Raw genomic sequence first — 71,662 nt, forward strand, 5'->3', positions numbered from 1 at the left:
TGGGGGGCAGACCGAGCCAAGAAATAAATACCAAAACACCCCTGGGATGTATTTTGAAGCATTGGAAAGAATTTGGCAGAATTCCCAGTGGAAATTTGAACAAAAAGACATATTTAAAATATTGTCAGAACTGGTGGCCTTTGTATACATTAGGTGATGGTGAAAGATGGCCACTCGAAGGAAGTCTTATATTACAACACAATTTTACACCTTATGCTGTTTCTTCATAGAGAACAAAAGTGGAATTAACACCACCTGATCTTTGATTATGGCTCTAGAAAAGGATAAGGGAAAAACTGAGACCTAAACTAGAAAGATATTCTTGTTGAATTTTTTTTTTTGGGGGGTGGGGGGGGTGGGAAGAGAGAGAAGAGCTGAGGTTGTGGTTCCTTCTGTGGAGCAACCAGAATGAAGCACGTTGTAAGATAAAAACTTGCACTAACGTATGTAAGACCTAAAGCGGGGTGTGGAGAGTCAAAGACCCTGTGAAAGTGTTAAAGTATTGGGGTGAGTTTGTACAAACCCCCATACCCCCTCGAAGGTGCATGCTGGACGCATGACAGGGTGTTTGCTGTTTGCCTGCGAAGGCGTGATATGTAAGAACACAGAGCAACAAGTAGCAGATTTGCATTCAGGGTAAGAAAGAGTTAAAACAGAAGTGCTGTAGCAGAGGCAGGCTTGTGTAACCTGCAGAGCAGGAAGAGCATCTCCTGCCCCGAATCCTTCTGATGGTGAGGAGGAGGGGGTTGCTGTTGCTGACGATTGAGCAGAAGGACCTGACAATGTCACCCCAATTGCTGCAGCATTTGCAGTACAACGGGACCGGTAACGGCCCCTCTAGGGCAGGCGGTGGGTCTGAGGAGAATAAAGGTGAGTCTTTGATGGGGAAATTTAGATGTTTGAAAGTTGGTTGGGAAAGACTCATCAGGATGATCTAATAGGACTAGATAAAGGTTCGAGTTGATTGTTATTAGGTAATTGTGATGTAGAAAAGTTGATAGAAGGAACAGGGAACCTGTACAGAAGGTAAGAGAAGAGCTGGGTCGTGCTGAACTGGTAGAGGAGATGAGGCAGAGACAGGAGGAATGTCAGGCAGAAGTGAAAAGTGAATCCCTCTCCTATGGGATCGGATCACTGTGCATATTGTAGGGAAAGTGGACACTGGAAGCGAGATTGCCCTAAGCTAAAGAACCAGCAAGGGGTTCTGGTGAAATAGGGACTAGGAAAAATGAGGTGGAATTTTTAGTGAATACAAACCCAACTTACTTGGTGTTAAACTTCAGTGAACAGAATTTGTTACAGTTGTGGGAGCTGCTGGCCACCAGGAAAACATCCTGAAACCTTTAAAGTACAAACTAAGAAAACAAGTAAGAATGCCAAATTCACCAAAATCTTTGTTGGGATGAGATTTATTAGAACATCTAGATGTTTAAAGAAGGAGAAATGAACCCAAAATTTAAAAATAATCAATTAATTGAAATCTTGAGCTTATCTTTATCCCTGAAGTAAAAGAAATCTTTAACCAGGTATATCCGGGAGTAAATTCCAGGTAAGGCAAAAAATGCTTTACCTGTTACAGTAAAAATGATAAGCAGGAGGCCTGCCTAGTTCAGGTAAAACAATATCCCTTGGTCAGCAGGGCTGTGGGGGATATTGGCATAAAAACTGAAATAAAACGCACTGTGTAGTAGTTCTACTACCAATGTAAATCTGTGTGTTTTACCACGACACAGACTTGTTACGGGATGCACAGATGAAACTGCATTGACAACGAAGTGCTGAATGATGAATGATGCACCACTTATCTATAGGATGATGTACCTATGTTTATCTAAAAGCTGGGAAACATGCAAGGACCCTTATTGCTAACATGAGGGATGTACTAATTGCAAAGTCCTTGGATCTGTCATCTTTAAAAAGGCTCTCTGGTCCTAAGTTCCTGCTGTTTATGAAAGGTGGCAAAGACAAGGACTTAAATCATGGTCACTAGTTTAGTGAGATGTGTAAATGAGTTCCTGGCATTGTAATGAATATGTAAACGATTTCCTGGAAAGTTAATGAATAGGTCTGAGTTGCTTGTACAAAGAGGGGACTGAAAAATCCCCTCGGTGTGGGTGACTTTGGTGGAGGGATCCCCCATGCACCCAGCGCTGGTGAATAAAGATAACCTCCTCCGCTCACTCGAATATTGGTGACTGACTCTTTAAATCACTCTGGGTAATGTTATTGGCGGAGGCTACACAGGGCCTACAGGAAGATCATTTCATCCAGTCTCTCCACCACCGTGCCAGGGTGCGTCCCTCATTTTCCACTGGCACAGCACCTCTTGGTGCTCAGCGCTCCGCTGCTGTGGCTGCAGAGCCAGATACTCACTGCACCGTGCACTTCGGGTCTGCCAGCAAAACCCACGGCTCACCTGGCCCAGGATCTAAGGGATGTTTGTAATTGCCCTGTGCCTCAGTGCCTAGCTGTTAGACAGGGATGCCAGGGAACTGCCCTCACATTAAGAGGCCACAGAGGAAAAAAATTGTTACTTCTGATGCACTCTGATGTCACGGGTGAGATGAGAAAACAACAGCCTGCGAGGAAGATCAGCACTGCTGTCAGTGCAGAGGATAGCATGGGTGATAAATAAGGCCTTGGGCTACAGAATGCATTAAAAAGATCAGCAAATTCAGAAATGAGTACTGACATGCCTGTTCACCGGGCACAGTGGGGAGTGCTGTGCTCTACCTCGTGCTGTAGCTGTGTGACGGATCTGCCCCACGGAGGGGGCATCCACCCACCTGGGTACTGCACCGCTTCACTGTGCTGCTGCTGGGCTGCGGATGCAATTGCACACCCATCGAAGGGGCATGGGGGTGTGAACTGGCTGGAGTGGAGGTGATGATGGGGATACTGGGTATTGCGAGAAAACAGGGGAATTCCCCACTGAGGGCTCCTGAGGCGGGCACTGTGTGAGGTGGGAGTAGGACCAGGCAGTGCAGTATCCCACTCTCCATACATTTTAGCTGTGTGCTCCTGGGTAGCCCAGGTCCTGTGGCAGGATTTTGCTCTGTGATGTGGACTCACTTGCACAAGCTACTTCCTCACTGCAAACGGGGTGATTAGAGCCCCTCTGCCTCTGAGATGCACCCCTTCCCCCAGTATGGATTCTGGTAAAATATTTCCCATCTTCTAGCCTTTGTCTTAGCCCTTGTTTCTTCCAGTCTTCATAACTGCTATTGTTATTTTTTTTTCACATGCACAGAAAGCATCGTAACGTAATACAAATCAATAATTCTAATACAATAATTATGATAACTACAACAAAGGGCTGCTTCAGCCACATAAAATGAGGTAGGCAAGAAGTAAACTTTTCCCAGAGGTCAGAAAATCCAAAGGAAGTGTCATCTAGGGATACTTGATGTAGTATTTTGGGGGTTATCCAAATTTGTTGCAAATCCGTTTCAATACGTTTTTCTTGGTTAACATAGACACAGCAAGTTTGATTAATAACCATACACAATCCTCTTTCTTTTGCTAAAAGTCTGTTCAGACCCATTCAGTTTTGAAGTACTACATTTCTTAATGAAGAAACTTTGTTGGACTCCCTGTACAGCGTCCATGGTGAGTTTTTCCATTTGTTCTATTGTGGCAGAAATATTTATTATTGCTTTTTCTAACTCACCCCTAATGAAGGAAGATGCCGTCTCGCAAAACTATGGAATGCTGAGGGGCTTTTGGGTCATCAGGGGGTTATTAGTTCCTCATTTAACCAATTTCCATGGGGATCTCAAAACACCTGGTGGAGGATGCGAATGATTAAATACCCTGCCTTGGGGAACTGGTATCCTACCCCAGATTCACCTTGCCGTCAGTTAGGTAGTCTTTTCCTGGCCCTGCCATCTCCACATAACCACCATAATCCTTGATGTAAGCAGCTATAGGTCTGATTAGCGAGCATATCTAGATGCACTTTCCCACATTTCAGGGTAATACTATATTTTCCTTTTGTATTAGTTGGTGTTAGAATTGGCGGGCCACATACACTCCAATTCAGAGCAGTATAGTTTAAACTGAGCCATCCTGTCAGTGGAGCATTCATTCCCATCATTCCCTCTAATTATTGTAGAATTTCCTGATTTCTGTACTTCATATCAGGGTCCTGCCGTACTATCTGGAGATTTGTAACAACCAAATCCTGTATGATTAAATGGCCAGCTCCAATTTGCCTGTGATACCATTACACCATATAATGGAAATTCTCTACTACCTCTGGAAAATGCTGAACATACCCAGCAATCTGCCAGATTCAAAGCATTCGTTACATTATGGGTTAATTGTACAAACAGATTCTGGTCCCAAGAATGAGTTCCTATTGTACAGAACATTGTTAATATACAAACAATCAATGGTCTTTTTGTTGGATCCGAAGCCGCAGAGGTCTGGTAGGTGTTGATTTCCATTGTGACTTAGGGGCTGCCTTCGCTCTGGTGTGGTATGGGATGTAAGCAGTATTTGGAAAGGACCTTCCCACTTCTTTTCCAGAGGTGAACCTGAAAGAGGTCTGACACATACATAATCTCCTGGCTCCATGTTATGCACAGGTCCATCAAGACCTGGAGCTCCAGTTCCTAAAACTACGTCTCGAAGCTGTTTCTGCATGCTTCTTCCATAATCAGTAAGTACTTCATTCTCAACTCGGGCTGACGCTCTGCTCCTGTTTGTATACTATAAGGTCTCCTATACAATATCTCAAAAGAACTTAGCCCTTCTTTAGCTCTGGGCTTGGTTCTGATTCTCAGGCGCGTCAGAGGCAATGACTGAGGTCAAGATAAACCAGCCTCCTGTCCAGGTTTTACAATTTGCGGCTTAATTAGGTGGTTCATTTTCCACTTGACCACTTGCTTGTGGATTATATGGGGTGTGTAACTGCCAGTCTATTCCTAAAAATTTAATAACTTGCAGAATGACTTTTTCAATGAAGTGTGGCCCCCAATCGGATGAGATTACTGCTGGAACCCCAAATCTCTGTACTCTTTCTTGTAATAGTACTTTGGTTACTTCTTTAGCTTTGTTGGTTCGGCAAGGGCGTGCTTCGGGCCACCCTGAAAAGGCATCCTCAATACCTCCTGCATGACCAGCAGGTATTAGGACCCCCCTTTTGGGGTCGGTGAGCCTGGATTGCGATGACGGTGCCACCTTGTCCCGCGGCCCCACGGGGATTTCAGGAGTTCACCTGGCTCCCGGCTCCCCCTTCAGCTCAGCTGCCCCCTGCCCCGCACCCGCCCCGCACCCGCCCCAGCCCCTCCGCGCCCCGCTGGGGTCTCCTTCATGTGCCCACATGCCGGGGGCGTCCGTGCCCTGGGGAGCCCGTCCCGGCGCGGGCACGGAGGGGAGCGTCGCAGAGCCCCCCGGAACGGCGAGCGCGGCTCGGGGAACGCCGGCCGAGGCGTCCCGGGGCAGGGGGGGCGCGGGGGCCCCCCAGCCCCGCAGCGGGCTCGCTCCCGGGGCTCGCTCCCCGTGCCCCGAGTAACCCCCCGGCGCCGGGCGAGGGGCTGCGAGGAGCCCGGGGGAGGGGTCGGGCCAGGGCCCCTTTCCCCGCGGGGCTCCGGCTGAGGGCCGGGGCGGGGGGACCCCGGGGCGGGCAGCGGGGCCGGCGGCGGCGGCCCCTCCCTGTAGCGGGGCGGCTGCCGGCGGCGGGGCCGGGGCGGGGAGCGGAGCGGCCGCTGAGCGCCGCCGGGCCGCGGCCGCGCCGGGGCAGGTGAGCGGGGGCCGGGGCGGCGAGCGGCGGGCGCGGGGGAGAGCGCCGGGGGGGCGGCGGGGCCCGGGCCGGGGCGGGGAGCGGGGCCGGAGCCGCGCTGGGGGGCGCGGGGCTGCGCGGGGGGCCGGGGGCTGCGCTGCCGGGGGGCGGCCGCGCTGTGCCGGGAGCGCCGGGCGGTGCCGGCTGCCGGCACTGGGCTGCGGCCGCGCTGCCCGGGCCGTGCCGGGGGCTGGCGGCGCTGCGGGCCGGAGCGGCGGGGCCCGGGCTGCCGGCGCGGCGCGGGGGGCGCTTTGCTGCGGGGGGCGAGCCCGGCGGGGGGTGCGGGGGCGCAGGGGAGGCGAGCGGACCCTGCGGGGGGCGTGGGGGTGTCTCCTGCCCGCCGGCCGCCTCGGGGGGCGGCACGGGGGACTCCAGCCGACCGCGAGCCGGGTGCGGGAGCCCTGGAGGGTCCGGGGGCTGAGGGGGGGGGAGGCGGGGAAGCAGGAGGCCGCCCCCCGGGCGCCGGCGCCTCCCCAGCTCGCCAGACCCCCGAGCCTGCCGCGGCCCCGCTCGCCCCGCGCCGCTGCCCCCGCTGCAGCATCTCCCCCGCAGGCGGGCCCCAGCCCCAGGTGCCCCCGGCGCTGCCGTGGCGGCGGCCAGCCGGCCCCCCGCTGCCGCTCGGGAAGGGCCTGCGGCAGGAGCGGCTCCGGGCGGGGCCGAGCGGCGCCGGTCACGGCCCCCTGCGCTTCTGTCCCTCTGCCGGGGGCCGCGCCGCCTCGGGCTGGCGGGGTTTGTCCCTGCCCGGCCTCGCCCCCCGCGGCGCGGGTGCGGGAGGGCAGCGGGGGCACGGCCCGGTGTGGGCAGGAGCCGGGCCGGCCGGGGCGAGGCGAAGGAGAAGGAACCCGAGGGCAGGCGGGCGGCAGCTGCCTCCTGCTGCGGGCACAGAGGGCCTGGCCCTGCGGTGGGGGGGGACCAGCCCCGCAGCAGCCGGGTGCCAGCGTGCACAGCGGGGTCCGTGTGTCACCCGCGGGGTCCGTGTGTCACCCACAGCCTGGGGCGGCCCCCGGTGCGCGAGGGAGCGACGCGCCGTGTCCGGGAGGCCGCGTCTTGCGAGGAACAGCTGTGAGACACCCGGGGGTTACCGGGGGTGGGGGAGCCGAGCGGCCGGCGTTCTGCGGGAGGGAGGGAGGGAGAGGAGAGGGGGAAAGGCGCGTCTGAACTGGCACATTTTTGCAGCGGTACCAAAGCGAGAGCTGTGGTGAGTCCTGGTCCGTGGGACCCTGTCTCCCCTCTTGTGTGCCCCAGGCGCCCCCTGCCCCTCCTCTGCCCCCCCTCCCCTTCCCTGTGCCGCTGTGATTTTGTGTGGGGGTGACCCGGGCTGGACCGAAGCTGCTCTTACCGCTCCCCCTCCTCCGCTGGACAGGGGGGACAGAATATAACAAAAAGCTCACGAGTGGGCACAAGGATGGGGAGGTCACTCCGCCATTACCTCCGTGGGCGAAACAGACTGAACCTGGGGAAATCAGCGCGATTGATTAGCAGTCAAGTCAGAGCAGGAGAACGTGCCGGAAAAGCAAATCTTCAGAACACCTTCCCTCCAGCCCCCATTTCTACGGGGCTTAACTTTACTGCCGATTTCCCTGTCTCCTCCCCGCAGGGGGATGGGGAACGGCAGCTGCGGTCAGTTGATCACACAGTTGTTTCTTCTTCTTTCTCCTCCTTTTCCTCCTCCTCCCCAAACCTTGCCATACAAACCCATCGTGTTTTGATTCCCTGTAGCTCTCCATCCTATTCTTCTGTCCTGCTCCCTCTTCCCTTCTGTCTTTCTCATTCTGCTGCTCCCTTCTCTTTTACTCTCTCTGCTTGTGTCCCACTCCCTCTCATTCTCCCCTTTTCTTCATCCTCCGCCTCTGTCCTGCAGCCCAGGGCTGGTTTTCCCTTTACATCTCTGTCCTCATCTGTATCCCCGTCTCTTTTTAGGTTTTCTTCTTCTCTTCCCCCCCCCCGCCTTTCCCTAACGCCTCTGGTCTGTTCCCTGACGTTCTTTTCCTCCTTGCACCTGTACGTGCCACTCGGGGTCCAGGGAGTTGTCTGGAGGTGGGGAGCACCTCAGGAAAGTCTGTGTCCAAAGAGGCACTTACTACTGTGGAATTCCTGACTCCCCCCAGGCATGGGAATCTCCCAAGCCAACACCACAACTGACCTTTTCTTGGTGTTTTTTAAAGGTGATGCCATGAAAGGATGGGGTAAGAAAACCTGATGCCCTAAGCGTGTCATTTCCAGAGAAACATGTTGCTTATATGCCTTCATCTGGGAGGAGGACAGGTGAGTAGATTGTGTTGACTTGTTTCAGCACAGCTGTGCTTTTATTAAGAGGAATGACCTTTTTCTTGTTAAGAGTTAGGGGTTGCTTTTTCTGAGAATTCTGCCCGTCTGTTCAACAATCGCTGATGTGTTGCGTGCTTTTCCCTCGAGGAAAAGGACCCTGTCTCAGTCTTATTTATTCACCATTGCTCGCTCTGTTGTAGAAAAAATTTCTCACCATAAGGCTCCAGTGCTTCCAAATGGCAGGTTGGTGGTCTGCATAATGTATCTGTAGTCCCGTCTCAAGGAATGCGTTAACGGTGTTACGAATTATAAATTTGTAAAAAATTAAAAAGTAAAAAATTAAAAGCTTCCTGCCGTAGGAAGACAGTGTGTTGGGTTTGAAACCTTTGGGTAGGACAGAAGGAGGTTGCCACCCTGGGTCAGTGGTGAGTGCTGGCATGTATCGTCTGATCTAGAGCTGATGTCTGTCACCACTTTAGCTCTAGAATTACTCTGAGACGCAGGGAACTCCAGTTCCCTTCAGCTGCAGCCTTGGAGCTTTTCCAAGCAGTGGGATGAAATTCCTGTCACAAGCTGTAACCCAGCTTAAGGAGAAGGGGGCACAGTTTGAGTTTTCTTCCACGTAGGCATCTGGGAGGTACAGTTCTGAGCTTGATACTGCTACTAGGAGATGCTTTCAAGTGAACTGAGTGTGGCTCTGGCGACCCAAAGCTGGACAGGGTTGGCAAATGGTGATGTAGAGTTTTGGTGGTAAACTTGACCAGCCTGTCTTAACGAGCAGGCATGTTCTTTGTTTGCAAGCACTGTTTAGTCCCGCCTAGGCATCCCGCAAGTTTGAAGGGCCGTGGTCACATCATCCCTTGGTCACACACAATGAACAGTTGCCTGTGCTTTTTAAGGAGCATGCTTGGTTATATTTTCTCTGTTTGGCTTTGCATTTGGGAAATAATGTAACAGTTACAGCTCAACTGAAGGAGCACGATACCTGACGTGGCAGAGAAGGAGGTGTGTTTTACTAATTTTTTGGTGTGCATCAGTTTGACCCCAAAATGACATTGTGTCAAAGCTTGTGGCCAGGTTCCGCTGTAGATGTTGACTTGGGGTATGAGTGGCTCCAGGTGTGCTTTAGGAGAGCTCTGTTGGTGTAGATGTGCTGAGCAATTGCTCTGCTGTGTGTGCAGCTGTTCTGGTTTGGCTTGCAGGTGTGAGCATGCAAAAGAAAACTCGCAAGTGTGGTCAGCCTTGCTGTAAAGTCAGAACGGTTTCTACTGCTGAGAGCCTCCTGAACATTTCAGGCTGGCCAAGCGTTGTGCCCCGGTGTTTCTGAAAGTCCACAGCTCTGCAGTTCTCTAGGAGGGTGATGCCAAAACGGCACAGAGTAACTGCTCAGAGATGAATTTTGTCTTTAAGCAGCAAAGGTATTTATTTCGTGCAATGCTGGGGAGCTAGCCAGTTCGCACCAGACAAACTAGCCCCAAAGTTTTCAGTGAAAAGTCAGGTAATTTATACAGTTTTCACGAGAGGTTACAACATCTTTACATACATATTCATTTGATTTTGACATCTAATCATCATATTCATAATAGATGGGGTTTAGGCGGAGCTTGAAGTGGAGTCTTCTAGAATTGTCTTTTGGGGAGACTTTTGGGTGGTCGTTCCGTTCTTTGGCTGGAGCTTGCAAAGCCTCCTGACTCATGGCCTTCTCATCTCCTTCAAATGCCCACCTTATCTTTATTTATGACTGCTAGATTGCTCAGAGTACATTTCTCCTGTCTCTTACTTCAGTAGCATCAGCAGAACAGAACAGGCCGTGCCGTCTCTGTTATATCTCAACATAAACAGAGCATCCCCCAGAGCATGGTACCACACTCATCCCGAATAATCTTTCAAGACCTTGCTCTGTTTCATTCCCCCTTTTTCTTAGGACTTGGGAAGTCTTTTGTCAAGTTCTGAAGACAAAGGGTTTTGGTAGACATGCATCATTGATCACATTATTTGTGTTCTTCTGACTATGATACTTAGTTTATACCACAGACAGACGTTTAAGAGAGATAACAGGATCATTCCTTCCAACATGACTTAACATGGGATGTATTAAATAGTAGAATACTTGTGTTGCTTTGGGGGAATGGCCTGCAAAGGTGTCCCACCAGTGATGTTCTCCAACTTGTTCTGCATCAGCTAAAGATGGATTTTATATTTTCAGAGTCACGTTTCTCCTGTCGAAGCATGTGTTGGGCCGTTCTGTTTATTTCTTGGACCAGTCTTTCTATGTTGGGGTGTCTAAGCATTGCTTTGAAGAGGCTAATGTTCATGCCTATTTTTAATTTAGGTATATCATGATACAGGGTATAATCAGTTCCAATTAACTGTCTGGTAGTTACAGGAACAACATAACCAAAGTCACAGCCTACAATTCTAGTAAAATTATACATACAAAATTTAGTACCATTTGCCATTTCATGACAATTATCAATACTCTTGTTACCAGAAGAAGTTGTAACACATGTGCATCCATTTCCTACATAAAATATTTGTGGCTGGGCTTTAATATGTGGAAACATTTCAAAAGCACGCATAGCCTTTTTGATATCTAAACACAGATCTTCATTCTCTTATTACTGCGTTTTCACAGATGTATCCCAGTTGTTCCCTGGGGAACATGTTCATTCCATGTTCATTGACTGCCACTTGCCTTTGGTCTGACCATAACTTGCCCAAACATTATGGCCTAGGGGTCTGACAGTGACTTTCTGGTGTATGGCTCCTAGTGTCGCAACGGGAAAGATTGCCTGTTCTTTTGCTGCACTAATTGGGAGCACATATGCTTCAGTTTGCTCCTGTTGTGGGTTGTAGGTGAAGTTTACTAGTTGTCACCAAGCCTGGTGATGTTTTTCAAACTGAGTGGTGAGGCTGGTTTTGCCTATTATTTCCCTTATTTCTTGAGATAGTATTCCTGATGTTCCTTCCTGTTGCGACGGAGGGAAGACACAGTCGCTCAATATGAGTGATCAGCAGACTTCGTTTATTGTCTCTTACAGTCACCTTTTATGCCTTCTTATAATTAGCTCATACATATTACAAAAGTTAAGCTCATTATTGGTTAGTTGCCTAAATACCAAGCCCGCCCCTAGTTTCTCTTCTGTAGTTTTCTGTTCCCACCTGCAACATTCTTTTCCCACCAAAATCTTCCTGTTACTGTGTAACAAGGACAGCCAAAGACAGTGTATTTTGCTTTACTTCAGATAAGCTGAGAGCGATGCGCATTTTTGTCCAGCCAGCTGGACTATGTCTATGTGACCCTTTTCAGCTAGCCAGTTATCCACAATTCCCCCGTTTTTATTTTGGGCGACATAGGCTTGGTTGACCATTTTCAATAACAGCGTTTTAACACAGGAAAATACACAGCCAACTTATAAAATCTCAGTTCAGAAGTATAATTCCTGAAATACTTGAAAAATAAAGTTAGCTTGAAGCTTTAATTTAGATGCTCTTTCTGTTCCAGTGATATAAAAAGTTTAAAAAATTCAAAGGTAATTTTAAAGTTCTGAACATGGACTAATGCAAGCTCAAAACCCAAAAAGAAACCAAACTGATGTTTGACTAGGAATATTTGCAAATATTTTAGTGGAAAATCCCTGACCATTAACAATTTTCTGTCCAAATAACAACTGCCCTTATGCAACCAACCAATCCATACATTTTCTGAAGAATTCCTCATTGATATCAAAGAATTAACAAAGGGAAAAAATTAGTTCTAAGCTATATACATTCATAAGTGTTTTTTTCAATAGTTACATACAGATTTACACACTAAGCCATGATGGCTTGTAGGTGATACACACAAGAAGAGTACGTTGCTTATCTGTCTGAATGTCTATGCTAAATTTGACAACTATGCCACAAGCCAAGCCTACATGGGTGCTGTGTTATGCACGTTCCTTAACAAACAGAAGTATAATAGGTAAATTCCCAAGATCTAGTCCCCAACCTAATTATATTATTTTGTAGCCAATTAAGGAAAATAACACAAATGTGCGTAACTACATGTGCACACACCTTTTAGTTCAGAACCAATCTGTGATATAAGGCCTTAGCCTTATGGCATCATTGAATCTTAATGAGTACAGTAATTAAAAATGCAGTCTTACTGTAAGTGTGATTTATGCTGACATTCCCTCAAATGCTACATGTGAGTATTTCTCGCTCAACTGCCTCAAGTTAAAATAGTAGTATTTGTTAATATGTATTAAAAAATCATTAATTCTCTACAATAGCAGTTGACTTCCATAACACTATGTAAGCAAAAGAGGCTTAAGATGGGTTTTTTGAATACTGACAATTTATTTTAGACTGTCTAAACTCAGGTCTTGAAAGATTTCACTCTGCCAGACATAGAAACACTGTTGCACTCCAGTTGTGATATCCCTTTTCCCAAGTTGTCACATGCACATCTCGCTCAAGCAACATTATTGTCAAAGTTTCTCTCTGCTACATAAAAGCATATTGCACTTGTGGATATAAAAGACAGCACCCTTACTTAGATTATTACCTTACTACCTCATAACTCTTAGTATCTCTGATTTCATCACTTCAAAAATTCACCAGAAGCAGATAAAACCACAGCATCAGACTAAACTACACCTTAACTGCTGATTCAAATAAAGGCATTCTCTTCAGATATGCCTAATGCTTACAAATAGTGTTGGCTGGTTTTGATCAAAAAACTATTATTACAATAACGATCAAAAATAATAATCCTGTTTGCAAAATGCCTTTAAGCCAGCCTCCTAGTCCCAGCCAATTTCCACATTCAGAATACAGCATAAATACAGAATACAGAATAAATTATCTCCATCAAGGCAAAAAGGCTTCTCTTTAAGCACAGAGATGTTTGCTAGTTCAAGGCAGAAACCCATTTCTTGTAGGGGACACCTTCCCTTAACATTCCTGTGGCTACAGATTGTATCCACTGCTGAGTATTGGATAGCAAGTGCAACCTTTTTTGCTAATGCCCCCGGTCTGATGAGATTACTGCTGGAACCCCAAATCACGGTACTATTTCTTATAATAGTGCTTTGGTTACTGCTTTGGCTTTATTGGTTCAGCAAGGGTGTGTTTCTGGCCACCCTAAAAAGGCATCCGTCATGACCAGCAGGTATCATGACCCCCCTTTTCTTGGGAGTTCTGAGAAATCAGTTTGTCACGGTTGCCCTGGATATTTTTCTTCTCCAATTGTCCCCATTTGATTCATGTTCTCCCTACAATTTTGTCAGTCTAAATATTTATACTATGAGTCAGTGCCCCAATGGGTCTTGTGACGTTCTTCCTTCCTGGGTGACCCTCTTACAACAGCGGGGGCCATTCCTCACATCAAGGTCTGGCATGGCACATGTTCCCACCACTCGGCACCTACTGGCTTGCAGCCAACAGCAGAATTCAAGATTCTTCTTGGTGGCAAACACAGAGGCCAACCCAGTCTTGCCCTTGACTACGGTAGGAGGCACTTGACCAACCTTATTCCTTGTACTTTGTTGTCAATGCAGAGTTTCATCTGCGCATCCCATAACAAGTCGCTGCCATGGCAAAACACACAGATTTACATTGGTAGTAGAACCACTACACAGTGCGTTTTATTTCAGTTTTTGTGCCAATATCCCCCACAGCCCTGCTGACCAAGGGATACTGTTTTACCCGAACTGGGCAGGCCCCCCTTTTCATTTCTGCTGTAACAGGTAAAGCATTTTTTGCCTTGCCTGGAGTTTATTCCCGGATATACCTGGTTAAAGATTTTGGTGAAATGGCATTCTGATTTTTTTTTCTTAATTTGTACTTCAGAGGTTTCACAATGCTTTTTCCTGGCGGCCAGTAGCTCCCACAACTGTAATAAATTCTTTTCTCGCTGAAGTTTAACACCAAATAAGTTGGTTTTGTATTCACTAAAAATCCCACCTCCTTTTTCTCTAGTCCCCAGCTTTAATTTAACCAGTGGATCCGCTAGGGCGGATTCCCCAGGCCTCTCAGTCTGGTTCTGATGCAGTCACCGGAACCCCCTGATGGTTCTTCAGCTTTGGGCAATCTGGCTGCCCGTGCCCACTTCCCTACGATGTGCCCACTGATCTGGGCCCGCAGGGCAGGGTTCGCTCTTTCACCTCTGCCAGGCATCCCTCCTCTGCCTCTGCCTCTGCCTCGTCTTCTCACCTTAGTCCCTCTGCCAGTTTTCACTTTTCCCGAAGCCGCCGCCGTAGCTGTGACTACAGCACGACTCAGCTTTTCTTCTCTGACCTGCTGTGCTTGTGCCGTGCTGCTTCTGTCAGCTTCTCTACATGGCGATTACCCAGTAACAGTCAACCCTTTTTCTACTCCTGTTGGGTCATCCTGATAGTCTTTCACAACCGACTTCCAAGCATCTAAATCTCCCATCACAGATTCGCCTTTATTCCCGCCCGCCCCCCGCCCCCACTGCGTGCCCTGAAGGGGCCAGTTCCCGGTCCTGTCGTGCTGCAAATGCTGCGGCCCTTGGGGTGACATTGTCAGGTCCTTCAGCTCTGGTGTCAGCAACAGCGACCCCCGCCTCCTCGCACTGGAAGGATTCCGGGCAGGAGATGCTCCCTGCTCTGCAGCAGGCACAAGTGCCTGCCTCTGCAACAGCACCTCTGCTTTGACCCTTTCGAACCCTGAACGCAGATCTGCTCTGTGCTGCTTTAAGTCTGTGTCCTTACCTGTGGTGCCTTTGCCAGCAACCAGCAACCAGCCTGCCACGCGTCCAGCCTGGCTCAGCCGCACCTCCCAGCGGGTGTGGGGCTTTGTACAAACTCACCCCAAGACTTTAACCCTTCCCTGGGGTCCTTGACTCCCCCCCGCCTCAGGTCCTACATTAGTGCAAGTTTTTATCTCCCAATACGCTTCACCCCAGGAGGAGCCACAGCCTGAGGCTCTGTCTTTACAAAACACAGCGATCCTATATTACACAAAAAACTTCAACAAGAGCATCTTTCTAGTTTAGGTCTCAGTTTTTCCTTGTCCTTTTCTAGAGCCAAAGTCAAAGGATCAGGTGGTGCTATATTAATCCCACGCTCCTTCTGCCACACTCTGTATGGCTTCTCAATGTGAAAAACAAATCTGCATGTGTCGTCCCATTTCCCTTGTCATCTTAAAAATAGCATTAACTGTAGCGAGGTGTTACAGTTTCCTGATCTTCTAAGATACATAAAGGCCACCATTGGTTATAATATTTTATCAATGTTTGCTTGACGTGTGGAATCAGACTCCACAATCTTTATCAGATTGTAAAGTAGGTATGTTTATTCAGCGCTGGGCAGCACCAGGGGTAGTCCCACCAAAGCCGTGTGCGCCAGGGCCAGCAACTTGTCTCAATTTATATAATCAAATGTTGCATATACATAAGATTTCCAAATATACCGATACATATTCATAACCTAGCCCTGCTTCATATTAAAATTAGTTCCAAGAAGTCATTTCCATATGTCCCTCCCAACTGCGTTTGCGTAGTGCCTCTTGCTGGTCATGGGGGTCATGGGGATGAAGGCTTGGTAGTCTTTCTCACTCTGAACCTTCTCTCTTTGCCAGACTCAGTTGCTCCTTGGTCTTTGTCCAGACTATAGAGTTGGTTTTAGCTAGTTCTCATCACAAACTGTCCTTCAGGAGGAGCTGTAGACTCCTTGCTTCAGTTAATTTACACAATAGTTAGTAAAACAAAGCATTATTTATCAACAACAATCTAGGTAATCGTTAAGCAATTAGACCTACTAAAACTTCTTTAACCCTTTCCCTCACACTCCCACCCTGCGGTCCTCCTGTATTCTTCCAGTGAGCCAAAATACAACCCAAAGGGCTCATGTTCACTCTTTCCCCACTCTGTTGACCTCCCATTTCACCTTTATGCAATACAGTAAATAATACAAATTATCACAAGTTGCAGGTTTCAGCACTCGCTTTGTAGCTGAGCTACGTCTCAGTTGCACAAAACACTCGCACAAAAGGGCCCGTTACACACTCACTCTGCTACTCAGATAGATAGCAACAATACCATTTTATGATGGACATTCCGACCTCAAACACCGTTATGCCACCCCAGAACGTCAAATATCAACAAGAGGTCTCAACTAATACACGGTACCGAATTTTACAACAGATGACAAAATGGCCAAAAGACATTCTTGAAGAGAACCCAAATTGGCCAAAACACACCACTTGGGAGAAAACCTGTTACCCCTCGAGAGGCCCCTTCCCGCTACCGCAGCGAGGAGAGCTCCCGAATTCCCACCCCCAGCCTTTCCAGGGGCAAGCACCAGCGCTCTTTACCTCACGTAGGACGTCTCCTCACAACTTACAGGTATCCCCAACCCAACTGCAACATACCTGGTCCACCGACGATGGTCCCTGTCTGTCCTCGCAGTCATCTAGGTGAGTAGGGGAGTCCTCCTGAGAAACCCTGGGGGCACCCAGAGGAGTCCTGTCCTCAGCAGGTCCTACAGCCGGACAGAGAGGGTCTCACCTGGGTCACCAAACTGACATGCGGAATCGAACTGTACAACTCGAGGGCAGTTACAAAGAGGTATGTTTATTGCAGCGTTGGGTGCAAGGGGGATCGCTACTCCTAACTTGCACGCTGTTTCAACAAGCCGACAGATATTTATTATACAAAGTCATGCAAATACGTAAGGTTTCCAAAAATTCATTATCATAACCTCCTCCCTCTGGCGCCTCTTCAGGATGTACTTTTCATCTTATTGGGCAGTTACCTAAATTTCCTGCTTACCTTTGCATACATTAGCAGTCTGTTGTTTAGTTTCTGTTACCTACTAGAGTTCTTTACACTTCCATCATCTAACCTTTTGTTCAAGTGTAACACATCTGCTGGCTAACGATGAGCCCCAAGCTAATATGTGCCCACGGGGCTGGTTTTAATCTCTATCAAGGTCCTTTCCAGCCTGGGCTCTACTATGATTCTCTCACTTTGAAAACAGGAATGATGAGGCAGAGTTTGACCTTAAAGCTTTTAGTTCTGAAGAATGTACATTTTCAGGTCCTTCAAAATGGAACCTTGTTCCACAGAATGCTCTGGATTTCCTCTTGAGAATACCATGAGAAACATGGCAGGGAATGGCAAGACTGGAACAAAAACCCCTGGAAGTTCTGTGGGAAGAAAAGCTAGGCAGCAGCATAGTAAATTGTCTAAAAGAGTAGGTCAGATCTCCAGTAAAGGAAATAGAATTGAGGAAACAGTAAACAAAGAGCAGATGACTGGTTCTGCAAGCCAACAGGCTCACTGGGCAGGACTTCCTGATCTTTTGGTGCCCAGGAAGGGACTCTTGAGCCTGATGCAAATCTGGATTACAAGACAGATTTCTGATTCAACCAGAAGTGCAGATACTTCAGAAAGCTCCAAACAGAACAAGCGTAAGAGGACACCTTGCGTGTATGGAACAGGCTGTTACAGGTGAAGCAAAAATAAACCCAGCTTAAGCTAGCTTGTTATTAAGAAGTACTGTATTAGCTACCAAAAACAGTAAAGTCGTTACAAGCTTTGATTTGAAAGAAATCTTTTGGTAAATGGGGACTGATGAGAAACCAATGGCATAGCAAGAATTTTAAAAGTGTAAAAGGAGGAGCCAGGATGTCTTGCTAACTTTCAATATAACCTAAACAAGGGATGATGTACTTCAGCAGATTAAACGATGCAGAGTTCTAGGAAATAAGAAACAAAGGTCCACTTTAAAAAGGAAAGAAATAAACCCCCCTGTGTGTACAGTACATGTACCGGCAGGGAGAAGAGATGTAAATGATTGAAATGCCCAACATAGACCCTGTAGGCTTATTTTATTTGCAGCTGAAACTTTTATGAAAGATGAAGTTATTGTATGCTTTGTGATCTGACTATTTAAAATGCTTATTATTTGTTATCCCTAAACAATGGAGAATTACTTCTGTTGTAACTTGGCCAATCTGCACCATTTTTTTTTTTAATTTTTTTTTTTTTTTTTTAAGCATTCAGTCCCCTCTTAAAACCAGAACAAGTCACACTTATAAACTCCCTGTGAACCCTTATCTGGTCAGTGTCTTTGGCGATACTTCAATTGAGGGATGATTTTTATTTTTTTTTCTGCTACTCATATCCTCTCAATTCACAATCTGTCATACAAATGTTTTGTGCGATACAAATGTTCCAGCAAGATCCCAAAAACCCCAGTGCTGAGTGCCTGGTCTCCTGCTAGTTCTTTCTGCCCAGAAAAGATCTGTAATGCCATGTGTTAATATATTGAAGAGAAGATAGGCGTCTAGAGGTGTTCCTGAGGGTAGCAAGTGACCAGTGACCTGAGAACTGCCTTTAGGAGAAGATTTTGAGCACTACATAAATCTATGTACATTGTAAGCACAAAAGATAAGGCTAATCCAGGAAACAGGAGGTCCTGTGATTTTTTTTTTTTTTTTAAATATTATCACTGTTACTACTTTTGTATTTTTTACCTCTTCCCCCAAGGGGCTTGAGTGACAGTAAAAGCTTAGGTTGTTCAGCAAACAAGCAAGCACAAGTAAATGGGTTCTTGTGTATGTTTGGTGTGCCTGTTGCTGCAGATAACTGCGTAAAGCTGTTGTGTTCATGAGCACATCAGACTTCCAGTTTTCATGTAGCATTCCTTCGCATATCTCAGTTTTTGCCCTTCATGATTATGAGGAGGACATGGTTCATTAGGCAGCCAAGCTGATCCAGTAGTACAAATGCAGCCTTTAGTTTGCTCCAGCTACTTTTCATTTTGCTCAGACAAGTTTTCCCCTCTGTGGGGGTGAAGCTGATTCAGTGCTCTGACACGCTGAAGGATTCCTAATGTTTTGGAAGGCAAGTTTTAGTTACAGGTAACATGCAATAGGAGTCTGCATGTGCACGTTTCTTCTTGGGTCTTTATTCTAAAACATTTGGCAGCAGTACTTTTGGGAAGTGTTGCTTTGTAAGAAGAAAAGAATGCTCTGAAATAGCACATAACGAAATCTTATTTTGTTGGAGAAATTTGTAAATAGGAAGTATCAAAACCATCAGCTTTGATCTTCAGGAAATGTGATGAGACTAAACCTGCTTGTTTGCAAAGAAAGGTGCTTTATCGTCTGTCCTGTATGTGCTTTTAATGCAAGACCACCAAGTAGTCATTCTGCATCAATGAGATAGCTATGTTGCAGTAAAGCAAGCCATTGCAGTTACCCATATTCTTGACAGAAGTGTATATAAGTGTGATGTGAATGGACGCTTTGAAGGAACGCACTGATAGCGTATTCAGTTTTTGATTGTGTAGTGTTCTCCTTGAGCAAAACCTGTTTTTTAGAGTTGCTAAGGAAGAGGAGCTGCTTTGAGTGCTCTTTTGAGTACGATGAGTAGCTGGTTTTTGTCTCCTTCCATTAACCTTATGAAAGGTGTCTTCTAGCACAATGTGCTGTAGGAGTCAACGTCTTAAATGAGGACTGCTTTGGTAACCATAACATTTCCTTACAGTGTTCTTTCTAGGTGAGGTTTCATATAAAATGTCATTTTTCCAATAACTGAATGCCCTTCAGTTTTCTAATCCGTATTTTATAAACTCCTAGTAAGAGATACTTGTCTTCTGCATATGACAGGCACCTTTGGTGGGTGCGTGGTTGAACAGCACAAATGGAAAAGATGAAATGTTAGTTTAGTTGATTTTATTAGATGTCTCTAACACATAGCTGAAATGTTTAGGAAATAACTTTGTAACCCATAGCTCAGTTTCTTCATTTATGAATTTGAAAACACTGCTTTTTGAAAGAGTCAAGCTTGATTCACACTTCTCTCTGCAGAGATTCTTCTTCTTATCCTCCGTCAGTGTGAGATTCTCTTCCTGTGGCAGTCTGAAGCTTTTTCCAAATCGAAAGAAACTGCTGTTACCACTAGGAGGCAAGTGCTCTGTCTGTGTTATATCTGACTATATTTGTTGTCAAGGAACTTACTCTTTGAATACTGTCTTGTGTTCATTTTCTTGTCTGCTACTCGCTTTTCAGAAGTTAGAAGAATAGGGATTTAAAAACAAAAACAAATTCAAACCCAACCCCCATTTCGAGTTGCATAGTAGGGGTGTGGTACAGCTGAACTCTCATCTCTGAAACTGTAATTTCACAATTTTTGTCCACAATTCTGTCCTTTGGCTAGCCTGTGGTACAGTTCTGTGCTGACTGGGTGTGTGTGAATCTTTCCTGTAACTGTCAAAGCAGGGCATGCTCAACCAGCCTTTCGATTTGTATGTGCATTCTTCTAAATACTGTGCTCTTTGTTTATGAAAAGAAGTATTTTTCATTTCACCTTCAGCTTGTAAATCTGGCAGCTACAGACTTGCATCTGTCTTTTTATGAGACCTGTTTTCTAGTAAGACTTGGAGTTTAGAACTTATAAACATCTTACACGCACTTGTGGCGTTAACTTCAGGCTTTAATACTATGGCTTTATAACTAGTGCTGGTGAGTCATTACGTTTTCCTTACCAGTTTCTTTAGTAGGCTGAGAAAATAAGCCCTTGAGATGACAGGGGTCTCCTGCATGTGATTAAGAAGAGCCAGGGATTCTGACCTTACCACTTAAATTTGTTTTAGAAAAAGCTTTTAAGATGCTTTTGGGAGCTGCATAGATGAAAACTGTCTTGAGTATTTCACTGAGCGATGCTCAGCTGCTGCTGGAGATGACTGCATTGATTCTGAAGAACTTTGTAAGTGTTACTTGCATAATTTTTATTTGCATAATTTTCTGCCACAAATTCAGAGCTTCTGTGTATGAGAAGGCAACTCTCCTAAAACTTTATTCTTAAAATAGGCTTTTAATTGGTTATTTTTTGTGCGAGTAAAGCTTAATGATTTTGTTTTGATCAAATTAATAACGTATTCCTGTGCAGCAAGGTTTTGTTGTAAAACTAACTTTGGAGTGCAGCTTCCAGCATGAAGGGTGCTGTGCTCTTACAACTCAGATCTCTTGTATTCAAAAAAACCCAAACAAACCCTCAAACAACCCAAACTCTTAATAAAAGGAAGAAGATTTTTGCAAGAAGGGATAATGTGTACTTAATATTAGCTGTGCATTTCTCTGCTTCTATTTATTTTGCTGGATATCGTTGCACAACATCTAGAAATGGAGTAAGTATAAATTATCCACATAAAGGTAAGAGAAACTATGATGTTGTTACTAGTCCTGAGCATCTGAAATAGGACATGTTTAAGGTGCTTCACAGGTGATGAATAATTTGAGGAGCATCATCCACTGGCCCAAAGAATCCTGAGGCCCAGTGATAGGGTGCGTACCTCAAGACCCTTCCCTTTTTCTTGCTTCCTCCTATACAATTTTTTTTTTCTTTTTTCTCTCCTGCAATAAAGGCTCTTTGGTATTGGCCAAATAGCTTTTGAAGTAAATTCATGAAAGGAACTGGCTATCACCTAAAACAGAATAGGTTAGCTAACTGGCAGCTCTTAGGCCTTCTTTCCTTCATGACTATGATGCTGCATGTATCTTATTGTAGGAATAAGTATTAAAATGATTTCACAGAGCATTAGCTGCTTCTGTGTCCCTTTGAGAAGATGAATTGTGTTTCAAATGACTGAACTCAAATTCTGGCTAATATTGCTAGTACGTTAGCTCCGTGCATTTAGAAAACAAAGCAAGTAGCCTCTAAAATGACTTGGTTTCATCCCATTTATTTTTAAATGGCAAAAGAAGTAGGCAGCCAGCCTGAATGTGGGGTTAGAAGTGATGTTTTCTGAGAACTTGTAGAATAAAAGACTGGTAAATGCAGCCTTGCAATGATATCTAGTGAAACAGTATTTACTTACCCTACAGTCTGCAGAAATCAACAGAAAAGTCCAGAACCAGAACAAGGCGTCTGTCACCTGTGTAAATAGGACTAAGGGACACTGGATCTCTGATAAGTAGCTCCTGGAAGAGTTTATCTGTAGCTTGCTTGCTGAGTTTCCCGAGTGAAAGATACCAAGCAGATGGAGATGTAAAAGTATTAATACTAAATATCTAATCTGTTTTCGGTGCCTGAAAGGAGGCCTGAATGGTTAGTGGGGCTCACGGTGCTTAAGTAATCATTTTGCAAAAGCTATAACAAACGCTTTTTCTCTTACGGTGTTGGTTGAAATGCTGAAAATAATACTGACTGTTCCCTAGAAAGTTCATAAGAGCCCGTTGTGGTCAGTGAGGAAGCTGCTGTGTATGTCGCTAGCTGCATACGTGCTTCTGGCTTGGTGTTTCTAAATGCAGCTGTAACAAGTGCAAATGACAGCAGTAATCCCTCTGCAGTTTAAAGTTATCATTGCTCTTGCTTGAGGCAAGCAGTTCACTTTTACAGTTTGCACAAAGATGTTGATTATGTACACTGGGGATTAGTGGTAAATCACTGAAGTATTTTGTGTATATCTTTTGGAAAATCATTTATTAAAACATCTCACTTTTCTTGCTTTCAAATATGCTTGAAAAAAAGTGTCTCTAAAAGAAATCAGAGGGAAAAAGTAGATTTGCTTTTAGTACAGTATGTTCACTATGACATAATTTTTTGTAGTGTCTTTTGATCTGCCCCATGAATTTCTCCTGAAGTCATAATGTATTTTTCTGTGTTCTTTTTAACATCACTTCTTCACAAAGTGATGTTGTTTATAGCTGCCTTGTCTTGTATGGTGCTCTCATCACTAACATCGGTGTGGCTCAGCTACACACAGAGTTATGTCTTAGGGTACAACTTCATGTCATCGTTGTGATTTGGTATTTCAAATAAAATGCCACGGTAGCCAAGGCAAACCTGAGAGCATAATCAATGTAATGTCCAGGAGACTGCTCCATTGTTTTGCCAGTTGATGGGGTCAATAGATAGCACACAGAAACCAATACAGAAGATACCCTTGATGCACTGTTTGTTTCAAATTAATGCAGAAAATAAGGCAATATGCACATACAGAAGGATTAGCCTACGATACCCTGATTCAAACAATAAAACAGATAAGCAAGGCAATGCACCTAATCGTTACTATTCACAGCTAGCTGTAGTGGTTCAGAAAGATACATCACCCGTTGCCCTAACAGGTTGCCATCCTCCAGCTCCGCAGTCGCTGGGGAGCCCCTGTTGCACGAGGATCTGGAGAGCCTGTCCCGGCAGCTGGGAAGTCCTGCGCAGGGCATCTCCTGGTAGGTGAGGTCTGCAACGTCGCTGCAAGAGGGTTCAGCTTTTATACTATTAATAAACAAGCTCACGTAATTCCAAACGTGGAAACATCTGGTTTCACTCTCCTGTCAGATGCCACCAAAGCCTGGCCAGGGGTTGGGAGGAACCGAGGGAGTTCCCTTTATCGACTGGATTTTAACCACCGGTTTCCAGACAAGGCCAAACAGCTGGATTCATGGCTTTGGCCGCCCGCCTCTAAGCAAGGAAGGATGCGCTGTCTCTTCTCTCATGATTGTAGTTTATCCAAGGTGCATCTTTTGCTAATGGCCATACATGGTTCACTAATGACCGTGCATATTTCGCTAATGATTGGATACTAAATACATATATTTAAGGTTGGGTTGGCGGGTTCTTCTGGAGGTCAGCTTCGGCTCAGGGCCTGCTGCTCAGGCCCCAGCACTTCATCCCTCTGGAATAATACGCTGGCATTTGAAGTGTTCAAGTGAGTAGTAACTTGCATACGGAACAGAAGTAATGATTGAGACATGCTGCCTGAAGCTCACAGGTGATCACCCGAGAGCGTGGGAAGGCTTCAGGACTGCAGTTGCTCGGCTGCCATGGGTTGGCCCTCGCAGCTTGAGCTCAGACTTTGCGAGAGGTTTGTGTAGCACTTGGTAACTCCAGAGGGAGTCATGACAGAGCAAGCCACGGAGCGAGATTCATGCTATGGGACTACATCAGTAGATTGTGTATGTGTTGGAGGCCTGAAACGTAAAGCTGATGATGGCAAATAGGAGAATTCATGTTTTAACCTCTTGCGGCCTCTGCTGAAACAAAACTTTTCTTCAGTTATCCTGAAAGCAGGTCTTACATTCTGCACCAAGTTAAACGTTAAAAGCTTCTCTTTCTGTAACCGCTGAAAATGTCACTGATTCAGTAACACCTTTCTTACCTCCACTTCTCCTGTTTAAATGGAATAGTCAGTTCTTGATCTATATTTGTCTTTTGCAGGAAGAATCCCATTCACTTTCAGCAGTTTAGTCACCCTAATGACGATGACAATCATGAAACAGAGATCGTAACTCAGGATAACAATGATAACCGGCCTGAATGTCCGTATGGAACGGCTTGTTATAGGTAAGAAGCACTGTACAAAATGGCTTTTCTTGTTTTACAGGTTAAGAATGTTCTCCCCTGGAGTTGCAAATTGACAGTAGGATAGTGATGTTAAATCTTGACTGTGGCTTTCCAAATTTACTGGCGCCAGACTGCTACCTTTATGCCACCAAGGTCTGTGCAAAGTATTTGTGATTTCAGCTGGTGAACATGAAGCCTTGACTTTTGGAACCTGTTCAGTGGCCTAGAGATCAAAACTTTCTCATTTTTCAACCTGAAGTAAACTGTTCTTGTATAGAAACAATAATTTATTGTTACATGTTCTTCTTGATATGTAACTTTTAGTTCAGATTTTGACAAAATATTTGTTAAGATTTTGTACAAACCCTCTATTTTAGTCAGTATTTGATTTGTTAGAAAGCATAATTTAGGTACCAGCAAGAAAATCCAGTTTATGGCTGACTGCTGTTTCTTTTAGCAGCTGTTGATTTTCTTCAAAAGATCCTTTTGTTCCATTTGTTTCTCAATATCTAGGTTTTACACTTGTATTTAGCAGAGTGTAAGGACTGCTTTGTAATTGATGCAATGGACAAAAGGATATATTTTGAGACAACAGCCCTTCTGTGGGGGCATATTGAAACTAACAGCTGCTGTTAAAGATTGTGCTTGAGCAGAAACATTTTCTCTCTCTCTCCCTGGAAGCGTGATGATCCTAAAGAGCGTGTTCTTTATAAAGTGTAACAAAATGGGAGTAACTTTTAAGGAAAAGCCATCTTATGTTCAACTAATGCAGAAGAAGTGTTTCTTTTCTCAAAAACCATCTGTGAGATGAATTTCTCATCTCAGGATGCGAAATCTAGGTTTATACCGCTCCTGAAATTGCCAACATACTTTTCAGGAGTACAATGGACACTGTCCAAAACTAAAACTGTCTCTCCTTGCAGATAAGTCAACTCCTGTGCTGTATTAGTTGATCATTTCTTAAACAGCGTTTCATTCTTTTTGGGGTAGAAGAAAGGAGGCACCCACAAAGCAATGATAATTCTTTCCACAAAGCAACAGGTGTCATTTGAAGGATTTGGATGTTATTTTTGTTGTCTTTATCTGTTGGCTACTACTGGAATACATAATTGAGTTATCTAAATGTTGTGCCTTGAGTTGGGATCAAATGCTCTGATGCTACCAACACTTGCAAAACACTGGATTAAGCAACTGTTCTGTTTCAGTACGGTATTTAATAGAAAGCTGTACTTGCATGTTTTTATTCAGATAACTGTCCCTTCTAATGCACATGAAATGCACTTTGGGATAGCAGTAGCTATAAAACTGTAAATCAGCTTCAAGTATGTGAATGTGTAACAAGTTATTTGATGTAAAAATAAGATTTTCTTACTGAAGAGTATTCTGTTTTTGAAGAATAAGAAAACATAAGCAACTAGTTTTACAAGGCAGTCTTCACAGCAAGGGTATTTTGTAAAATATCAAAAAAATTCTGCAGTTATAGAAATTAATCTTGTGTTTCAAGCAATGTCAAATGGTATGTCATTCTTAAATAGTGGGCTTTAATTGTTGATTCTTTTTCAGAAGGAGAAATTAGGACAACTGAACCAGTTTTCTTCCAAAGTTAGAATTTTTTTTAATTTTAATTTTCTGCACAGAAGTAAATTGAGCTGAAACAATTTTAACGTGCCGCTCTAATACACTAACACAACAGATCAGCACGGTGTAAGTGGGACCAAGTTAAAACATTAGAACAGCATTGGATAACTGCTTTAGGGGGTGGGATAAATCAGTGTGTTCATGACCTGGATCGCAGCCTGAATGAGGGGAGCATTTATTGCAGATCAAAGAGTAAGTTGACTTTAAATTTTTAATTTTCATTGCATTGATGCTGTTTTTTAATAGAAGACATACACACTTGTATATTGAACTTCCCAGATTGCAGCAGCATATTGCAGAAATGAGTAAACTCTCTTAACAGTCCTTCTTTGGCCTTTCCCTGTGATACTTTGAGACAGGCAATTCTTTTCAATTTCTTTAATTTTCCCAAACTATTTGATTTTTAGCCTTATGTTGCAGAATATGGAAGTTACGGCTGGGTATCTCAGACTTGTGATGCACTGTGTGTGCATTGCACTTTGTGCACCAGAGGTTATGTTCTGGTTTTGGTTTTAGTGAGAGTAAATAATTGGATCAGTTCTTATTATGCTGAACAAATGCATCTCATCTTACAAGTTTGGAAACTATCTCATCTCTTGGTTTTGGTCAGCTGTCTTTTTTATTTTTTTTTAAAAGGCTGAAACAAAAGGAACTCTTATGGAACCCTTTTTTTCTTCCACCCTACATTACGTAAGCTGAGACACTGCAGTAAGGCACTGGTCACAGAATTTTATTTTAAAAAGAAGTGAAAATTATTCACAAAATACAGAGGAGTTCTGGGAACTTGTTAGGTTCTTGTTAGGTGTGGAACAAGGTGGCAAATCAAGCTTTTACTGTTTTCTTTGCAGGAAGAATCCACAGCATAAACTAGAATACAAGCACAGTGCACCTCCAGGTAAGCCAAGTTGTTCAGTATAGCTCAAAGTGGGGGGAAAAAACCCCCAAACCCAGTAATGGATGCCAACACCTTGGAATAAAATGCTTTAAGTGAGAAAGTAACATTGCATTTGCAGCTTGCTCTGTATTGCCCTGCACCCTTGCTCTTCTTGAGCATGCGGTGTTGCCGTTGTCTGTGATAAGGAAGGTAAGGCTGCTTGGCCGCTGCACACTTACATTCATTTTTTCAAATGTTTTTCAACTGAAACAAGATGGTCTGGGTCAGACACCGCTGACATAGTTTGTATGCTTTATATCTTAGGATTTGACAAAAATGCCAGGTGGCAAGTGGCTGTTTTCATGAGTTTAACAGGTTTTATTGAAAACTAAGCATGGTATAGCATGGTCTTACCAGATCTCTCTATTCTGCTTCCTCCATTTGGAGCTGGAGTATGTTTCAAAGAACGTCTTCAGAATTTCTTAGTGATTAAGTATTCTTTATTGTCGGCGCCGGGTGTACGGGGGATCCTTCCACCAATCGTACACACCCAGAGGGGCAGATTATCTTATATTTATATAATGAAACAATGAATATTCCATTAACGCCTATACATATTCATCACCTGAACCCGCCTACCCTCGCTTCGTATGTTAATTAGCTTATCAGTCCTTCACGCTTGCGCAGATTCTTCCAAAAATTGTGGGCCGGGGTCTTTAGAATGTGGGCAGTGGTCTATGGGAGGAAGGCCGTAGGTCTTCCTCACGGTGTACTTTTCACCTTAGGTCTCAAAAGTGATGAGTTGGCAGACTTGTAGAGATCTTTCCCGGGGTTTTTACAATACTCCTTGTTAATTTGACTCAAGGCCATCCTGCTGTCCCGTTATCTCCTTGGTAGGGCAGCTTGCTTTGCAGATAGGGAGGACAGCTCCCCTTGCAGAGATTTGCAACTTTCTTGCCAGAACAGTCTATATGATCTTTCAGACATTTTAACCCCTTTGTTGCTATACAATTACATGCTTATTTATGCATTAAAATGAATATTGATTTATGAGTACAAACTTGACCATATTATTTACAACTTATTCACATCATTCCCCCCTTTTTCTCGATACAAGCAAATTCTTTTGCATTATATATATTTTCTCATGTTTATGCACCAGAACATGCACCTAAACACTACGCATGCATATACACCAAACACTGTAAAAACTACTAACATAGTAAAAATCTGTTTTATCCATCGTAGGTCAGGCAGCCAGGAGGTTAACTTGTTCCATATTCCCTCAAAGCTCCAAGAGAGATCATCCTTTGTAATCTCATGTAATATTCTGGTTTGTTCCCAAATCTTTTCTAAATCCAAAGTTACTCTCTTGTCGTTGTTTATGTATGTGCAACAACTTGTATTTATTAGTGTGCACACTCCTCCTTCTTTGCTAAGTAGCATATCGAGTGCCAGTCTATTTTGTAAAGTCATTCTTGAAATGCTTTTAATTTCCTCTTGTTGTGCCTGTATGGCATCAGTAGTAAAGTTCATGGCAATTTCCATAGTAGCAGAGAGGTTTACTAAAGCTTTTTCTAATTCACTTACTCCCAACCATGGAAAAAACCAACGAGCAAAACTATGAAAGGCAGTAGGTCTCTGTATAAGAGGATTTGTACTTTCTCGTCTAATCCTTTTAATATATGATCTAATTAGTCCTTGTGTCAGATTATGAACTATGAAGATGTGCGGAACAACAGGCCCTACAGCACATTCACCCTGCCAGCCCAAGGGTAAAACCTTTCGGGCTTTGTCTCCGCATATCCAGTACCACCCAGTCCCTGAGGGAGTGGGCCATCCCTTAGGAGTAGTATTGTTTCTCCTCCTGGTCTGGTTTTTATTCCAAAGATTTGCCCCTCCATATTTCCAATAGGATGTACAATTGGGGTACCTGCCTATGAAGACTGTTTTCCCGCATCTTTTATCAGTCGAATTCCCTCCTGTTTCAGGTTCGGTCTTATTCAAGGAGCACCTTTGGACACACGGGACACCTCTACTAGAGTTCAAAGGAGCATTGATATCCAGTGACCAAGACAATTCCTTAACTTCTAATTGGGTGTACTCTGAAATAGTCATTTTTGAAAAAGCCGCATGTATTTCGGAATCATTCGGAAATGCACTACCTATCAGGGGAAATCCCCGACCTGCATTTTCAGGCATTTGAGTACAAATCCAGCAAGAGGTTAGGTTGAAATTCTGAACAATATTCCTTAGTAATTGTAAATACATATTCTGGTCCCATGCATTGACATTCCCTATCCACAACCCGGATATCAAGGTAATTATTGTCCATCCTTTCGACACAACCGTAACTTTAGGGGTTCCATTTGCGTAGCTTCCCATCGTGAACCTGGAGCTTTTTTTACTCTCGAGTAGTGGATCCAAGCGACTTGTTCCTTAATCTTGATAGCAGTATGAGTTGTCAACAGTACTTGATGCGGTCCACTCCATTTTTCCTCCAAAGGTTGCCCTGAAAAAGTCTTTATATATACATAGTCACCTGGTTTGAAAGAATGAACTGGTTGATCTAATCCTCTGGCCCTGGTTCCTAGAACGTGCTTTTGTACCTTACTCTGTTGTTTCTGTAGTTCAGATACATAATTATATAAGTATTCTGATCCTAGCTGTGTTAAGTTTTCTCCGCTAAACAAAAATTGATAAGGCCTTCCATACAAAATCTCAAAGGGGCTTAAATTTTCTCTCACTCTTGGTTTAACTCTGATTCTTAATAATGCTAACGGGAGAGATTGTGGCCATGTCAGATTAGCTTCTTGTCCTATTTTAGCTATTTGTTGTTTAATTAAATGATTCATTTTTTCTACCTGTCCACTTGCCTGTGGCCTATAAGGAGTATGTAATTGCCAGTCTATCCTGAGAATTCTGCTTATTTGCCGTACTATTTGTGCACAGAAATGAGAACCCCTGTCAGAAGACATTGCGGCTGGGATCCCAAAACGCGGGATTATCTCGTTTGTCAGAACCTTAACCACCTCTCTTGCTTTATTCGTTCGACAGGGAAAGGCCTCGGGCCATCCTGAGAAGGTATCAGTTAATACTAATAAATACCGATACCCCCCTTTTCTAGGAAGTTCTGAGAAATCAATTTGCCATTGTTCTCCGGGATAGTTTCCTTTACCAATTATCCCAAACTTCACTTTATTTTGAGTATTGGGGTTATTGTGTAGACAAACGCTGCATTGTTGAGTTACCTGTTTTACAGTAGTATACAAATTTCGCCCTACCATTATCCGACTCAAACTCTGATATAGAGTATCAGCACCCCAGTGCGTCCTACTGTGTTCTGTAAAAACTATAGACCAAATTAGGTTGGAGGGTATTATTACACGGTTGTCTTTCAGATATACCCATCCATTTACCCCTTTTTTACCTTTCAGATCCTCAATTAATTTTAAATCTTCCTTCGTATAACTCGGCTTTTGACTTACATCTATAGTTTGGATTTTACTGTCTGGTATTAAGGACAACGCTTTTGTGTCAGCTGAGTCAGCCACTCGTTTGGCCTCTTGGTCTGCTAATCGGTTTCCTATTTCAAATTCAGCATTCCCTCTCTGGTGTCCCCGACAATGCATAATAGCCACTTTTTCTGGTTGCTTTACAGCTTCTAATAATTGTAAAATTTCTTCTGCATGCTTTATCTGTCTTCCTTGAGCAGTTAACAGTCCTCGTTCCTTCCAGATTGCTCCATGAGCATGCACCACACCGAATGCATATTTGGAATCTGTCCAAATATTTATCTTCTTTCCCGCCGCTAGCTCTAATGCTCGTGTCAGAGCAATTATCTCTGCTTTCTGGGCAGACGTCCCAGGGGGCAACGGTTTAGACTCAATTACCTGTTTGGTGGTGGTAACGGCATACCCTGCTTTACGTTGTCCTTGCTTCACGAAGCTGCTTCCATCAGTGTACCAAGATTCGTCGGCATCCTCTAAAGGTTCTTCTTTAAGATCTGGTCGGCTCGAATACACAGTTTCCATTGTCTCTATACAGTCATGGACCACCGGTTCATCCAGAGTTCCGCTGAGAAAAGAAGCTGGATTCACAACATTAGTGACAACAATCTCCACGTCATCTTGTTCCACTAATATTGCCTGGTACTTTAAGAATCTCTGCGGTGAAAGCCAGTGGTTTCCTTTCTGTTCCAAAACTGCTGAGACTGTATGGGAGACTAGCACTGTCATCTTCTGTCCCATCGTAAACTTTCGGGCCTCCTGTATGTTAATAACTACTGCAGCAACAGCCCGTAGACATCCAGGCCATCCTTTGCTTACTTCATCTAATTGTTTGGAGAAGTAAGCTACTGCCCGCTTATAGGGACCCAATTTCTGTGCTAGTACTCCTAAGGCTATCCCTTGTCTTTCATAGGAAAACAGGAAAAAAGGTTTCGAAAGATCCGGTAACCCCAAGGCTGGAGCTTTCATTAATTCCTGCTTTAACTGCCTAAAAGCCTTCTGTGCTTCTCCAGTCCAAACCAATTTGGATTGATCCTTCTTAACCATCTCATACAGAGGCTTCACTATCAGTCCATAATTATAGATCCAAAGACGACACCAACCTGTCATTCCCAGAAAAGTCCGCAGTTCCTTTACCGTTCGCGGTTCCGGTGTCCGACAAATGGTTTCTTTACGTTCTGTTCCCAGCTCTCGTTGTCCTCCCGAGACCTCGAATCCCAGATAAATCACTCGTTGCTGGACCAGTTGGGCTTTCTGTTGAGAAACTCGATATCCATTTAGTCCCAGAAAATTAAGCAGGCTTATCGTCCATTGGACACAGCCCTCTCTTGTCTCAGTAGCTATTAAGAGATCGTCTACGTATTGTAATAAGGTTCCTTCAGAGTCTGGGGTCGACCAGGACTCAAGCTCCTTAGCTAATTGATTCCCAAAGATAGTCGGGCTATTTTTAAATCCCTGGGGTAAAACTGTCCAGGTAAGCTGCGTTTTTCTCCCCGAATCAGGGTTTTCCCATTCAAAGGCAAATAACTTCTGACTTTCCTTGGCTAGGGCCAGACAGAAAAAGGCGTCCTTCAAATCCAGTACAGTAAACCAAACTTGACTGCTTTTTAGTTTAGTCAATAGAGTGTATGGATTGGCCACTACTGGATGTATATCCTCAGTGATTTTATTTATGGCCCTTAAATCCTGAACTAGCCTATAACTCTTTCCATCTGCCTTTTTGATTGGTAATATGGGCGTGTTATATTCTGATTCACACTCAATTAGTAGCCCATATTGTAAAAATCTGTCAATTATTTCTTTAATTCCCCTCCTATCCTCTATCCTTAGAGGATATTGTTTAACCTTCACAGGCTCTTTCCCCAATTTCAACCTTACAGTTATTGGAGTCACATTCTTGGCTTTTCCAGGAATTTCGGTAGCCCAAACTCCTGGGTACACTTGATCTGCAATTTCCGGAGGCACTTCACTTCTAAGATTAGTTTGTATCAATGCTAAGCTTAGTACATTTATTAACTGTTCTTCCCTTATTCTTAGCCTCATTTTTCCTTTCTCAAAAACTATTTCTGCTTCTAATTGTTCTAATAAATCCCGACCCAATAGTGATTTTGGTGACCCCGGTAAGTACAAGAACTTATGTATTCCCACCTGTTTCCCTAATTTATACTTTAGCGGTTTTAGGAAAAAGGCTTTTTGTTGTTGGCCCGTAGCCCCCACTACAGTCACAAAGTCTTTATCTTCTGGCATTAGCTTTTGATTTAACACCGAATAGGAAGCACCTGTGTCTATTAAAAATTCCATTTCTTGTCCCGAGTTCCCTAGCTCTATTTTAACCAGAGGATCTGCTAGGGTAGATTCTCCTGGTCGACTTCATTGATCCGATGAAACATTTGCTATCATGTTTCGAGCTCCCCCTCGCTTTGGACACTCCCCTTTCCAATGGCCTACCTCTTTACAATAGGCACACTGATCTGATCTTAGAGGTGGTTGCTGGGTCCTTATTCGTTTCCCATCTCCCCTATTTTTAACTCGAAAAGTTGGTCCCTGATTATTTAATGCAGCTACTGTTGCTGCTGCAATAGTCTGTCCCAGTTTCTGTCTTTCCTCCCCTTCCCGGTTTCTAAACACTCTCCATGCTTCCTCTACCAGTTTTTCTAAGTCTCTCATGTCTGCCCCTTGTAATTTTTGGAGTTTTTTCCTTATGTCTTCTGTTGATTGTCCCAGAAACAATGAAATCAATTGTAATTTACCCCCTTCTGAGGACGGATCTATCGTTGTAAATTTTTGCATAGCTGTTCTTAAACGTTCCAAAAATTCTGTGGGGGTTTCAGACGGTCCTTGTTTTATAGTGTACAACCTGGACCAATTTACAGATTTGGGAATAGCATTTTCCAGGGCAATTCTTATCCATTCCTGATACCTTTTTAGTAATCTATAATCGTTACCATCATTATAGTCCCAATCGGGGTCTGCTCTCGGGACATGTACTTCCACAGTTCCGGGCAGAACCCCTGAAGCTATTTGCACTTGCACATGCGTCCGGGCTGTTTTTATTACCAATTGCTTCTCTGTTTCCGGCAGAGCTGCTAACATTATTTCTATGTCTTTCCAATCCGGATCTAAATTTTTCATAATTAATTCGAACCTGTTAGCCACCTCCTCTGGGTCATCCCTATAACCTTTTACAGCTTCCTTCCACGAATCTAATTCACTAGTGGTAAAAGGAATTTTAATTCTAACCGGTCCATTAGTCCCCACAGCTTGTCGCAGAGGGGCTTGCATCACCGGTCCCGACTGGTTACTTATTCCTGCCTTACTCCTTGTACGTGCAGTAATCGGGGTAAACCCTTTTGAATTCTTACAGTCCTCGCCCCCCTCATCCACAGACTTCTCCGTCCGGATACTTTCCATATTCGATAGGGGTGGAACATAATCCTCCATCCTACTTTCTCCCTCCTCTGGCTCCCCTAACTTTAGACATCTCTGACCGATACTACATGCAGAGCAACACCTCTTCAACTTTCCTTTCCCATCTTTTCTCATGTCCCTTTCCATTGCTAATATTAAGGGATCCTGTGGAGCTAGATTAATTCCACACCCTTTTTGCCACTCAGGATGATTTCTCAGGGTAAAAAACATATCTGCATACATTACTTCATCCCATTTTCCTTCTCTTCGCAAAAATAGCATTAACTGCAACAAGGTATTATAATTTATAGTTCCGTTAAGTGGCCATTTCTCACCATCTTCCAGCTTATACAACGGCCACCACTGATTGCAGTACTTTATCAATGTTTTCTTATTCACACTTCCACCAGCAGACCCTCCAATAACCCTCCAGTGACTCAGAACACATCCTAACGGGCTTTTCTTTAAAATCCCACCACTCTGCTTTCCTCCCATTTTTCCAGCTTACACTCACAGAACACACTTATCACTTACAGAATTACTACTTACAAAATGCAACACGCAGGTATCTTTCTACAGCAACACCAAGAGCTCACTACTATTATCAAAATATAGCCGAAATCACAGTAACAATTATCAAAGTCAAATTCCACATTCCATAAATCCGGTAACCAAAATAAGCAACACTGCAGCAAATAAGCTTTATAAGCAAACTTGCCAGATTCCAGATGGCAATTAAATGTTGATAAAACCCAAACAAAACCAGAAGTATACTTAGGGTGCCAGCCACAGAAGTATACCTGAGTTTTCCAGACCAGATGTATACCCGAGAAACTAGTTCCCAAGCATACCCAGATGTATACCTGAGAAACTAGTTCCCAAGCATACCCAGATGTATACCTGAGAAACTAGTTCCCAAGCATACCCAGATGTATACCTGAGAAACTAGTTCCCAAGCATACCCAGAAGTTACCCTGCGGAAATCAATTTTCTCGTCTTACGGGTAACCCCAGATTACCGGTAATACCAGAATACAGCAATAAAGAATATTATCACTTACAGAAGATGGGATTCTTGTCTGCCTCCGCAGTGATCCGATGAGTTGGGGAGTCCCTCCGGGAAAATCCCCGGGGGTACCCAAGGGAGTCCACTTCCCAGCGGGTCCTACGGTCAGGCAGAGAGCCGTCCCATCTGGGTCGCCAGATTGTTTCAAAGAACGTCTTCAGAATTTCTTAGTGATTAAGTATTCTTTATTGTCGGCGCCGGGTGTACGGGGGATCCTTCCACCAATCGTACACACCCAGAGGGGCAGATTATCTTATATTTATATAATGAAACAATGAATATTCCATTAACGCCTATACATATTCATCACCTGAACCCGCCTACCCTCGCTTCGTATGTTAATTAGCTTATCAGTCCTTCACGCTTGCGCATATTCTTCCAAAAATTGTGGGCCGGGGTCTTTAGAATGTGGGCAGTGGTCTATGGGAGGAAGGCCGTAGGTCTTCCTCACGGTGTACTTTTCACCTTAGGTCTCAAAAGTGATGAGTTGGCAGACTTGTAGAGATCTTTCCCGGGGTTTTTACAATACTCCTTGTTAATTTGACTCAAGGCCATCCTGCTGTCCCGTTATCTCCTTGGTAGGGCAGCTTGCTTTGCAGATAGGGAGGACAGCTCCCCTTGCAGAGATTTGCAACTTTCTTGCCAGAACAGTCTATATGATCTTTCAGACATTTTAACCCCTTTGTTGCTATACAATTACAAGCTTATTTATGCATTAAAATGAATATTGATTTATGAGTACAAACTTGACCATATTATTTACAACTTATTCACATCAAGTATTACAGTGAAAACAGGGAATATACTGAAGTATTTCTCAACATTTCAAATGGATACTGCAGTAAATTTTTTCTGTAGCTTTTTTTCCCATCCCCACAGCAAAATGTGTATATCCCTATAGCATGTATGTTCTGTTGAGGCTTGGAGGGAATATAATTAAAACTGAATCTGAGATTCTATTCTAAAAGTCTTTTTGTATTCCAGTAACTAGACTTGTTGAAAAACACAGGGGAATATACTGTTTATATTTTGTCTGTTCTTAGAGAATTCAAAGATGTACTTTGCATTCTTTTTGTGCTTTTTCTTAATTATTGGACTTGGAGGGGTTTTTTTCCCCAATTTAATTCCCAATGCAAAAAGACAATACTTTAGAGCAGAACAGTTAGGGAAATGTAATGATAATGCATTTTACTTCAAAAAATCAGGATTATGACATTACCCCTGCCCATGGCAGGAGGGGTGGAACTAGATGACCTTTAAGGTCCCTTCCAACCCAAACCATTCTATGATTCTATGGTTATTAAGGAGAAATTGCATTTATGGAAACAATGGCGTAAAATATTTAAATGCTTTGAAATACTGCAATTGTCTGCTGTAAAAACCCCAAACAGTACCGATGATGTTTGTCTACAGATGGCATGGTTCATAATTGTAAGAACAGTTCATCTGGGTAATCTTTCAAGAATCATTTAATACAAAAAAAAAGGTTTTTGGGGGCAGCAGAGTAGTTTTTATACTTGTAAATACAGCACAACCATTGCAGCATTTCTTTTAATAAGTCAGTCTTCTGTTGTAGCAACCTCTCCGAATAACCTTATTGCTAGGTTGTACTCTGTCCTGGCTAATAACATTTCTTTCTTTAGTACCTGAAAGAAGAACACGACAAAAACTTCAAAAAATGGTATGTTCTGATGTTATGAATGGGCCCATCAGCATGGGATGCAACTGATCTGCTTTGGGTTTTGGGGCATTTAGTGGTGCTGGAGATGCTTGATAATACTTACCTGAGAAGAAGGTAGTCATTATTTTAGTAAAACTCTGCTTCCTTTTTTGCAAGTAATAGTGCTGGAATTGAATTCCTGTGTGCTGAGCACACCTGTCCTTCCCTGGAAGCAGGCAGCGAAACAAACAAATGTTTTGAGAGACATGTGTGACCAAGTCAATTCTTCCTTCCTTGAACAGGGTTCATAATAGGATGAAAGGAGCCAATAGTTCATCCACAGCTAGTTAAGGTTACCCCATGAAGACTGATTGCTCTTGAAACATTGAGATACTCCTTCTGCATTGCATTGACCTCTAAATAAATGTCAAAAGATATCTGCGGATGTGGTGATGAGCTTTTCTTATATTTACTCTGAGGTATTGATGTTACAGGCTTGTTAGGACTGAAGTGTCGAAGAAGGGTAATGCCTTTCAGCTGGGGCAGTGTTCCCTGTGAACTATGTATGTATCCTTCGAACTTTAGTTTCTAGACATCAGTGAGGATTGTGTAGTATCACAGGCAAGCTGTAGTCTCTCTTGATAATGTAACCTGTAATACTGTGTATGAGTATCTCCTCCATTTACCAGTAGTACACCTAGCTTGCTTTGCTGCTGCCAATAATATTAACTTACATGTGGCAGGTGCATGGGCTCCAGTTTTAAATATCCTTTAGCTCTGTTTCAAGGCATCTCTTGTATCTCAGTTTGGCTTCCAAATGTGAAGCTTCCTGTTATTTCTAAAATAATTTAAAAGTGAGCGTTGAAGAGCAGTCTGAAAGCCTGATGATATGCCATCTTTACTTTCACTGGCCTGAACAAGGCATGAGGATGTGGAACTGCTGCATCTCGAGTGGAGGTGGGAACTGACTTGTCTTCTTTGAGATCACCAAGGTGTGGCTGGGCATTTCCTACAGAAATCTTCAAAACAGAGATCTGCCTTCTAGAGAAAGTAAAGTGCAAATAGCTGTAGTTTTCTAGACAAAGTGTTTTGGCCTCCATTCTGTTCTGCGACCTACTTTCCACTCGGGAATGTCTTTCCCATCCCATTTCCTTATCATGTGTGTGTACTTCTGCTGTCACTGAATGCTTGATATGGGTGTATCTGTGCACTAGCATATTTTGAGGCATATTTGTTAGCTGTACGCTTTGCCACATCCCATGATGCAAGTATGAGCCCCATCTTGATCACCGCTCCCTTGCAGAAATGTGCATTAAAGAGTGGCAAGAGTTGTAAGCAGCGTTGTAAGTGCAGCGAGCGGTTAAAATTTTAATAATGAAGCAAGCTGGACTGTGTGCATATCTGAAGTTTAAAGCTAATCTTGAAGGTTTAAAATTGTAGCTGTGTCTTTCATAAGAGGACCTTCCTTACCAGAATGGTAGATCCTGTGTGTGCAGCTCATGGCAGGTGGTCAGCCAGGCATGGCTATGGATGGAAAAGTGCTTCTCTTGTAAATGTGTAAATCTTTGACATGGAAGTGAAATTCAATCTGTTAAATTCAACTCCTCATCCTAAGAACGAACCAGGGAAAAAATGATATTCCATGCACAGTGGGAAGAAGGGAATTCATTAATTAAAGTTCTGTTCATATTTAATGATTGTTTAAATTTCTTTTTTCCCCTCAATATCTTGTTGACTGGCTTGCTTCGTTCTCTTGAGGGCAAAGCTTGTAAAAGGTTGCACTCAGCAAGCTCACGTCTGAGGCGGTCGTACCGAGCCATGCAAGATCACACAGGCAAGGTTCCATTAGCCTTTATTTCGTGCTGTTTGGCACAACTGCACTGTTAAGCACAGCAGGATTAATTTCTGTTCAAGTGCACTGAAACTCCACCAGCCAAGAAAAGAAGGGTGCTATCTACATGACATTTGCCATGTTTAGTTTTTAACATTGATAGTCTAATTGCTGCGAGATGGATTACAAATTGCCAATAGAGAATGTGGTCTATGTTCTGAGAAACAGTCTAAGGCTAATTACTGGGGAAATAGCTGTAAGGGAGGAAGGGGAAAAAAAAAGAAAGGCTGGAATGTGTGTTGTCATTAAATTGTCACTAGTGAATGACTTCACTGCCTTGTTGCTACTTAGATGAATGACCTGCTGTGGCTATGGAGTCTGAGAGTTCTCCTGCACACTTCTGTGTATGTTTTCTAGCAAGCTGATCGGCTCACTTCCAAACATAACCCTTTGTAAAGGGGTGGTCAGCAAGCTTTTTCTCCCCGTGTGAAGGAGATACTTCCAGGGAATGTTTCAAGGTCATATTTATAAATATGGTACTAGGGGAAAGGCAGAATTGTGCTTAATGAGCAGCTTCAGGGGCTGTGGAGCTGAATTAAACTATAGCAGAAAGAGAGGAGTGGGAAGACATGGAAGGAAGTGCATCATTCACTGCTGAAATCTAAAAACACTGGTGGACGAAAACCAACATCGTATGTTCCTCATACATTTGTAGGAGAAATATGGAAGTAATCAGTATTTTTCCAGAATTCCTATTTCTGTTGTAAAATACCACCTGCAGTGCTGTGAAAGTGAAGAGCAGTTTTTCTTTGTTAATCCGGTCTTGGGTTTATTATTCTCACAGGCTTAGGCTGAGAAGAGAGATTTTGTTCTTAAGGTATTTAGAATCTTTGTTTCGACTTCTCCCTCCAGACATAATTCCTTCTGCACGACTATAGTCTGTGATTCTTAGAAAAAATTCTGCTGTTATGGGTAAACATGGGCATAATTACTTTCCTCTAAAGTCTGGTAAACAGTAAACTAGCAAGCATCATATGGGATGGGATTACAGCCGAAATTGACAGCTGATATTTTCAGGATTTTCTGCTAGGTGCTATATAGGTTGCTAGCCATAGGATATTTCTCAGTTGTAGTATTGGCTGTGTCACACATGGCTGACTTTATTCTAGGAAGTCATTGGGTGCCTCTGTAGCACAGTTCACCCATAAAATTGTGTACCTTTGAGGGAATTGACTGCTGCTGTAAGTGCTTTTGAAAACCTTGCTATAGAGTATAAAATGTTAATCAGACCATAAGATGATTCTGGAATAGTAACATTCCCACTAGCAGAAAAATGTAACTGACAGAGGATGTGATCTGACTACACCAGGCGCTGGTGTTCTTGCTTGTTCACCACACGCACAGCTTGAGTGTCTGGAGCTCTGACCTGAGGTTTCAAGAAGCTGCTAAGAAATACCTGAGGTTAATATAAACATGGATGATTTGGACTGGGTTGTGTAGCTGAGAAGACACATTTCTAGTTTCATATAAAAGATGATAAGAACTGCTCAACAGATAAATCATTATGAGATCATTGACAGGTTATCTCCAAATGAGGTAAGAATGCAGAAACTGGAGGCTGGGAAGAAAAGGAACAAATACAGCTTTACTCGGGGGTGTGACTTAAGGGCAGCATACCATGACTGGAATATTAACAGACTGTGGCTAGTTAGGAATTGTGGGCCTGTAAGAAAAAGGGAGGTAGCGTAGGCTGGTAGAGCAATGGTCGTGCACATCTGCCAAAGTCCCAAAGCAGTGGAAATAAACTTGTTAAAGGTTCACAGCTACCGATAAGTAAAAGGAGAATGCAATGCTGCTATGGCAGCAGCTTTGCATCGATGCTACCAAGTCAGGTAGATAAGGCTTCTTCAAAAATCAGGCTTGCCCTGTCTCTGGGAACTGGTTTATATATGTCAACATATTTGAGCAATTAAAAGACTACTGCAAGACAAGCTGCCTAAAAAAGTTTAGGAACATGCAGCGAGCAGCATCCATTTCTTGTGAATAGAGGTTTCCAAGTTTTGACTCCTGCCAATGTAGAGTATTGTGACATACTGGGAAGAGAGAAGGCAATTTAATCACAAAGTGTGAGCTGTGCAGAAGATGGATAGGCAGCAGATTGGACAGCAGCGCGATAGAACAGACTGAACTGGGAAAGGGGTAGGCTGCATCCAGCTCAGGAAAGAAGTGTTCAGCATTTGTTGTTTCCTTAACGTGTGTTCAGAAAGGAAGCACAGACTACACAGCACAGATCGAAGTTGAGAACGTAGGAGGTGAGTGATCTAGCAGATTGGCTTTGCTGACCTGAAGCTCAGGAAAGAAGTGAATGGGAATTCAAAGCCATGTCAGATTCCAAAGAGCAAGAGTATAAAGTAGCCCTAAGTAAATATGGGTGGGTGAAGGCAGAAAATTTAGAGTCGGAATAGCTGTCTAGCAAGAGCTAGGGGCTAAAGGGCAAGAAAGATGCCTTGTTTAGGTATAGAAGTAGCAGGAAGATGACCAGGAAAATTGTGTATGCCACTCCTTCAGGAAAGGAGAGTTGTCAGAAGATGTTATCTGATACCGTTTTCTTCTGATATCAGAAGATGTTATCAGAAGAGGCCTGGCAACTGTTTTCCAAGTGCTGGAAGAAAAGCCACTAAGGAGAACTTTCTTAATTGATCAGACTGGTAAGCCCTGCAGTAGTGGTCAGAGAGGGATGGTACAGCTTTACATGAGAGTCTTGAAAGTCAAACACAAAATTGTCAGCATTGGATAGAGTGCTTTAGTTGAGCCTTTCTCCTGCTGAGGAGAGAGGCTAACTAGATGGCCCCTGCAAGGTCTCTTTCGTTCTGTATTTATTATTCATGAATATATGGCATTTTTGTCCCTACAGGAGAAAGGGCTGTGGAGAAAGATGCGGCGAATGAAGAGACGGGACGCAGCTTGATGCAAGCAAATGTCAGTTTATTGTACAGAAGCACGAGGTTATATACACTTTCAGAAGCTGCGCGTTTTAAACAGATTGGTTCTTGAAGCTAAGCATTGCATCCTAGGCAATCCCTGACTGGTGGTTAACTGCCATCAATTAACAGCAAGCTGTTACCTTTCCTTGGCGCCATCCTTGGCGCCATCCGTCTCCCACTCCCCTGTGCTCTGTAAACACGTCTCATCATGTTAATTGTTGTCTAGACAAGCTTGAGCACATTCCCCTCAGCTAACTGATTGCCATGCATGGTCCTGGTTTCCAGCCCGCTCCTGCAGAAAGATGAACCACATGAGTATGACCTTAATGGCGGCTTTAGAGATGATGAGGAAGAGGTGTGCAAACCTACCGATGAAGACTCTGACTGGGAACCAAGTTCAGAAGACAAGGATAACAAAGATGTTGAAATGCTTTTGCAAGAAGCGTCTAGATTTGTTAGAACCAAAAAGTAGCCATAGGGGGACAGCATTACGAATGCCCAAGCTGGTTATGTTAAAACATGAATGTGTAAGGAGGGGAATTGCTTTGAAAGCTATTTTTTCCTCAGTGATGTAGGCACTGCAGGAGGATTTTAGTCAGCGAGGGGATTCAGCAGTGTCTGTCTTTTCCATATGGGTTTTTTGTCTTATTAAGTGGTGGAGCCAGAGAACTGAGCTCTGAAAGTTTTTTGTGTTTCCTGCCCCCCCCCCCCCCCCCCCCCATCTATTTCTTATGTTCTTATGCAACACCATTGGTATTTCATGGTTTGAAACACAGTTTTAAAGGTTGTTAATGCTTCATCTTCCTGTGCTTGAAATAAATGCTGGCATTAGGAAAGCCTTTTCTTTTGCTGAAGCACAGTATATACTGTGTTGGATGAAGGGGAGTTACACTGCCCACCTGCCATATCACAGATTAATTCTTGGCCATCACTGGGGAGTTTGTCTAAATTTTGTTAACGTTCTTTTGAGTTAGTGCAGTGCTACTGGCTTTCCTCTTTGGTGTCATTTCTTTGGTTCTCTTGATTAATACAGATTAAATACAGATTAATACAGTTAAATACAGAATGTGTAAATCACTTGAGAACAGTATATCAGTGTATCGAACCGCATACACACAGTGACTATGGTGTATTTGCTGTAATTACAGTAGGACCTCTTTCCATGCCTGTACCTCACTGGAATTACATTCAGTTTACAACAAAGCTTAAGTCTTGATGACTGTATTTTTGCACAATTAAACTTGTAACATACTGCGGGAAAAACGTTTGCCTGTGTCTCTGTGATTTCTAAAGACTGTTGAAGGATCTTGCCTTCTGTGTGTTTGCAGCACGCCTGAGCTTTCAAGAAAGTAAAAGTTTTAGTGTGTTTCAGGGCAGGTGACTGGAGCCATGTGAATTGTGTCCAAAAAGGTGCCAAATCTGGAAATTCTGCAGGGGAATTATTCTTGTGTGGCTCTGGCTCCCCTGGGAGCTGGAGACAGACATCCAAATATGCTCAAGCTTTTCAGCTGTGTGGCTCAGTGTGCTCTGCTTAAAATGAAATGGCTGTTGCTGCAAGCTGGCATTGGGTGCTTTTGGATGTGGGGACCATCTTCTGCCAATTGTGTGTCAGAAGCTTCTCTCAAAAATTGTAGATGTCAAAAATACAAACATTTATGATGGGGAACTCCTGCGAATTTGGAGAACATCAGCTTCTGTTGGCCAACGGCTTACTGTTTGCTCAAGTTATTCCATACAGAAAGAATCCATTTGGTGTTTTGTACAGTGATTTCTGTGACCATAACCTTCCTCAAGCTAAAGCATTCTGTATCACAGCATTAGTCTGTGAATGGCTATTTAAGCTGCTCACAGGAGCTACTAGCCTTTATTTTGAAAGCAGAAATAGCTTTTTATTGCTGGAGGCTCCCAGTCAGATCTGTAATCACAAAAGCACATTTGGAAGTAAATTTTGATGTTGCATGATAGATCAAGTTTTATTACTGATACATCGGGACTGAAAAACTTGGGTATGACCAAAGCAGCACACTGGGACAGTCAAAGCCGTTGTGAGCTGCTCTGTGCTGGTAGGTTGAAGTTCTCTCTGTTGAAGTGCATTTCCCTGTTCTTGTATTCTTTCCTTAAGAGCAGGATGCATTTTTATTCTTCTGGCAGGATGAATTGGTAACTCCAGGATACTGGAATACTGATTGAAACTACTCTGTTGGAGATACAGATGAGAGTACCCGGGCACTCAGGAGACCCTGAAAATTTTCAAGTTACCCAGAAAGGCAGAGGGTAACGTTTCACCACGTAGACTCTGCATCACATTACCCTGTAATACATGCTTATTTGCTCTGAAAAAAAGCAACTGGTGAAATCTTTACCCCCCTGCCTCCTCCCCAGAAAATCCATTTTGAAATACTGTACTTCAAATGAAGTGAGTAGGAAGTGCTTCTCTCCAGCTGCCACCTGAGAGGGTACCCATCTGTTTTAATAATATGGCTAAGATGTGCAAGCCTCTGTTCCTTGTGTGATGGGGCGCAGACCGTAACTCCTCCCTCCTTTTATCTTGTGGTGCTACAGACTGCTCTCAAACTGCCCCCAAATTCTCCTTCCGTAACACCTCAAATGCATTTCCTTTGCTTCACTGAAAGCCTGGTCAACACGGAGTGCCCTCAACCCAGAGCATGGGGAGAAGTTAATTACTTTTTGATTTGTAGCATCCTTTTAAATATTTAAAGGCCCTTAGACAGCTCTTCTGTTAAGAAGATGCTGATGTTAAACAAGTCCATTCACCCTATGATTAATCCTGTGAGACCCTGTTTCCTGAAGCCCTGACCCTTCTTAACCATAGCCTCTGGCTGCTTTCTCCTTGGCTTATGTCTTTCTGGAAGAGTGATCCTCAGAAACAGACACTGTTTCGGGTGAGAATGACAGGAGACCCCAGCCCAGGCATGATCCTGGGAGGGGTTTTCCACCGACGGTCAGTGATTGCAGAGACAAACCTCTGCTGGCCTGTTCATGGGCATGGCAGGTGAGGGGGCGCGGAGGCCGTCTGGGGTCCGTGCCCAGGTACCTGCCCTTGACAGGGGCTTAGAGGAGGGAGCTGCTCTGCTGCTCCTGTTGCACAGTCCTCTCTTTATTGCCATTTTTTGTTGTGGTGGCCCGAATACACGTAACTCTGGGATAATGACTTAATCTTGGAGTGGGACCTGAAAAGGAGTTCTTTAGTTAAACTAATGTGATTTCATTTTTAAACTAAAGGAATTTATTTTCAATTGAATTTGATTTTTCTCTGCTTTTCTTGCCTCTTAGTTCTTTACCATCCTGCCGTGACATCTGGGCAGACAGCAAAGGAGTAAGAGCTTTCCATAGGCTCAGCCGTGGATTCTGACAAAGTTTATTGCAGGTTTCTTCCAAGTTTGTCCCCCAATAGTTTTGCTCAAGGGAGTCACCGTGAGCGGTGTTGATGCTGACAGGGAAGCACGTTACAGGGCTTGGCTGAGTCCCCTCTCCCTGCAGTGGGGTGAAGGCCCGCTGCCCTCCCTGTGGCCGCCTGAGGAGGCCTCTGTGGACGCGGTGCCCTCTGCAACACCCCTGCTGTGTTCTTTGACCAGCTCGTGTGGCCGTCCCCTTGTGACCAGGCTCCTCTCGGGGAAGGAGTCGAGGGGGACTCAAACCGGGCCCTGAGGGGGCCCCTCTGCTCCCGCCCCGAGCTGTGCGCGGCCTCCGCAGCCCTGAGCCTGCCGCCCCCCGCGCTGGGCCTGTACTGGGCCCGGCCGGGCCCGGGGCTGCCGGCGGGCGGGCGGGCGGGCGGGGGGGCCAGGGCGCTCGCCATTGGCTGGGCCCAGAGGCGTCGGGGCCGCCGGCCAATGGGGTGGCGCCTTGTCACAGGAGAGGGAATCTGAGGGGTTCCCCGGAGCGCGTCTGCCTGTTGCCAGGGCACTGCGCCTCAGCGCCTCCCCGCGGGCGGCTGCGGCCGGCGGGCGCTGCTGCCGCCGCTGTGGCCGAGCCGCCCCTGCCCGCGGGGGGAGCTGCCCTCGGCGGGGAGCTGCCGCGGCCAGAGCTCTTGCCGCAGCGAGGCATCGGAGCCGGGCTGTGTCGGGACGGAGCCGCCTCAGCGAGTCCTCCCCGGGACAGGCAGGAGCTGGTCTGCGGCTTGGGACTGGGGCTCGCCCCAGGCTTGGCTTCAGGTGGGGTTCGGCCGGGGCCGGGGCTGAGGTGCGGGGTTACGGGGGCTGGGTAGGAGCGGGCGGGCGAGCCGAGCCCTGCCAGGCGGGCTCTGCCGCGGGCGCCGCTGTCTCTCCCCTCCCTCGGCCCGCCAGAGCTGCGGGCGGGCTGCTCTGGCCTCCGGCCGGGGCTGTCGGCACCCTCCCCTCCCCTCCCCTCCCCTCCCCTCTCCTCCCCTCCCATTGGTGGGTGCGAAGCACGCGCGGCTTCGGGAAACTTCGGGCGGCACCGGCCGGTGCGAGGGGCGGGTCCTGCCGCGCGCGGAGCTGTCGTTAGGACGCGGCTGCGGCGCCCTGAGGCGGCAGCGCCCTGAGGCGGCGGCGGCGGCGGCGGCAGTTTCGTGGAGGACGGCCGGGTGAGCCAACACCTTGTCCGGCGGGACTGGCGAGGGGAGAAAGGCGCTTTTCCCCCGGAGCGGGCGGCGGGCAGCCTGCCTGCGGGTCTGGAGCCTGTGCCCGGCCCTGCCGTGAGGAGCCGGCACGGTGACAGGCCCCGAGTGTGCGCCGGGCTGTGGCGCTGTGTCACGCCGGGTGGTCTAGCATCAGGCCCCGCGGTTCAGAGGCTGAGCACTGGAGATAGGGACCGGGGACCTCTGGTGCTGCCAGTTTCCACCTCAAAAGAGGCCGTTGAACGCACACCCCCCTTGGCATTTGAAAACTAAACGGAGCTGGTTATGGATGTGCTGTTGACGTGAGGGGCAGCTAAGATGGTTCATGGGCACCAGTCCATTCAGAACCTGTTCTTCAGGCAGTTCTTCATGTGGAATAAATGAAGCCTGGCCCATGCCCTGCGCTACACCCTGGGGTGCATGTAGAAACGATGCCAGGGTTTTGTGCTCAGGGAGCTCCAGTCTTCCTGTGCTGGCTGTGGGGAGAAGGGTATGTGGATCACCCCCGAGGCAAGCAGGAGCTGCCTGAGCAGGCTGAATTTAGTGCTGCCCAGCTTTGTGGTGCTCCGTGTGTGTGAGTAGGTGGTGTGGAGTGGTCTTTTCCAAGCAGTGTCAGAAACATGTCTTTGCTTATGGTGTGAGTGCTTGTCGCTCTTCTGTCCCTGCTGCTGGCAGGGGGAGGAGGTAACTCGCTGCCAGGGAGACCCCCCTGCCCTCGTATGCATGAAGGTGTTGCAGGATTGTGTCTAAAGTGCAGTGGCTTGCTCACTGCTTTCCCTTTAAGTCTGCATTTACAGGATATGCTGGATTGTGGTGTTGGGGCCCAGAAATTAATCTCGCTACTTTATTTTTCTTCTGGAACAGACTGTTAAATGCCATGCAGGGACAAGCCCTTCCTCCCTTGGCCTTGAGAATGTCTATGTCCCCTGTAAAGGTAGTATATATTTAACATAAAGACTGAAGAGGATAGCTTCTTCTCAACTCTGTTGCCCACAAAGTTGACTGATCCCTGTGCAACAGCAGTGGTCTGGGAAGAGATGCGGCATTTGTGTCCCTGTGAGGTGTAGCCTGGCTAAACGCAGGCAGCATTTCCGTTCTGGGAATGGTGTAGTGCAGTTCTTTAGCACAGTAAAACCAGTAAGAAATGAGGAATTTCCCAGGAAGGCCTAGGAGGTGATGAATTTGGATGCATTCAGGAACTTTCCTGCAGCTTCCTAGGAATTATCTCTGTACGGTTGTTGGCTGGGTATTTCTGACTGAGGATAAGAACAGCTATTTCAGTGCTGTTTTCTAGAAGTGCTCACAAGGGTTTTGAAGCATGTGAGGAGTGCGTCAGCATGAGGTCCTGGAGGATGCTTGAATGCCCAGCTAGTCCTTCACAGAGTGGCTTTGTTGGGTTCCTCCACTGCCTGGCTTTCCTGGGGAGTTCACCACCTGGATTTTCTGGGGAGCTTCATTCACTGTGTATCTGTTTAGTAGTGCTTCATCATCCAGCTTTTATTAGAGTGCATCACCACACAACGCTGGTGAGGGGCTTCGCTGCATGGCCCTGGAGGAGCCATTCTCTTCCTAGTTTCTTTGGGGTGATTCCCCAGTTGGTGTTTTTTGACAGTTCCATTGTGTTTCTTGGTGGTCTTGGAGCCCTTCAGCATACTGTGCCAGAGGTATTGGTGTGGTACGGGATATGGTATGGAACTGGCTGTGGTACTGTGTTCTATGCATTACTTTGACCGTTGTGTTGCATTTTGTATTGCCGTTAGTGTATGTATGGTGTTTTGGTTTGGATGGTAAGGTGTATTTTGTATGGTATAGTATGTGTGGTATGGTATTGTGCCTATGGTAGGTTATGCTAGTGTACAGTGTTTAGGGTATGGTGTTTAGTTATATGGTATGTACCGCATGGTATGCATTGTATTGTACAGCATGTATAGTATTGTTTGGCATGTATTGTATGGAATATAATATGTCTTGCATGTATGGTATCCATTGTATGGTATGGTATAGTGCGGTATGGTATTTTCTATTGTATGTATTGTATTTTCTATTCTATGGTATGGTATTTATATTTTGTATTGCACTGTATGTATTCTGTGTATTGGTTTTATGTACTGTGTTGTGTGTATCTGTATGTATTGTATGTGTAGTATCATATTGGATCGTATGTACTCTTTTTATATTTTTTCTGTTAGTGTGTTAGTGCATTGTGTTGTGTAGTACTTCTACTGTATGTGTTGTATATTTATTGTATGTATTGTGTGGGAATTTTGTTGTTAGATGTACTGTATTCTCTTGTGTGTTTTCTTGTATTTTGTGTTCTATTGTATACTACTTTTTCCATTCTGTGTTGTGTTTTGTATTCTGTGTTTTCTTGTATTGTGTTGCATGGTACGTACGGTGTAGTAGATACCCTGTGAGACAGACCATACAGTATGTACCATATTGTACTGCAGGTTGTTTTGGATTGTATATTGTATTGTGTATTGCCTGTGTTGTGCAGAATTCTATGCATTGTGTTGTGTGGCATAGTATTACACGCACAGTAATATGTATGTATTGTTTCTTGTGGTCTGTATTTTATTGCATGGTATGGGTTGTATTTTGTATTGGACTGTATTTTGGGTTGCATGCGTTTCCCGTTGTATGGTTTGGTATTGCATAGATTGTATTTTGTGTTGTGTGTCATGCACTTCTGTGTGTGTTGCGTGTATGGTATGTATAGTATAGTCTTGTATTCTGGGGTATGCCCTGTATTTTCTGTTGGATGGTTTGTAATGCTCTGTCTGCATGGTATTTGACACTTAGTATTTCCCGTCTCTTGTGTGTAGTGTTGTATTCTCTCTGTGTTGTGATGTGTGTTTTAGGATGACGTGTATTGTGTTGTGGTTTGTATGGTGTGGTTTGTCATAAATTGTGTGGTATGTGTGGTGCTGTATGATTTCCTGTGTTGTTTGGTATGTTTTGTATGTACTGTATTTTATGTAGGGCTCTTGCATTGTCTCATATGTATTGTATTGTGCTTCAGTTTGTGCCATCTTGTGTGCGGTTATTTGTGTTGTAGTGTGTATTTTCTGTATTGTATGGTATTTATGTATGTAATCTGTTGGCTTTCTTGTATTCTATAGGTTGTATGGTATTTATTATGTTTATTCTAGGAATTGTACTGTACGTTTTGTATGTCGGGTATGGTATGGAATGTCTGGTGTGTATCTTGTTTTGTATTGTATCTGGGGTGTGTATTGCAAGTTGTCTGAGGAGCGGCAGAGGGAAGTGGGGTTGTATAGCTCGGTGGAATTATGTGACCTCATGTGACCCTGGAGGAGCCCCTAGTCGCTTGGTAGCGGAGGAGCTGGTTCTTGCACCCCCGCAGAGGAGCCCTTCATTGCAGTGCCCTTGAGGAGGCCTTTATTAGCTTTGCACGGGAGGAGCCCCTCCTTGCGCCGCCCCAGAGGAGATCTTCATCACGCTGCCGTGGAGGAGCCCGTTGTTGCCCCATGCCTGAGGAGCCCTATATTTTGCCTCCTTCTCAGAGCTGTTCATCGTGCTGCCCAGGCCTCCTTGCAGCCCTTCGCTGTGCTGCCCCAGAAGCATTGGCTGTAGTGTGGGATGTGGTTTGGCATTGGGTATGGTATTGTGTGGTCTGCGTTGTTTTACGTTAAGCGTGATATTGCATTTTGTATTGCCTTTCCTGTATTTGCAGTATGGTATGTATAGTGGTGGGTTTTTTTAGTATGGGAAGGTACATTTTTTTATGCTGTAGGATGGCATGGTATGCTATTACAGGGTATTTCAGGTATGCTGTGGTATTTAGGCGATGGTGTGGGGAACGGTCTGGTATGTATTGCATGGTATGCATTGTAATGTATGGTATGCATGCCTTTTTTTTAGCAGGTGTGGTATAACTTAGCATGTATTGTGTGGTATGTAATCTAAGTCCGGTATCTATGGTATCATATGGTAAGGTATTGCATTTTGTATGTATTGTATTTTCTATTGTATTTATATTTTGTATTGTAGTGGATGTCTTATGTGTATTGAACTGTAGGTTTTGTACTGCATGTACTATGTAGTATCCATGCAATGGAATGGATTGTGCTTTCTGTAGAGAATTCTTTATGCAATGTATTTCCTGTGTTCTATGTGTCCTTTGTAGAGTGGGGTGAGTTTTATTGTATGCTGTGTAATATGGTATTTACTGTGCAATAATGTGTTCTACCCTAATGATTTATAACAGTCTCTTGTTTATCTTATGCAATGTGTAGTATTTCGTATTGCATTCTGTATTTAGTATTTTATTTTGAAATCTGTAGTATATGTCCTGTATTATATCTTCCATCATATGTAATGTAGTGTAGTGTAGTTTTTGTATGGCGTTTTGCGTGTATTCTAAAGAATGTGTTGTGTTCATGGGTATGTATTCCACGACCTTTGTCAGAATTGTATATTGTGCTGTATTGTTTTGGTTTTGCGTGGTTTAGTGCTTATTGCACTTATAGTGTATTGCATAGTACCTTCTGTTGTGTGTCGTTTACTGGGTTTTGTCTTGTTTTGCCTGTATTTTCTGGTACGTATTGTCTTTTGAGGTATTTCCCGCCCAGATTCTGTTTCCTGTCTTGTCCTTTGCGTCTGGTTTTGTGCGCTGTTTCTGGAAGTGTCTTGTGACATGCGCTATGGTTTGTAATGTACTGGCTCCTGCGATTTCTTCGGTGGTGTGTGTCTCGAGGAGAGGCTGAGGGAGCTGGGGTTGTTTAGCCTGGGGAGCCCTGCATCGTGCCAGCCCCAGAGGACATGTTCATCACACAGCCCAGGCCGTCTCTGTGGAGCCTTTCGTCGCCCCGCGCTGAAGGAGCCCTGAATGGCGGCACCCCGGAGGAGCCCTTTGCCAGATGTCACCGGAGGAGCCTGTCATCGCCGCATCATTGCGTTTGCTCTTTTGTATGGCGTTTGGTTTGGTGTATTTGATTGTACGGCATCTTCTGTGTCTCTTAAGTGGTCTGTACAATGTCCTTTGTCGGGGATGGGTTGTAGCAAGGGCGGGGGGTACATGGTGGAGCGTACTGTAGTTGGTTTTGTGTTCCGTAGTGCGTCGTCCTGTGTCTACTGAGTATTGCATGATCTGATCTGGACTGTATTTTGTGCTGTATGTATTGTTTTGGTTTTGCGTGGTTTAGTGCTTATTGTACTGAGGGTCTCTTGAGTTGTATCTTGTATTTCCGGCCTAGTGGGTATGGTGTGCGTAGGGTTGTATTTTGTATCCTATGGTACGTCTTGTGTTTTCTGCTGGGCTGTTTGTAATACGTGGTATGACGTATTGTATTTCAAGTCTGTTCTTTCCAGCGTGGTATGAGTCGTGTTGCATTGCGCTCGCACCACCCCAGAGGAGATGCTGATAGCGTTGCTCCTGGAGAGCCCCCAGTGGTGCCGCCCCGGAGCAGCCCTGTAGCGCAGCGCCGCAGGGGAGCGATTGGTGGCAAAGCGCCTCGGGAGCCCCTCGTCGTGCCGCAGAGGAGCAGCCCTTTGTTACGCTGCCGCGGAGGAGCCGATGGTGGCAGCGCCCTGGAGGAGCCATTTGTTGCTTTGCGCTGGAGGAGCCCGTGCTAGTGCCGTTGCGCAGGCGTCCTTGTTGTCGCCCCGTCGGAGGAGCGTGTCTTGGCGCCTCCCCAGAGGTTGGCTTTGTGCCGCCGCAGCAGAGCAGTGGTTAGCAGGGAGCGCCGGAGGAGCAGTTTGTTTGATGCCCAGCTCTTCTTGGAGCCCCTTTGGTGCAGCGGAGCAGCTGTTGGTGGTGCCATGCTGGTGGGGCCCTTGGTGGTGCAGCATTGGAGGAGCCCCTGATGGCTTGGTGGCAGAGGAGCCCTTTTGTCTTTCCGCTCTGGAGGAGTCCTTGGTTGCGCAGCCCTGGAGGAGCCTTTCTTTGTGCCGCCCCGCAGGAGCCGCTTCTCGTGCTGCCTGCTAGGGCACCTGTGTCAACTTATGTTGGAGGAGCCCTGCATCGCAGTGCCCCACGGGAGATCTTCCTGACGCTGGTGATTTGGTACGTACCCTAGGGTAGGTACTGTGGGTCTGGTCCCTGCCTGTGGTATCTCCTGTCCGGTCTGGGATGGTGTCGCATTGTAGTTGGCCTGTATTTTTCTACTGTGGTACTTGTATTTTGTATTGTAGCATATGTATTGTGTGTATGGAGTCGTAGTTCTTGTACAGTGTGTGCTGTATGGTATACATTGCATGGGATGGATTTTGTTTTCTGTAGAGTATTTTTTACTGTCTGTTCAGTATTCTGTGTATTCTTTGTGCTGTCTTTTATTGTGCAGGATGATTTTGATGGTATGTATTCGTGTTTTGTTTTCTGTTGTATGTTATATGTATTGCATAGTACCTTCTGTTGTGTGTCTTTTACTGGGTTTTGTCTTGTTTTGCCTGTATTTTCTGGTACGTATTGTCTTTTGAGGTATTTCCCGCCCAGATTCTGTTTCCTGTCTTGTCTTTTGCGTCTGGTTTTGTGCGCTGTTTCTGGAAGTGTCTTGTGACATGCGCTATGGTTTGTAATGTACTGGCTCCTGCGATTTCTTCGGTGGTGTGTGTCTCGAGGAGAGGCTGAGGGAGCTGGGGTTGTTTAGCCTGGGGAGCCCTGCATCGTGCCAGCCCCAGAGGACATGTTCATCACACAGCCCAGGCCGTCTCTGTGGAGCCTTTCGTCGCCCCGCGCTGAAGGAGCCCTGAATGGCGGCACCCCGGAGGAGCCCTTTGCCAGATGTCACCGGAGGAGCCTGTCATCGCCGCATCATTGCGTTTGCTCTTTTGTATGGCGTTTGGTTTGGTGTATTTGATTGTACGGCATCTTCTGTGTCTCTTAAGTGGTCTGTACAATGTCCTTTGTCGGGGATGGGCTGTAGCAAGGGCGGGGGGTACATGGTGGAGCGTACTGTAGTTGGTTTTGTGTTCCGTAGTGCGTCGTCCTGTGTCTACTGAGTATTGCATGATCTGATCTGGACTGTATTTTGTGCTGTATGTATTGTTTTGGTTTTGCGTGGTTTAGTGCTTATTGTACTGAGGGTCTCTTGAGCTGTATCTTGTATTTCCGGCCTAGTGGGTATGGTGTGCGTAGGGTTGTATTTTGTATCCTATGGTACGTCTTGTGTTTTCTGCTGGGCTGTTTGTAATACGTGGTATGACGTATTGTATTTCAAGTCTGTTCTTTCCAGCGTGGTATGAGTCGTGTTGCATTGCGCTCGCACCACCCCAGAGGAGATGCTGATAGCGTTGCTCCTGGAGAGCCCCCAGTGGCGCCGCCCCGGAGCAGCCCTGTAGCGCAGCGCCGCAGGGGAGCGATTGGTGGCAAAGCGCCTCGGGAGCCCCTCGTCGTGCCGCAGAGGAGCAGCCCTTTGTTACGCTGCCGAGGAGGAGCCGATGGTGGCAGCGCCCTGGAGGAGCCATTTGTTGCTTTGCGCTGGAGGAGCCCGTGCTAGTGCCGTTGCGCAGGCGTCCTTGTTGTCGCCCCGTCGGAGGAGCGTGTCTTGGCGCCTCCCCAGAGGTTGGCTTTGTGCCGCCGCAGCAGAGCAGTGGTTAGCAGGGAGCGCCGGAGGAGCAGTTTGTTTGATGCCCAGCTCTTCTTGGAGCCCCTTTGGTGCAGCGGAGCAGCTGTTGGTGGTGCCATGCTGGTGGGGCCCTTGGTGGTGCAGCATTGGAGGAGCCCCTGATGGCTTGGCGGCAGAGGAGCCCTTTTGTCTTTCCGCTCTGGAGGAGTCCTTGGTTGCGCAGCCCAGGAGGAGCCTTTCTTTGTGCCGCCCCGCAGGAGCCGCTTCTCGTGCGGCCTGCTAGGGCACCTGTGTCAACTTATGTTGGAGGAGCCCTGCATCGCAGTGCCCCACGGGAGATCTTCCTGACGCTGGTGATTTGGTACGTACCCTACGGTAGGTACTGTGGGTCTGGTCCCTGCCTGTGGTATCTCCTGTCCAGTCTGGGATGGTGTCGCATTGTAGTTGGCCTGTATTTTTCTACTGTGGTACTTGTATTTTGTATTGTAGCATATGTATTGTGTGTATGGAGTCGTAGTTCTTGTACAGTGTGTGCTGTATGGTATACATTGCATGGAATGGATTTTGTTTTCTGTAGAGTATTTTTTACTGTCTGTTCAGTATTCTGTGTATTCTTTGTGCTGTCTTTTATTGTGCAGGATGATTTTGATGGTATGTATTCGTGTTTTATTTTCTGTTGTATGTTATATGTATTGCATAGTACCTTCTGTTGTGTGTCGTTTACTGGGTTTTGTCTTGTTTTGCCTGTATTTTCTGGTACGTATTGTCTTTTGAGGTATTTCCCGCCCAGATTCTGTTTCCTGTCTTGTCTTTTGCGTCTGGTTTTGTGCGCTGTTTCTGGAAGTGTCTTGTGACATGCGCTATGGTTTGTAATGTACTGGCTCCTGCGATTTCTTCGGTGGTGTGTGTCTCGAGGAGAGGCTGAGGGAGCTGGGGTTGTTTAGCCTGGGGAGCCCTGCATCGTGCCAGCCCCAGAGGACATGTTCATCACACAGCCCAGGCCGTCTCTGTGGAGCCTTTCGTCGCCCCGCGCTGAAGGAGCCCTGAATGGCGGCACCCCGGAGGAGCCCTTTGCCAGATGTCACCGGAGGAGCCTGTCATCGCCGCATCATTGCGTTTGCTCTTTTGTATGGCGTTTGGTTTGGTGTATTTGATTGTACGGCATCTTCTGTGTCTCTTAAGTGGTCTGTACAATGTCCTTTGTCGGGGATGGGTTGTAGCAAGGGCGGGGGGTACATGGTGGAGCGTACTGTAGTTGGTTTTGTGTTCCGTAGTGCGTCGTCCTGTGTCTACTGAGTATTGCATGATCTGATCTGGACTGTATTTTGTGCTGTATGTATTGTTTTGGTTTTGCGTGGTTTAGTGCTTATTGTACTGAGGGTCTCTTGAGCTGTATCTTGTATTTCCGGCCTAGTGGGTATGGTGTGCGTAGGGTTGTATTTTGTATCCTATGGTACGTCTTGTGTTTTCTGCTGGGCTGTTTGTAATACGTGGTATGACGTATTGTATTTCAAGTCTGTTCTTTCCAGCGTGGTATGAGTCGTGTTGCATTGCGCTCGCACCACCCCAGAGAAGATGCTGATAGCGTTGCTCCTGGAGAGCCCCCAGTGGCGCCGCCCCGGAGCAGCCCTGTAGCGCAGCGCCGCAGGGGAGCGATTGGTGGCAAAGCGCCTCGGGAGCCCCTCGTCGTGCCGCAGAGGAGCAGCCCTTTGTTACGCTGCCGAGGAGGAGCCGATGGTGGCAGCGCCCTGGAGGAGCCATTTGTTGCTTTGCGCTGGAGGAGCCCGTGCTAGTGCCGTTGCGCAGGCGTCCTTGTTGTCGCCCCGTCGGAGGAGCGTGTCTTGGCGCCTCCCCAGAGGTTGGCTTTGTGCCGCCGCAGCAGAGCAGTGGTTAGCAGGGAGCGCCGGAGGAGCAGTTTGTTTGATGCCCAGCTCTTCTTGGAGCCCCTTTGGTGCAGCGGAGCAGCTGTTGGTGGTGCCATGCTGGTGGGGCCCTTGGTGGTGCAGCATTGGAGGAGCCCCTGATGGCTTGGCGGCAGAGGAGCCCTTTTGTCTTTCCGCTCTGGAGGAGTCCTTGGTTGCGCAGCCCAGGAGGAGCCTTTCTTTGTGCCGCCCCGCAGGAGCCGCTTCTCGTGCGGCCTGCTAGGGCACCTGTGTCAACTTATGTTGGAGGAGCCCTGCATCGCAGTGCCCCACGGGAGATCTTCCTGACGCTGGTGATTTGGTACGTACCCTAGGGTAGGTACTGTGGGTCTGGTCCCTGCCTGTGGTATCTCCTGTCCAGTCTGGGATGGTGTCGCATTGTAGTTGGCCTGTATTTTTCTACTGTGGTACTTGTATTTTGTATTGTAGCATATGTATTGTGTGTATGGAGTCGTAGTTCTTGTACAGTGTGTGCTGTATGGTATACATTGCATGGAATGGATTTTGTTTTCTGTAGAGTATTTTTTACTGTCTGTTCAGTATTCTGTGTATTCTTTGTGCTGTCTTTTATTGTGCAGGATGATTTTGATGGTATGTATTCGTGTTTTGTTTTCTGTTGTATGTTATATGTATTGCATAGTACCTTCTGTTGTGTGTCGTTTACTGGGTTTTGTCTTGTTTTGCCTGTATTTTCTGGTACGTATTGTCTTTTGAGGTATTTCCCGCCCAGATTCTGTTTCCTGTCTTGTCTTTTGCGTCTGGTTTTGTGCGCTGTTTCTGGAAGTGTCTTGTGACATGCGCTATGGTTTGTAATGTACTGGCTCCTGCGATTTCTTCGGTGGTGTGTGTCTCGAGGAGAGGCTGAGGGAGCTGGGGTTGTTTAGCCTGGGGAGCCCTGCATCGTGCCAGCCCCAGAGGACATGTTCATCACACAGCCCAGGCCGTCTCTGTGGAGCCTTTCGTCGCCCCGCGCTGAAGGAGCCCTGAATGGCGGCACCCCGGAGGAGCCCTTTGCCAGATGTCACCGGAGGAGCCTGTCATCGCCGCATCATTGCGTTTGCTCTTTTGTATGGCGTTTGGTTTGGTGTATTTGATTGTACGGCATCTTCTGTGTCTCTTAAGTGGTCTGTACAATGTCCTTTGTCGGGGATGGGCTGTAGCAAGGGCGGGGGGTACATGGTGGAGCGTACTGTAGTTGGTTTTGTGTTCCGTAGTGCGTCGTCCTGTGTCTACTGAGTATTGCATGATCTGATCTGGACTGTATTTTGTGCTGTATGTATTGTTTTGGTTTTGCGTGGTTTAGTGCTTATTGTACTGAGGGTCTCTTGAGTTGTATCTTGTATTTCCGGCCTAGTGGGTATGGTGTGCGTAGGGTTGTATTTTGTATCCTATGGTACGTCTTGTGTTTTCTGCTGGGCTGTTTGTAATACGTGGTATGACGTATTGTATTTCAAGTCTGTTCTTTCCAGCGTGGTATGAGTCGTGTTGCATTGCGCTCGCACCACCCCAGAGGAGATGCTGATAGCGTTGCTCCTGGAGAGCCCCCAGTGGCGCCGCCCCGGAGCAGCCCTGTAGCGCAGCGCCGCAGGGGAGCGATTGGTGGCAAAGCGCCTCGGGAGCCCCTCGTCGTGCCGCAGAGGAGCAGCCCTTTGTTACGCTGCCGAGGAGGAGCCGATGGTGGCAGCGCCCTGGAGGAGCCATTTGTTGCTTTGCGCTGGAGGAGCCCGTGCTAGTGCCGTTGCGCAGGCGTCCTTGTTGTCGCCCCGTCGGAGGAGCGTGTCTTGGCGCCTCCCCAGAGGTTGGCTTTGTGCCGCCGCAGCAGAGCAGTGGTTAGCAGGGAGCGCCGGAGGAGCAGTTTGTTTGATGCCCAGCTCTTCTTGGAGCCCCTTTGGTGCAGCGGAGCAGCTGTTGGTGGTGCCATGCTGGTGGGGCCCTTGGTGGTGCAGCATTGGAGGAGCCCCTGATGGCTTGGCGGCAGAGGAGCCCTTTTGTCTTTCCGCTCTGGAGGAGTCCTTGGTTGCGCAGCCCTGGAGGAGCCTTTCTTTGTGCCGCCCCGCAGGAGCCGCTTCTCGTGCGGCCTGCTAGGGCACCTGTGTCAACTTATGTTGGAGGAGCCCTGCATCGCAGTGCCCCACGGGAGATCTTCCTGACGCTGGTGATTTGGTACGTACCCTAGGGTAGGTACTGTGGGTCTGGTCCCTGCCTGTGGTATCTCCTGTCCAGTCTGGGATGGTGTCGCATTGTAGTTGGCCTGTATTTTTCTACTGTGGTACTTGTATTTTGTATTGTAGCATATGTATTGTGTGTATGGAGTCGTAGTTCTTGTACAGTGTGTGCTGTATGGTATACATTGCATGGGATGGATTTTGTTTTCTGTAGAGTATTTTTTACTGTCTGTTCAGTATTCTGTGTATTCTTTGTGCTGTCTTTTATTGTGCAGGATGATTTTGATGGTATGTATTCGTGTTTTGTTTTCTGTTGTATGTTATATGTATTGCATAGTACCTTCTGTTGTGTGTCGTTTACTGGGTTTTGTCTTGTTTTGCCTGTATTTTCTGGTACGTATTGTCTTTTGAGGTATTTCCCGCCCAGATTCTGTTTCCTGTCTTGTCTTTTGCGTCTGGTTTTGTGCGCTGTTTCTGGAAGTGTCTTGTGACATGCGCTATGGTTTGTAATGTACTGGCTCCTGCGATTTCTTCGGTGGTGTGTGTCTCGAGGAGAGGCTGAGGGAGCTGGGGTTGTTTAGCCTGGGGAGCCCTGCATCGTGCCAGCCCCAGAGGACATGTTCATCACACAGCCCAGGCCGTCTCTGTGGAGCCTTTCGTCGCCCCGCGCTGAAGGAGCCCTGAATGGCGGCACCCCGGAGGAGCCCTTTGCCAGATGTCACCGGAGGAGCCTGTCATCGCCGCATCATTGCGTTTGCTCTTTTGTATGGCGTTTGGTTTGGTGTATTTGATTGTACGGCATCTTCTGTGTCTCTTAAGTGGTCTGTACAATGTCCTTTGTCGGGGATGGGCTGTAGCAAGGGCGGGGGGTACATGGTGGAGCGTACTGTAGTTGGTTTTGTGTTCCGTAGTGCGTCGTCCTGTGTCTACTGAGTATTGCATGATCTGATCTGGACTGTATTTTGTGCTGTATGTATTGTTTTGGTTTTGCGTGGTTTAGTGCTTATTGTACTGAGGGTCTCTTGAGCTGTATCTTGTATTTCCGGCCTAGTGGGTATGGTGTGCGTAGGGTTGTATTTTGTATCCTATGGTACGTCTTGTGTTTTCTGCTGGGCTGTTTGTAATACGTGGTATGACGTATTGTATTTCAAGTCTGTTCTTTCCAGCGTGGTATGAGTCGTGTTGCATTGCGCTCGCACCACCCCAGAGGAGATGCTGATAGCGTTGCTCCTGGAGAGCCCCCAGTGGCGCCGCCCCGGAGCAGCCCTGTAGCGCAGCGCCGCAGGGGAGCGATTGGTGGCAAAGCGCCTCGGGAGCCCCTCGTCGTGCCGCAGAGGAGCAGCCCTTTGTTACGCTGCCGAGGAGGAGCCGATGGTGGCAGCGCCCTGGAGGAGCCATTTGTTGCTTTGCGCTGGAGGAGCCCGTGCTAGTGCCGGCGCGCATGAGTCGTTGTTGTCTCCATGTCGGAGGATCATGAAAATTCCTTCAGTATCACAGTCATTTCTTGGCAATGCAGCCAATGGAAGACCTGTTTCATGTAGTTTTCTAAGCAATAGGGAAATATACCTTTCATTATAAGTACCTTAAAAATAAATGCAACAGTGTGTACAAAATCCACCTTCTTGTGTTCACATTTTGGCCAGAAAAAATCAAGCCGAAATCACAATAAAGCAATTTTTTTCTCACTTGTCATTGAACTGCCCCACTGAGATGCTGCTTATTTTCACAATCTGTACATGCCTCTGACTTTTTCACCCACTGGCAACAGCTGGGTCACTTGTCTAGTTGCTGAGTCTTTTCAGACTTTGTTTGGATTTGGCCCTTAGTTACTGACCCTCAATGGCTTCACTCCAGCTGGTGGCCTAGAAAAGGACACCTGCTAAGCTCCTTTGATATGTTGAGCCTTTTCGACACAAAACTGGGGGGGGGGCAGCAAAGGTTCCTGTTTACCCTGTCTACTCTTTCAAATACTTTGTTGACGTAAATCTTAACTAAGCTTAATTAATTCAATAGTATGTCCTGTTAATTTGGTTTTTTTACAGATTTTTTTGGGGGGATTTTTCCCCAGGTGCTTCTGAATTTTCTAACTGATGTTTTGACATTGGATATGTGTGAATCTCGGCATTGGCCCCGATAGCTTTACATTCTCACATCAGAGCCAGTTTTGTTCTGCTGTAACATTTGGTTTCCCTCAGTGCTGGCATTCCCACTTCCCCGGCTGCACTGACACTGAAGTGCTGGTTGTCTGCAGAGGCACACTGGTGATAACAAGGAGGGGCTTTTTCATTTTGTACTAATGTCATGTTTACATTGGTAGCAGGAACATGGCCAGTCCAAACCTGTTACGCTGACAAAGCAGGTTGCAGTAACACAAAATGTCTGGAATTTGTAAGTTCACCATGCATCTAGGAGACCATAAGGCTGCTATGATGATACGCCAAAACTACACCTTGCCTTTTTTGCAGAAGAGGAAGATCAGGACTCATGTGCTGCTGCTCTCCTAGAAGAACCCTCTGAGAAAGAGGGACTACTTGAGAACCTTGGCACTGAGGCCAAGCCTTGCACATCTGGCCTCCCGGGAAACATAAATATGAGGTCCCGAAGAGCAGTCGGAAAGCTTTAACCAAAATACAACACAATGCAAGAAGTCTTGGCAGGGCAGGCAAGTGACAGGGGAGCCACCTGAGCCGTGCCAGCAGCAGCTGCTCAAGGTAGCCCCAGAGGCTGCTCAGGAAACCACGGCCCCAGCATGGTGGGAGACAGCCATGAGGCCCGCTGTCCTGGTGGGGTGGTGTCCGTGCTGAAGTTGGAGTTACGGGATAGCATTTTTAAGCTGGCACTGTGGTGATTCCCCACTCTTGGAGAGAGTCTCGCCACCAAGTGTCCTCAAGGGTAGCACAGACCTTATCTCAGATAAAACATAATGTAAGAAAAGGATTCTGTAATACTTCTTATGGAGGATCAACATTTTAACAAATTCTTTCTCCTAGTTGTCATTTTTTTTTACTGGCTTTTCATTTTCTTCGTGTAAGTAGAACAGTAACAACCCCACCGAGTTCTGCTGGTCCATAGGTGCTGGTGATGATTTTGTACAGAGCTCTCTTGCTTTAGATGGCTTTTGTTTCAAGTAGTAGGAGCTGGTGATCTGGGTGGGTGCTTTCCTTCTGCAAGCCCCATCTCCAATATCTCCCCGTGCAGACGCCTTCAAGGGCCACAGTCCTGGCAGTCTGTCAAGAACACTTCTTAAAATTGCTCCAGTGAGTTAAAACAGATGGCATGGGCAGATGCGGTGATATTCCCCAAAAAGGGGAAACCTTGTGCCTGTAAGACAGCCGGTTTGGGAATCTGTGTGAAGGGCTAGGGTCTTTTTTAACATACCAGGCTATATTCATCCACATCTTTTTTTTTTAAAAAAAAGCACCACTTTTTATTACTTAATAATAGTAATAAAAACTCTAGCAAGCAGCAACAAAACAATCCACTGCGTTTTATTCTGAGCCTAATGCAGCTGGTCAGGGCTGGGGACTCTGCAATCCTGGCACACAGCACCCTGTGCATCACTCAGCAGAGTACAGAGCTGGCTGTTTGGAGGAGCCCAGCCTTGCGTGCCTGGCTTCTTCCCCTAACACAGTAAGAATGATTCCAGTATCGCCTGGGCCTCCTTAGGCACCCAAGGATCTCAACTCAGCTCAGTTAATCACACCATTCACAGCAAAACTTTCTAGAAAGTGTCTCCCTTGGATCTGGGAGAAATAATCCCCAAATGGCAGTGTGTAAAGGATTAATTTAACTTCCAGATTCCATTTTCCTCGCATTAGCAAAAATAAAGCTTTTGTGTTGTTTCTCTTAACAGTTAAAAATTAGATGCAGGAAAAATAAAGAGAAACGTTAAGCTCTGAATTTTTTTTTTTTTCCTCCGTTTATATTTTGGAAAGACAGAACTAATTTGCTCTCCTATCTGCTGTGTATCCTGCGGCTGAACTAATCTTTTCTATGCCCTAGATTGTTTTTAGCCTTGCTTGCTTATTACTGAAAGATTTACTTTCTAGGACTCCTTTTAATTCCATTTGCTACTACACTGCCTTTTCTCTTAAATGTAGGTTTTTTGTAGTGTCCTTTAAAGATTCTTGGCCTTTTCTAACCTGAGGCAAATTTATAGTAGCCTAATCATTAATATAATAGCCTAATATAGTAGCCTAATCATATAGTTTTCCTAATCATTAATGATCTTCCCAGCAGGATATGTTCTTTGTCTTCTTCCTAACATGATTCAGGACACATTCCGATTTAAAGTGCCCTTACGCTCTCACCTATTGCAGAAAAGCTGAGCACAGCCCTTTGCTGACGCCCAGCAGCTTGTGCTCCCTGCTGTGCCCCTCTGATTTTTTTTGGTTGATTGTCATTTCATGGAGAGCTCTATTGTCCCCCCAGCCAGGGATACTGCAGCAATAGCAAACCAGGGCTTCTAGTTACTCCCGGACGCCTGCCTTCCTGCCCCCTCTGCATCTCCCCAGCTCTCACAGAGGAGGGGTTGCCAGTGGTACCTTCTTCAGGCAGGGCACATCTGCAGCTTCCCATTGAATACCCTCCTTTCCTTTGAAAGCCCTGCCTCTTTCTGGCGGGTGGGGTTTGCTCATTTCCGTGAGCGCTTTTACAGGTGGTGGTGACATGGGAAGGAAAGGGACATACAGTGCTGGAGGTAAAGAGCCGCTCTGCTTCTGTTTACACCGTGTTTGTACAGCTGAGGTGGATACAAATCATGGGCGGTTTTGCTGGAGAACTTTGCCAGTGATCTAACTGACTGCCTGTTTGGGAGTCCCAGAGCAGCACGTTCAGTAACAGGAGATCGCTGCGCTGCCTGCCCTTGCCGTTGCTCTTGTGCATGCGGCAGTAAATACCTCCTCTGCACAAACACTCCTGGGATGGGAGTGCAAATACGAACTGAGATGGTGGTGGCAGTTTGATGTCATTCGTGTACAGCTGCCCAGTGTCAGATGTACTGTGTAACACCAATGGTACCCTGGGGCTGGGTGCAGCGTGGTCCTCGCTGGCATGTGGGTCAGGCAGCTGTGTTGGACAGACACACGGCATCCCAGCCTGTGCCCCAGAGTGCCTGCTGCCCTGCGTGCCACCGTGCAGTTTGGTTTGGCTCTTCAGTGGCAGGGCATTGAAGAGCTCTTGCTGGACTCTACCTATTTTAATTGCTGTGCCTTGTAGTTGTTACTGATTTGCAGTTTGTAATGTGCAGCAGAAAGGCTTCATGTAACTGGGCTGTTTGTCCCAGACAACCTACTGTTTTCTGTTAGTGCATTGATTTTCAAAGATGTGTTAGAGGGTGCTGTCAAATAGGGTTCTGTGTTCTAAACCAGAATTTTCCAATCTCTCTAATGCTTTTGAAAGCATTCAGAAAGCACACTGTTTTACTGTAGTCACCATTTAGTTTAATATCAGATAGCTGCTCGGCTGTCTCCGAGGGGGTGAGGCAGCTCTTCCAGCAGAGCAGAGCATGAGAGCCAAACTCCTTACAAAGTGGTCACGTGTGCCAGTGCATCCCAATCTCCCTCGTATCTCCTTGCAGTGAAGGGCAAAATTGCCAAGTGAAGGCTGTGATCCTGGCTTGCCAGCATTTCTCACTTGAGCTGCTCACCTCAAGCTGTTTGGCGTGCCAGCGTACTGAACTTCTGTCACTAGAGCCTCCTCTTGATTTTACTTTGTCAAGCCTTCAAAATCCCACCTGAGGTTCTTCTTACAGCCAGAAATGACCATGACACAGAATAAGTGAGTTGAACAAGCCTATAGGGTAAGTCAGGGGTGAAGCTGGAATGAATACCCAAGCGATCTGCTTCCCAGTGCCAAGTATACTATCTCCTGTGAAAAACTGCAGACCGAGAGGTCACACTGGAATGTTAGAAAGAGTCATTTAGGATGTGGGTATGAAACACACAGAAGACAGAAAAATCCCTGCAGACCATATGGAATTGGAACATATGGAATTGGCTTTATAGTTAAATAACCTGCCAAAGATGGTGGCAGTAAAAGGAAACCCCTTCACCTTCTGAAGGTGTTGGAGTTGAGCATAATCATTCCTTTGGGGTGCTGCTCAGCTGAGAAGCAATTAGTGTCTGAATAAAGACTTAAGCAAGGGTGAGGTAAAGAACACGGCAATGCTCATGAGGTTTCAGCACACAGACATCATGGACAAGGAGATCATGCTCTGGGAAAAGTCAGGTGATAGTCCCTATCCCATTGGTAGCCCGTTGAGTCAGCCCCTCCTTTCCCTGCTCTTTCATGCAGTACAGCAGCAGGCTGAGTCCCCATTGTTTTGCAAAGGGTTCTTCACCACTGGGTTGTCTCCCGCATCATTATGAAAAACAGTTTGGATAATTTTACATTTCATGTTAAATGCCTGCCTTTCATTCTAAGAGCACGCTTTCTCCAGTACAGCTGGAAATTTTGGTTCTGGTGGGTCATCTAACACATATGTTTGACAGTTAAATACAGTGAAATAACCTTTATTCCAGTCGAGACATGCTCAGCTGCAGTAACTTTCTACCATTATTTAACATAAGAGTGAGAAATAAAAGCTGTTTAAAGTCAAGTCAATTTGCAACAAACAACTGTTTCCTTGTAAAAGTAAAATAGTTTGATCCTCTGCATTGCCAGATATCACAGATAATGTGTTGAATGTAGGGAAGAAGATCGCTGTGATTATAAAACCCAGAAAAGCAAACTTACGAATTGCACTTGGAAACTGCTCTGGACCACTGACTTAACCAGATTAACCGTTTCTGACTGGATTTTCTTTAACGAAACATGTCAAAGCACCATCATGAGGGATCTTGCTTTGCCTTTAGCCAAGTCTAGTAGCAAACAATGTACTGAAGGAGTCCCAAACCTAGCAGGGGCACAGGAACACAGGCTGCCCACAGCCCTCTTCCAACAGCATCCCCTGCTCCCATGATGGGTGTGTGCCGTGTGCTGTGTGCTGTGTGGTTCAGTTTGTTGGGCAGTTTGTGGCAGCAGGACCTCTCTCAGCTTCCAATGTGAGATTGGAAAAAGGTTTTGTGGCTTCACTATTATCTTTCATACTTTCACACCAACCTGAAAACTCTGGTGTCTACACTCAAAAAAGTGCTGTCCTATCTTTCATCGGCTTACTGGGTGTGGACTAAAAATGCATGATTCCAGAGGACTCAGGAATTTGGGTATTGATGACTGTGTAGGATACTCTTTTTCAAGTAAAAGTGTGATACATTGCAACTTGGTTTACCTACCCACGGATAACAATTCCAATTTTTCTCTAGAAATAAATATTTTACAACTATGAATAATTCATAGGCACTTTTCGTGGAAGTTAATCCAAGACCTTACAATAAAGATCATTGCAGCAAAGTGCTGTGCAAACAAAACCAAGGATGGCTCAGAACTCTGCTTGTTTATCTGACCATCAGAGGGAGTCAGGTCATTAATATAATTTAGATTAATGAATTGTTGATATTTATGAACATATCATAAATGGTTTCTTTGCTTAAGGGCTTTTTGGCTTTTTGCTTTCTTATGTGCCTCTTTTATTGCCATTAAGTTAAAAGAACAAAACCGCTACCAGCGGTGACTACAGACTACCACTCAAGGCTTCAGCATGCCTGTTCCATAATAAATAGAAACGGTTCAGGTGCTGGAAGTGTCGGTGTCACACTCAGTAGATCCCTTTACTGTTTCCAGCTCACTGGAGCTCTTAAGTAAGCGGCCTGTCAGTGTGCCACAAGATGTCTAATTGTGCATCCATGTCTCCATTCATTGTCATTGGAACAGATGCAGAAGATCATAGCTGCACGTAGAGCTGCAATGTTACGGTTGGAAACTAACCACAGAACCATTATGGAGGAACTGCTGGAGGAGAGAGCCTGCAAGATTCAAAGTAAGCCAAAGACAACCCAATGGCTACAGAGCTGTTCCAGAGCAGGAATTCGTGCTCTAGATTGTGTGAGCTTGGATTGTCTTCTTCCAGAATAGATGATACAGAAAATCTGTGTTGGTCTAGTGCTTTCATGGGGGGTAGACCACCAGGTTCACACCAGGTTCATGCTAGGGATGGAGGAGAGGTACGTGCAGCATGTACAGCATCTGACTTGGAACTGAGACTACCTGAGAGATCTTTGGGCCAAAGATAAGGCTTTCTCCATGGAACACTAAACCTGGAGTCCAAACTCCACCTCATTTCACACACAGACTTTTCTCAAGAGTCTTATCCTTGGGTGCTCAGGAGGCTGGAGCTCACTGAACGTCTCTGAATTTAGGTGCTTAAATGCCTACTACACTGCTTCTAAAACCAAGACTCATTGTTTTCAGTAGCTAAAGTCTGGCCATGCTGATAGACCAAAGCTAGCGCAAATCTGCCCCTCAGCACTGCTGTCTTTATTTTGTGTAACGTTTTTCCGTGGGATTTGACGCTGCAGACAGAGCTGTTTCCTCCCTACCAGTTCAGTATCTAAATACATGTCTTTGTACATGCTTTAGCTGTCGTTTAACAGTTACCTGTACGGTCTCTCTCTTTTGCTTTACACATAAGTTTAAGGGTCTAATTTTTAAATAGCTTTATTAGGTTTTCCCACAACATTCCCTAAATCGAGCCATACTGCTTAGCTTTGCACTGCGTTAATTAGAGACACAGTCCGGAGCATAACGTGAACTAAGAACAGTTTATTCCCCTCTCCTGTAGGCAGAGATGGTATCTAGCATACCATTTCTAAATCAACATACACAGTTTTGCAAATAATAAAAGGCTCCTCTTCCCTGCCTGAGGATATCCTTGCCTTTCCATTTGTGTTGGTGTTCTCTGATGATAAAACTTGGCTGTGGGTTAGCAAGGGTCTGGTGGCCGGTTTGTGCTCCCTGGTCCAGGCGTGGCTATGAAATGCCCTCCTGTGCATGGAGAAGGCACTGCAGCAGCTGCGGGCTAGTGCGCTGTAAAGAGAGCGCTAGAGCATGAGTGTTATTGCTGCTGTTATTGTGGCTAGTGAGCAATGGTCAGAAGGCGGAACCCCATGGGACTGAGGGTAAAGACACCAAAAATAGAGTGTCTGTATCCTAAAAAGCTAGGTGCTACTGCTGTGCTGAGTGACAGTTTGATGTCACTGGTTTGGAGATCAAACTTTATTCCACTTTGGTTATTAAACTTTTGGTTGTTACTGAGTCCAGGGTGAGTTGTCCTAGCAGTGAAACCTTTGATCGTGTAATATAAATGGAGGACTTTTCTGCCTTCAGACTCTGTCTGTCTCACTAACAGAATGAATCTCCCAGGTCATCTGCCACAGCTCCTGGAGAAGCACTGTCATCTACATTTTTGCAGCCTGAGTTGCTGGCCCCCATCTCACTCTCCCCAAAGAACTTGCAACCCAAGCTTTTAAATATATCTAATTCAAAAATTTAAAAATCTTTGATTTGGGGATGCTCACCCTGAGCTGGGTCAAAGTGACCCTTTTCAGATCAGAACCCTGGGAGCCAGGAATTCTGTGCAGTTCTGAAAAATCAGAATCTGGTCACATAGATATAGAGATACCTGCAACCAGTGAAAGATGAGGAAATCCTGATCCTCTAAGGAATTCACCTAAGTTCCCAGAGCCTTATCAGTTACTATCAGTTTCCAACTCGGCCTCCATGCCCTAGAACTGCATCTGAACTGCGCTTGGCTCACAGTGTCTGCACTCCCGGACCGTGGTTTGCTGGGCTTCACCTAGCAGTGTCATGTCTGTGCATCTTCCCCAGAACTGAATGCTGCTCACCATCTGGAAAAGGCACAATTAGAAGAGAATTTTGAAAAACTGCCGCTGTCACTCCAGGTCAGCAGTTTCATTGTTTCCCACTCCTGTAACGATGTGGTGGAGCAGCTGCCGGGGCAGCCCCAGCCCCCTCACCAGCTGCCAGCACACCAGGCTGTTGCTTCTTACCAGCTATAGTACCCCTTGTCCTCTGCCTGTCCAAACTGGGATCCAGCAGCAAAGGTGCCCCCTCGGTCTTTTGCCTTTCCCCTTGGCTGGTTCAGCAAGATACTGTCTGAAAGAGAAGAGAGGGCAAACCTAAAGGGATGAAAAGGCAGCTGGATAAAGCAAGGAAATGTCCTTTTGACCCTGCTGGTTGCTGGCCCAGCCCAAGGAGCACAGTTGAGCTCTTCCCTGCGTGGTGGGGAGGGCTCTGGCACCTGCGGTGGCTGTGAGCATCACCTTGTCTGCACGGTACCTTCCGGCAGGGACCCCAAGGCTCAGGAATGGTGACCTCTCCCTGCCTGGCCCTGTGCCTGTGCTTTAAACTCTTCCCTGCTGCCTGAGTGTGGGGGAGCTGGTCCCACGTTGTAGAGACATCTCCACTCCCGCTGGAGAGCAATGCAGTCACTGATGAGGGATGTCCCAGGGCTGGCCCTGCTGTGCAGTCAGGCTGTGGCAGCCAGGGTCAGCCCGCCACATCGTGTCCCCCATTCCGCTATTTAACACCAAGCTCATCTTGGCTTTTTCAGTCCTGCTGATAACTCCATGCTGTTTGCACTCTCTAGATGAAGAATTCCCAAGAAGTGGAGAGCAGAAGCATGCCCCTGGGGTTCACACCAAGTTTGAAAATCTCGTGTGAACAAGTAAAGGTGCTGCAGCAAATAATGCAAGCTTTGTTTGATTTCATAGGCAGACATTAATTACAGTTTTTAAAAGCCCTGACTAGCACATACTGTTGCACGCAGCAACTGTCACTGCCTTCCTCATGCTGCTGTGACAGCTCAGGGCATGTCAGCAGTTTTGCAGTAAGCACTGATGTAATGTTACAGCCAAGAAATGACATACATGAAAGATAAGAATATCAGTTCCACAGCAACTGTGTGTTTACAGGTGTTGTATAGAGAGAGTTAACAGGAATGCCTTTGATCGTAACAGAAATAGGACTGCTTAAAATAATGCGTTGTTTCTGTGTGTAACTCCGAGATGAACCGACAGTCATTTGAAGTCCACACCGCTAACTCATTGTTGCTTGTTACCATGTTAGAAGCCTAGAAAGGTGAAGGAGGCAGGGATGGGATATCTGCCACCTCATTCAGACTCTAGGGACCACGCAAATAATCTCTTTCATGCCTCTGTTACAAATGCCAGCTTCTTAAGGAAGGGCATGGTTGTTTCTCATCCAGCCGAAGGTGCTGGGGTGATTTAGCATCAAAGACATTTCATGAACTAGTGCCAGCCAGCATGTCATGGTTTAACCCCAGCCAGCAGCTAAGGCCCACACAACCGTTTGTTCAGTACCCCCCAGTGGGATGGGGGAGAGAGCCGGAAGAGTAAAAGTGAGAAAACTGGTGGGTTGAGATAAAGACAGTTAAATACGTAAAGTAGAAGCCGCACACGCAAGCAAAGCAAAACAGGGAATCCGTTCGCTACTTCCCATCGGCAGGCAGGCGTTCAGCCATCTCCACGAAAGCAGGGCTCTGTCATGCATAATGGTTACTAATGGTTACTCGGGAGGACAAATGCCATAATGCCAAACGTCTCCCCCTTCTTCCCCCAGCTTATATACTCAGCATGACGTTCGATGGTATGGAATATTCCTTTGGCCAGTTCAGGTCACCTGTCCTGGCTGTGTGCCCTCCCAATTTCTTGTGCCCCTCCAGCCTTCTTGCTGACAGGGCCTGAAAAACTGACAGGTCCTTGACTTGGTATAAACATTACCTAGGAACACCTGAAACCATCAGCGTGTTGTCAACATGGTTCTCACACCACATCCAGAACACAAGCCTGCACCAGCCACCAAGAAAATTAACTCTGTCCCAGCTGAAACCAGGACACAGTGCCGGCCAGCTGCAGGCATTACAGGGATTTGAGATTCCCTGAGGCACTGGATTATCAAAACACTGGGTGTTCCAGTGGCCTTCTGTAACAACACACCACCTTGCAGGGATTTCTAAGCCTTGTTCAGCTCCCCTGGTGGTTTCTCAGCACAGATTGACTTGTATGAGTGTAAGAGGGGCGATAGCATGGCTGGTGTGTTCATTGGTGTGTCTCCCCTCCAGGACCAGACAGACACCCTCACCCTTCAGAACCAACCTCCTAAGGCCAAAGCAGAGCGATCTGAAGAGGCTCTGAAGGAAAAAAAAAGGAACAACTGCAGGTAAATGGCAACTGTAACTCTACAGTCACCAAGATCCATCACTAAGTATGACTCACATCACACGATTCAGTGGATAGCAATAGGATCCTGCCCCAGATCTTGAACTTTGAGGAGGAGTCAGAAATCTTAGTCTAGGGCCATCATTTTCTGATTTTATTTTTCTTTATTCTTTCATCCAGCATTTGTAGCTCTGTTTCCAAAACATTTTGTTAACTCCATCTAGTATGACCTTATTGCTGTCTATTCTTCTTTCCTTTCTTCCTCTCTTTTTTCTTAATTTTTTTTCACATTTAGATTTCTTTTTTTTTTTTTTTTGTACCTTCTGAACCAAGTTCTTTGGTATCCCTGCGTTCTTTCATTTTTTCCTGAACTTGCAGGGAACAGTCCTGTCGTATGAAGTATATATTCAATTGTTGTCTGCTGGGGATGTGCTGTTTTTTACAGTGTGTAAGTAAACACACGCTGCAGTTGTCTATCTGAAATGAAACAGCCCTGAAATGACCCCCAAAAAGTTTTCTTTTAACTCAGGGCATTTCATCTGGTTCACAGCACAATCCCATGGGCAGTTGTCTCAACATGATCAAGGGGACAGAATGAGAACAGTGGGGTAAGCAAGGTGCTCAGTGAGTTTTTAGGTGAGAGAACTCCTTAGGAAAGGAGTGCAAATCTCTGAAACAGGCCTGGCCATGGGAAACAAGTAGCAACAGTCCCTTTCACCCTCTGCCACGGCATTTAATTTACGTGAAAGGACAAATTCTGCTGTGCCACGGTGATGTTAATGGCAAGTACCACCAGGCAGTTCACTGGAGTGAGTTACACTGGCACAGTCCAAAGAGTTTAACTCAGCAACACTATTTCATCAGTCTAATTCAGAGAGCATCCTTGGCCCGTGAGTTGAACCCAAATATCCCCTACATCTGAAGTTCTTGAGCAGAGGAGGAACTTCTTCCCAGCAGATCTGATCTCTGTTAACAGGCGCTGTGGTGCAGGGGTGCAGGCAAGGCACAACACTCATTTTCACCTCCGGCCCCCTCGTCTGCTTTCCTTAGCTTTATGTTGGTACTTGTCCCAAGCCAAAATACCTGCACAAGCATAAAGAACCTCATGCTCTTCCCACGCTACGAGCAGGAATGAAGTTGCTGGACAACCTGGCATCCCATCTTTCTAGCCATGAGGCTGTCCAGCCAGAGGGGTGGTCTAGGAGAGAATATCAGGGTTCAGATGGGCTGTGGAGGCCCACGTCTAGGTGGTGTTCACATCACTGGGACTCCTAAACCACTGGGTGCATTGAGGAAAATGTACCTTACGGCTGAAGATGCGTTTATGGCTTACAGATACCCTAATTGCTGGTATATTTGCTCGATTGTACGAGCTCCATATCTGCACATAGAAAATGATTTGAAGAACTTAAAATGTGTTCTGGAAATGAAGAACCAGCAGATTGACTGGCAGGAAAAGATGATCATGGAGCTAGAAACCAATGTGAGTTGTCATTTTCCCTCCAGAGGAGGCATCACAGAAGTAATAAAGTAAAAGTTTGGTTACAGCAGGTGAACTTAAAAGAGGTGAGAAAACACAAGAGGCTGGGGCGAGACACAAAGAAGTTCATAAATGCCCACATAGCGTGGTGTTCCACTGTCAGCCTACAGAGTTGCTTCTACTATACCACGTCTCAGATTTTCACTCAGAAATTGGGATCTTTTCCCATCCCTTCACCCACCCATGACACCCTTGCTTTCTCCCACACATCCATTGATCCGTGTTGCTTCTCCATGCAATACCTGCTCAGCCTATGATGTTAGACAGTGACGCAAGTGGTGTAGGAAGAATGGAGGAAGGGGAACTTTGTGGTAGCCCAGGCCTTCATCTTGTACACCAGCCTGCACCGTACGTCCCTGCGGGAGTCAGGTAGCCATTCAGGGCTGGAGAGGGCAACTGGAGGAAGGCTGAGCCATGTGTGTCTTGCTGCTGCTTGTGCAGGCATTT

At 45.9% G+C, this 71,662-nt stretch overlaps 1 protein-coding gene and 1 non-coding gene across 2 annotated transcripts; both read left to right on the plus strand.

Moving 5' to 3' along the window:
• Positions 1 to 8,470: 8,470 nt before the first annotated feature.
• On the plus strand, positions 8,471 to 8,555 carry LOC129736296 (small nucleolar RNA SNORD45). Its single transcript, XR_008732667.1, has one exon. It is a non-coding gene; the product is annotated as a small nucleolar RNA SNORD45 (small nucleolar RNA).
• An 8,557-nt stretch (positions 8,556 to 17,112) lies between these two features.
• LOC129736195 (aprataxin and PNK-like factor) lies at positions 17,113 to 42,029 on the plus strand. Its single transcript, XM_055711999.1, is given in 7 exon segments — positions 17,113 to 17,344; positions 17,347 to 17,419; positions 17,421 to 17,516; positions 24,231 to 24,356; positions 26,843 to 26,889; positions 36,494 to 36,531; positions 41,256 to 42,029. Coding segments are annotated over 7 exon segments (666 nt in total). The 3' UTR covers positions 41,310 to 42,029.
• Positions 42,030 to 71,662: the final 29,633 nt, after the last annotated feature.

Source organism: Falco cherrug, chromosome 5 (assembly GCF_023634085.1).
Source record: "Falco cherrug isolate bFalChe1 chromosome 5, bFalChe1.pri, whole genome shotgun sequence".
Lineage (NCBI taxonomy): Eukaryota > Metazoa > Chordata > Aves > Falconiformes > Falconidae > Falco > Falco cherrug.